Genomic DNA, 72,089 nt, shown 5'->3' with positions numbered 1-72,089 from the left:
CAATGTGGAGAGAGGTGTGCACACTTCTTCCCCCCCACACACACACACCTTAGAAATTACAGAAACTGGGTTTAATAAACAAAACCAATTTTATTAACTATAAAAGGCAGATTAAGTGGTAAAAGGGGTAACAAACAGAACAAAGCAGATTACTAAGAAAATAAAATCAAACACGCAAACTAAGCTGGTTTTACTAAAGAAACGGGTTACAAATAGTATTTCTCACTCTAGATACTGTTGCAGGCAGTTTTCAAAGCTTCTGTGGTATGGAAAGTCCATAGGAAGGCCAAGCTTTTCACAGTTCATTGTCCTTGTGTCTGGCTTTTCAATTGTTGTACCTGAAGTGTTAGCAATGGGCATCACCCAAAGTAGCGTGGTTGAAATACAGATACATAGTCAATTTCAGATAAAGAAATGATACAGTCATACACATTGGATAATCGCATTCAGTAAATCATAACCTTTCCAATGATATCTCACATGAGCCATCTTGCATAAAGTATATCATCTCAGTTATGTCATATTTATATCATAAGCATATTTTCATAAAGAATATGGAATGCAATGTCACAATATATATTGATGATGATGATGATAGCTGTAGCTTGAATTTCAGTTAGAACTACCTGGTAAAACTCCTATTTTACTGCAAAAAAATCTTCACAGTAAAACTGAAAGTTACATTGGTAATGGTTGTGTCAGTTTATTCTGTAGGATTTAAGTTTACTCAGAATCCCTGAATTTCATGAAATCACCAGTAATCTCTGTTTTTGTCTTTTCAATCTCCTTCTCACAAGAGACAAAAAATATGCAAAACTAGATACTGAAAGTGTGAGTGTTTCCAAGGCTTTATATATATATATATATATATATATATATATATATATATATATATATATATATATATATATAAAGAAAGAAAAAGGCTAAAGATCATGCCTTCCACTTCACACACACATCCTTTAACACCGTTTTTGTGCTAGTAGAAGGTCGATTTTTTTTTCTCTCTGAGCACATTTCAGCTATTATGATGGACAAATATTCACAGAGCATAGTAACTAGTTTTGCTAGAAACTCTGGATGCAAGGAATTATATTATGGGATGAATTTGGCATGGTAACTTAAAATGGATTTAAAAGTGGCACATCCTGATTGTGTTTTTAATGAAGGAAATGACTTGACTGATTGTTTCAAAGAGAGGAAAACTCGTTAGTGAGAATCAATATATTAGTGCTTAAATCAGAGAGTTGGTGAGAAGCAGAGCAGTGACTTATGAACCACTTTGGGCTGTAATGTTTGCAAGGGTGTGCACTGAGAAGGCTAATATGAAAAGGAGGTGAAAGAAAGGGACCTATCATTTTTGCAGAAGACATATTTCTTTAGTAAAAATGATATCTTTTTCTTTGTATTCACCATGAGCAAAGTCAGACAACAAAGGAGAAGTGACGGAGTGGCAGAAGGTCAGAGACACTAGAAGCAACAGAGGGAGATAGAAGAGAAAGATTGAGACTAAAGGATATCACACTCATAACAGCAATCTCTCTCTGTGTTCCAATTTGGAGTTGGAGTGTAATAGTGAGGTGAGTGAAGTTGCAAGAGCAGAAACAGGGACTGAGACTTGCAATAGCAGTCTTAAATAGAAAGGAGCCAGAAGCCACACAGATCAAATAAGGATGTTTACTGGGTGCTTAAGAACTGAGGGGAGGATTTCTGTTGAATTAAAAATATCATCTTCTTCCTCCATCCAGGACTGAGTATGTCATGTTTCTTTAGCCCTGAACACTCAGCCTGGGATCTCAAAGTCAAATGATGTTCTATCTTGCGTTATTTAAGTTATAGAACTGGATTCACCAGGTCTGGCTGAAAATAATCCACTGAAACTGTTTTAATGGAAAATTGGATGCTTGACAAGACTTATTTTTTTTTTACCAGAAGTATCTGTTTTCCTCAGAAAATTTCAACTTTTTTTCAGAGTTGGGTAGGGTTTTTTTGGACAAATTGAAATATTTCAGTTCAGAGGTGCTGTCATAGTGCCTTATGAGAGTTGTAGTTCAGGTATCTCATGCCCTCATTTCTGTCTATGGACTGGGCTCCCCAGCTAAACTGCATCTTCCATGCTACACTGTAGCCAAAGACTCCCATGACTCATCGCTGTGACTCACTGCAAAGGCAGACACGGTGCCTCAGAGGAAATGTAGTCTGGCTAGGGAGTCCAATCCGTAGAGGAGAATGAGGCATCTAATGGCAACTTCCAGGAGGTACCACTGGAATACAATGAATCAAATATTTTTGGTCTTTGAGTTTTCACAAAAATATTACTTCTGGCTCATTTTCTATCAAAAATCCCATTTTTCCAGATTGCTCTAATTAATTATTCTGTTAAAGATACATGAGCCATATTAGACTAAAACTCCCTTGATAGCCATTGCAGTGAAAAGTAGAATAAAAAAAAATCTATTGAACACACAAGAAACTAGGATTTGTATTTGAACACATGCTTTTGGAAAACATTTTTTTACTAATTATACTGGAATCCAAGAAGAGTGCACCATTGTGGTCACAAACCCATCTTCTGTATCAATATCTAAAACACACTCTAACAAGATGGGAATGTCACTATAGTTTGACTTGTTGGGAGAGACTGATTCAAGACTAATAGGTCTTTCCATCTCTAACTTTTATGACCCTATTTCTAGAGTGATTTTTTATTTAATAATAGGCACATTAAAATGAATGAGGTACCTGGGCTCTCAATGAACCTGTACTGACCCAACTTAATAAGTCCTTGAGCTCCTTGGCTGAAAGGTACTACAGTTACAAAGTATTAAGACTGTGACTATTATTTATATAGCCCTTTGACAGAATTCTGCAAATACCTAAGTGGCAAAGCAATTAATGACTTTATCTTCCTCTGAGGCTCTGAGCTCCCATTTAAGATAAAGCCTAAACATGGTCTGACTCCTATTGTCTATATCAGGAGAGGAATCAAATCATATTTAAAGAATATTTATGGATTTTGACATCATCTTCAATAGTGTTGCCAGGGTGACAATGAGCAAGGAGACTGGCCTAATAATAAAACAGATTCAGATGTGGCTGTGAAATAATGACGTGTCCCAAGGAAATGAGAAGGGAGCCCGAGGGGGATCCATTGGCCTAACCATTTAAAAATCAGTCTTTAAAATAAAAATGTAATTTGTTTTTTCAAGTATCAGAGGGGTAGCCGTGTTAGTCTGAATCTGTAAAAAGCAACAGAGGGTCCTGTGGCACCTTTGAGACTAACAGAAGTACTGGGAGCATAAGCTTTCGTGGGTAAGAACCTCACTTCTTCAGATGCCTTGCATCTGAAGAAGTGAGGTTCTTACCCACGAAAGCTTATGCTCCCAGTACTTCTGTTAGTCTCAAAGGTGCCACAGGACCCTCTGTTGCTTGTTTTTTCAAATGTTTTAAACAGTTATGATTAACTCAATTAAGGGGGATATGCAGGTGGATATAATTACACAATTTACTCTTGAAGAGCATGAAAGGCCACACACAGCAGATGAAACACTTCCTTTGCCCAATTGCCTTCTCCAAGGCTAATGGCCAGGGAGCAGATAGAGAATGGGTGGAGCCTTGATTTCATCACCTCCTCAAAGATGCATGCTACTTAATATAAGGCAATATATGCTTAATTGTCACAAGTGGTGCCATAACATCTAAATGGGATGCAAGATTTCCTTCTAAGGAAATCTCATCCCCTGTGATGCGGAGAGAAGAAGGAATGAGGGGTTCTGGTGACAAATCCTTGTTCAGCCCTACCTCTAGTAAGGGTCCAACAGTGAAGAATACTGACTCTAGGAAAGAAAGAGGAATGAATGATTTAGTTAATTATACTATTAAGCAGGATTTCTCAGTCTAGTATCCCATCTATTCCCAACGCCCTTCCTCACTCTTTTCTTGTTCTTTCCAAAACCCCATTCTGCTGCTATTAATATAGAAGGGTCAAATTCAGACCTAGTGTAAATAAGTGAAATTCAATTTAACTTACTTTCAGCTCAAGGCCTGAATATAGGACAAAGAATGCAGCAATGATCCATAAAACGAATGCAAGATACTTTAAAAAGCTGTTGGATAAATTCCTTTAAAGTTAAATGACTGTCTATAATTGTAGTGTGGTGATTCAGCATTTCTGATGTAAATAGTATTCAGCAATAAAAGTTAAGTAAGACCAAATATGAGTGGAACTTTTGAATGTTTTCTCAGAATGAGGGACTCTTAAGAGATATGACATTTAAGTAATTAGAGTTGCACTCATTTGCACTAGAGCTGAGGCTGGCAGAGGAAAAGGGGAATAAAATGCAATGTGTCAGTTTCACTTGAGCAGCAGGAAACAAGAAATGAGTTTTAGACTAAAGGCCAGATTCTGCCACCCTTACTGAAATATGAATAGTCATTATTTAATGTAACACCTACAGGCCCTGAACAGCATCCCTTGCCACTGGACTATGGGATGTTCTGATGTGTGTTTTTCTCAATTTCTCCCATTCAACCTGTTCCACCTATGTATAAATTAAATATGCATAGGGCCAGAAAGAGTGGGAGAACGACACTATAGTCCAGTGACTAGGGTAATTATCTGAGAAATGAGAAACCTGTATTCAAATCCCTTTGCTACATCAGGCACAGAGGGGAAAAGGGTCTGCCACATCCCAGGTGAATCCCCTAACTAAAGAGCTAAAGATTATAAGCAAGGCTACCACTGCCTCCCCTTTTTTCTGTAGAGTTAGGCCTGCTCTGAGTACTCCTACCTGATTGGGCCCTACAGACAAGACAGGTGAGGTAATACCTAGTTTCACCTAGTATGAGGATCCCTCAGGGGCTTAGGTATGAGAGATACTACCAGACACCTATAAAAAGCAACAGAGGGTCCTGTAGCACCTTTGAGACTAACAGAAGTACTGGGAGCATAAGCTTTCGTGGGTAAGAACCTCACTTCTTCAGATACCAGACACCTAGACTACGGCAGCAGAGCACATGCCCAGAGGTGGAAACTTAGGCACCTCGGGGATTCCAAGAGTGGAAGTTTAGGTGCCTCCAGGGTTGGGTGGCAGCCGAGCAGGGTTTTTGAGGCTCCTAGGTTGCCTAAGTCCTTTTGTGGTTCTGGGCCTTCCTGATCTTGGGTTACAGATTATTAAAACACCAGTCAAATGCCAAAAGGCTATGGCCAGTGAGTGAATAGAAAAAGATTATGGTCTCAATTTTCAAATATGGATTTTGTGTGCCTTAATGCTGAACACTGATCCTCTGAAAATCAAGTGCCTTTAAGCTGTCTAAAGGTGGGCACCCAAAAATCATTTATTATTTAAAAAAATGTAAGTCTATACTAGGCTTTTGCAATACAAAATAAGAAACGGGAATGGCATTTCATCACAATACTTAGCATGAAATCTATACAAGACAAGCCAGAGAACCTATAGGACATACAGAATTTACCTTCTAGTCCTCTAAAAGCTCTACTCCTTCCCCCATAGAAAAAGGACTTAAATATCTCTAAATAATGGGGATACTAGCATGAAATTATTTCTTCCATTATCTTCTACAGTTTGTCAGACTTTTTGGAAAAGACATACATGGCACTTTTCAATGCTCGAATGTTTGTTTTGTCATTTAATTTATTTATAGTAATTGGAAAATATAATTTTCATATTTGGATTCCAATCATACCTGCCATGCATAATAAAAACTGAACATTCGTTTCACAAAATAAATCAAACTCCAATTGGAGGCATGTTTTTATACATGACTGAATTCTCAGCATTTCCACTCCTTTAAATGTTTTTTTTTTTAAATCAGTCTCTCGCTTTGGGAATTTGTTCTTAGTTACAACAGCTTCCTGGAAGGAGGGACAGCATGTTCCTTTAAATACAGTATTACTGTATTTGTACAGTGTTACAGTGTTGTGTAACACACCATTAAGTGTGAAACAGTTGCTCCAGTGTATGCAAACCAAAAAGTAATGTGTCTATGCCATAATGTGCATTATTGTTAGCATTCTTGCCCACAATATCAAACAGCTACCTTAAAAAAAAAATCCATTGACTAAGTTCAAGAGCTGGTTTTGTTTGGTGGACTTCAGTAAAATTAAACAAACAACACACAAGCAGGGAATTCACAGAATCATGCAGTTCTAGTTAAAGGACTTATTTCAGAGTAGCAGCCGTGTTAGTCTGTATCCGCAAAAAGAACAGGAGTACTATTTGTTAGTTTCTAAGGTGCCACAAGTACTCCTGTTCTTTTTAAAGGACTTAGTGTGATTGCGCAAAGCAGCTTGGCTGACAGGGCCTTCTGCAAGGACTCCTTCATAACCGGGAGGATCAATTGTGTTCCATGAACCTTGAAGTTGGAAGCCTCTGAATAGTTCTTGACAACAGAGACTGTAATTGCTCTGTAGGACGTGTCAGAGTTTGTGTCAAGAACCGAGCTACTACAGAGTGCTCAAACGGTATTGGTTGGCAACATTGACCATAATATGAAAGTTTATCTATCTGGATATGCATGCTAAACCATAAGATCTTCAAGGGAGCTGTTATGGTATATCATGTTATTAATTGTTATTTATTCTATACTGCTTGTTTGTTTAGCCCTGACAGTGTGTGCTTTGCTCTGTCCAAGACACAGAAGTCAGCACAGGTCCTGCCCCAATATGCTTAGAATGAGTATGATTCTGCTCGATGCTAAGTGCTGCTAATACCCAGTGAAGTGATTGGGAGTTGTGATTGTCCAGAATTTCAAATGATTGGGATCTAAAACATGATTTTAACAAAGAGGAATGTGACACTGGTGTGGAAGCAGAGAAAGAACTGACAGGAAGGGGATGCAATGCATGACAGTTTGTTCGCAAGAGTCAGGCTAACTGTAACCCTAATAACGCGAGATTTGTAGAAGCGAGGAATGTGTGAGGCGAGTGGGAAAGAACTGTGTGAGAAGTTGTTGCGACCTTGTGTAGATAATGTGTAGATAATATGGAATGAGCAAAACAAGATATCAGAATGACCTATGTATAAACAAAATGCAGCTGTTGCTCATTATTGTCTGTAACAAAAGGTATAAATGCTTGCTGTAATTGTTTACCTGTTGAGAGACCTGTTTAGCTCTCTCCCTCTATGTAATTGATAGAGAGAAAATAAAGTATCTGACTTACTGTACCCAAACAAAAAAATGAGAACTCTGTTATTCTCCGACACTGGGAAAAGGTAGAGAACACAAGAAAGTTAACTATTGATACAACAACAGAAGATTAAGAAGGTGGCAGACTAGCACAATGGGAATCATTAACCATGGTGTTCAGAAACTGTAATAGTAACATATATTCAAAATGTTGCCTAAATTTTGCACTTTATCCTAAGCATATCACAAGCTTGTACTGAGCAATATGGAAGTTTGTGAGTCTCTGAGTTTGAATCAAAGCTGGGTACTTTAAAGGCTCTTTACCCTGCATTTTGTCCATCACTGGGCATTAAGCCAGTTTAGGTGGCCATAAACTTTTACTTATATTACATGTGCATGTAATATAAGTAAAAGCTTTTATGGCCTACCAGGTCAATAAGAAAATCATTTAGGCTGACATTACACCTCTAAAAGCCTGATCCAAAGCCCATTGAAATCAATGGAAAGCCTGCTCTTGACTTCAGTGGGCTATGGATCATGTCCTAAGTCATCCAATTCCATTATATCCAATTAGGTGAATGCATCGTATTCCATACCGTATGTGCTATATTTGGTGCCAGTGGGGTGGTTACAGGTGAAATATCAGCAATATTCATCTGTGTCACAGTTTTGATATTAAATAAATTTAGCTGTATGTGTTAAACTACAATCTATAGATATATTTTAAAAAGATGATGAATGGAACAGGAAGGAAAATCTTGTAGAAGGTAGAAGCACTATGTTGAGCTGTGTGTATTTGTCAAGAGGTGCAATGCTGAAGAATCCTCCTATCTTTACTGGTAATTCTGAGTCCACAGTGGCAGTGTTCATATTGGATACTATTCTTCCATGGCTGAATAAGGAATGTGGTAAATATCTGGTTTCATTAGTTAGTCATTCAGCTCTGCAATTTGACTTTATGAATACATTCATATTTCAGTGGATATATAAACACGCTGCAGGAAAAATGAGTTTTGAGCAGAATCTATTTAGCTATACTACTAAAACCATTCTAAAAATACACAAACCAAACCCAGACTTCTGGATATTTCTGTCCCTGATGGACACAATAAAACTCATGCACAAGTAAAAGTAAAAGTAACTTAATGACTATTAAAGGAATCTTTTCTCCCATCTTATTTTTTTGCTTATTGTAACATCATTGTCATTTTCACAGTACCTGGGCATTTTGCTGCCACCCCACTCAAGACAATGGAATTTTTGCAGTGTGATTGTAGCCATGTTTGTTTCAGGATATGAGCAGAGACAAGGCAGGTGAGGCAATATCTTTTGATTGGAATAACTTCTGTTGGTGAGAGACAAACTTTTGAGCTACACAGAGCTCTTTTTCAGGCCTGGGAAAGGTAATCAGAGTGTCACAGCTAATATATAAGGTGCAACAGATTAAGCAGACAGCGTTATCACATGTTGCAAGAGACCAATCAATAGGAAGTGGACAATTTAACACCTCTCCCATCATAGGACAAAGGAGGGTTAGTGGGTTACAATTGTTGTATGGAGACCTAAAAGCATTGTCTCTATTCTGTCCATTTTTACTGTCTAGCAAAGTTATGAATTTAAGCTTGCAGGCTCATCTTCAGCATAGCTGCCAGTCTCAAATATCTACAAGACAATGGACACTCCAAACATATAGCCAAACTCATCCATTTCATCCTCATCCATGTCAAATTTACATTCAACAACAAACACTTTGGGACCATAGGAATAGCCCTGGGTACTAGGATGGCTCCCCAATCTCTTCACAGGCCACCTCAAGGAAGAATTTCTGGAAAAATGCCCCACTAAACCAATGATATCATCAATAATATTTTCATCCTCTGTACAGATGACCTAAACTCCCTCAGAGATTTCCACCACAAATTCAACAACCACCACCCATCCATAAAACTCTCTCTAGAACATTCCCATACCAGCACCAACTCCCTGGACACCTCAATCTTCTTCAACAATGGAACTCTACAGACAACTATATACAAGAAACGCGTAAATCACTACACTTACCTTCACAGATCCAGTAACCACCACAGACACACCACACAATCTGTTATCTACAGTCAGACCCTCAGATATCACAAAATATGCTTCAAGGAGAAAGTCCGGCATACCTGCCTTAACACAGTTAAAACCATCTTCACCATCCAAGGACACTCCACCAGAGAAGCAGATCGCATCATGGAATAGGCCACCCAAATACCCTGAGAGGACCTGCTTCAATACGGGCAAAAACCCCACCGACTCTACACCCCTAATTGTTACCTATTACCTCACACTGGAACCCATATAGACCTGCCTACAGCCATGCCAACTCTTGTGAATTTAGGTGATGGAGGTTTAGGGATTGAACTGTGAGGGGGCTGAATTGAGGGGGATTGGATAGGGACAGAAGTGATGGGGGATTGGAATACAAGATTAATTGCTGGGCAGGAGACAGTCAGATGTGGGGGTGAGAGTTCCTGCAGCAGAGTCCAAAATCATCCTTATCCAGTACATGTGGAAGAGTGGCAACACTAATTGTCACATGTACACACCCTGGGGATGGCCAGGGAAGTTCAAAAATCAAGAGACTGGCCTAAAAACACAATATAATCTTTTTTTAAAAGTCTCATGATTTTGGGGAATCTGACTCATGATTTATGATCTCTTGGCATTGGCAATACTGCCCATACAGGGTATCATGGGTATCATCAAATAATTACAACCCATACTTGATAGGGACCACATCCTGAAAGAATTCTTTCCCAATTTCCAGCCTTCAAACAACTGCCCAACCTCTGCACACTCATCATCAGAGGCAAGCTCTCCACAGACCAGAACACACCAACTCATAATAGCATCAGACCCTGCTATTACAACAGATGCAAAATTTGCAGACATATCGCCACTGCTACAATGATCAACACACCTTTCAAGATTCATGGATCTTACACATGGGTTATCACAACATGTGATGTTCCTCATCCAGTGAATCAAATGCCCTAACAATTGTATGGGTGACACTAGACAATTACTACACTCTCGAATGAACTCACACAGAAAAATAAGACAAAAACAAATCACCCGTGTTTTATGAACACTTTTCAGAAAACAATCACTCCATATCTGGCTTCTCAGTCCTCATCCTCAAGAGAAACCTTCAAAAGATAAGGCTGTGAACTTAAATTCATAACATTGCAAGACACTAAGGCTATGTAGACACTACCTTTTACAGTGGTACAGTTTACATCACTCAGGGCTGTGAATAAGCCACCCCCTGAGCGACATAAGTTACACTGACCTTAAGCACCAGTGTGGACAGCGGTGTGTTGGCGGGAGAGCTTCTCCCGTTGACATAGCTACTGCTGCTCATGGGGGATGGAGTAATTAAATCAATGGGAGAGCTCTTTCCCGTACGCTTAGAGCAGGGAGAGTCAATTATTTTTTGTCAAGGTCCAAATTTCTTGGTCAAGGTATAGTCAAGGTCCAGACTCCAGAGAAAATAAATAAAAAAGATTTTGGAGTCTGTTCAAAAGGAGCTGGTAGTCTGGATTTGGCCCGCGGTCTGCCTATTGACTACCCCTGGCCTAGAGTGTCTGCACTAGCAGCACAGCTGCATTGGTGTAGCCATAGCCTAAAAATCATGGACTCAGTAGAGACGCCAGTTTTATGTCTCATTACAACAGTCTGCAACCCACTCCTTCGTCTTATGACTGTAGAGATGGCATAAGAGTGAGAAAAGTATGCTATTCTATACAGCTTTTCTACTCTTCACTTTGATTTGATTCAGATGTGTGTTTCCTTATGGACCACTCGATGGATTTATGATAATTTAGACATTGGGCCAAGTTGGATCGCACCAGCGTAAATCCGAAGTAACTCCACTGAAATAAATGGGACTACATTGGTGTCCAGCTTGCTGCGACACTTGCATTTTTATGTCTGATTTTGTAAGCAAGTAGCTTTTAAGTGAGGTGTAATTTGGGGGTACGCAAGACATATCAGACTCCTGAAAGGGGTAAAGTAGTCTGGAAAGGTTGAGAGCCACTACCATAGGTATCCCTCTGTGTCAGGAATTCCCTCTTTAAAGGTGGTGGTGGTGAGATGGAGTATTCAGGGCCCAAGGGAGATCATGGTAGTGGGGTTCCAATAGGCCATTGTGCTCAGAAGGTGGGGAACTGCTAGCGGTTAGAATACAGTCTGGGAGAGGAGAGACTTCATGGCTTGTTCCTTGGAGGGAGGGAGGGGCTCATCCCTCTGCTCCAGTGGAATCATATGAACTTGACTAAGCGTATGTTTTCACTACCAACGTTAAAGCGCTGGAAGCGCTGTAAAGTGGCAGTGTAGACAAAGCCTAAGGCTTCCTTCCTCTTATCCTGCACATGAAGGAGGGGAAATTCAGCCCAGCAAAAGGAAGTATTTCTTCTAATAGCAGCTAGCCAGCATATAGAACTGACTGGTTGCCAAAGGAGGTCATAGAGTCAAGTAGGTGGATTTTAAGAGGCGGCTGGATCATTTCAGAATCTACAGCAGCATCTGTTGTTGTACATGAAAAAGTAGGCGTGATCAAGTTCCATGCTTCTAGGGAGTCAGCTGACAGCCACAGAACTCAGGAAAGAATGTCTCTCCCTATAAAGCTTTTCACCATTAACCAGTTGCCTTGTTAAGATTTCTTTCCTGGTGCCCCAGCAGCAGGACATTAGACTGGATAGACCATTTGTTTAAATTGATATGGGAAATCCTAAGGTTTCTATTTTGAGATGTTGCTCTTTTTGCCACACTGGCATGTACATGTTCTGATCCTTTGTCCAATGAATTCAGTGGCTAGATTCAGAAATGCACAGAGGCACTTTGGGAAATGTTTTCATGGCCAAACTCTCTTGCAGGGAATGAAAGTGATTTACAAAATATATATTTCAAACTCTACACAAACACCAAGGGGCAAAGTCTGTGATTATCTCACTGCAGATCTTATAATCAATAAGTGTGTCTTTGTCAAGGAATATACAGTAAAGATTTATTTAATCATTTAACTGAGTCACTATCTGATCTTCCTGAATTATTGTAGACAGACGTCCCACGCCACTCTCAAAAAATTATTCCCCAAGTGTCTGTAAGCTAAGACAAGTAATAATGCAGTGTTTTATTGTTCACCTTGTCTTAGTATGGCATTACCAATATTTAAAGATTCTGGGCTAGATTGTGTCAGTCTTGTATGTGGGTGTGAGTGTTAGGGGAGGGCACAAGGGAGTGTTGTATTAATTCAGATGGAATAAATGGGCCCACAGAATCATAGGTGTTCATGACTCTGAAACTATTCAACATTAAACAGCGTTAAACAAGGTCTGGTACACAGAGACCTCAGCCTACTTAGCACCATGGCAAACACACCATTAAAAATCTTATTAACCTTTTTAGTAAAAATACCGAAAAGAAAGAAAGAAAGACAGGTAAAGCATTTGAAATATAAATGGATTAAGTAAGGTTTTCATTTTAACAATATACCTTATTCCTTTCCCATGTAGCCGGAGAGATCTTTAGAAGGAAAAACCTGTGCTTACAATCTTTTAGATGGCATTAAAGATGGTAATAACTGGACTTTTTAACTGGGCTGGAGCTGCAGTTGCTATAGTTTTCTAAAAGATAAAACGATAAATACACAAGAGGGGGCAGAACAACCAGTAAAGATAGAAAATGAAGCTTCTGCTCTAGTGTTGATTCTCATTTGCAACCGCACTGCTGGAGAACCCTGGTAGTAATAGTCATTCCAAGACCTGGCAAACTTGTACCAGCATCAGGCTGGTTAGAAAATAGCTTTTAGCTGCCTTTCTGGTCACAGGCCAACAGCAGTGTTGTGAAATATGCACTCTTGGCTTGCTAAGTCATACTCTTATTAGACAGAAGGAAAAAGGAGAGGGATAGGAAAGAAGACAGGCAGGAAGGAAAAGTACACATGGAGACCGGGGAGACAGTCTCACATCACAGGTGGTATTTGATATTAAGCCAGAGCCAGTTGAGGTGGTGATGTCATCTGGGTCCTGTTCTTGGCCAGATCTGGTCAGAAAATCTCTCCGGATCAGGATGACAAAGGCTCAGCGGTGTTACAGTAGACTCTGGGTTCCCAGGAATCAGTTGCGGTGGCAGTTATGATGGTAAAATTCACTGCAGCAGTAGCTGTCAGACAGCTGCTTCTTCTGTTAATCTTCTCCCAAAGCATTTCCTTTTTAAGAACCCCAAAAGATAGTGATTGATGGAATAATTCATCTTCTCATTATGTTGTCCACCAACTAGGTCTAGTTTCCAACACCAGTTTTGGTTAAATTGATTTCCAGTCCCACACTTCTCTTGTTTATCAGGCATGATCTTAATACACTCCTTGAGTTATATCAGGAGGCCTCTTTGTTTGGACTAATTCAGTCTATCTCCCTTTCTCACGTTTTCCCATCAATATTTGTTTTAGATTATTGTGACACTTTATGAACTTCATTCACATTTTATTAGTTGACCTCACAATTTGGGAAATGTGTAGGCCCATTTATCACAGTAGCCCCCTCCCCCTCCCCAATCTTCCCTTGAATACCATGCATAAGAGCCAGGCACAACTGTGGACCCTCTGCTCAGGAGAACATAGTGGCTGTCACAACTGGGTCATAGGGAGCCAGACCACACAGTCATGCAACAGGAGTGACTGGCTCAGGATACCAGCAACTGAGAAGCAGGAGACAAAAATGAAGATCAGAACCATAAGTTCAAAACAGAGTCAAGCCAGGTCAGGATACCAGAGGCAGAAGCCAAATTGGGGGTGAGGAACCACAAGTCAGATGCCAGGAAATCAAGCCAAGCTAACAGGAAACACAAGGCACACACAGAGCAAGGTAGAGCCCAGTTCTTCCTGCTGTTCCTGATGCTAGCCAGCTGGCCAATCACTTGCTCTTGTACTCTGCCAGTTGGACCTCAGGGCCCAGAGCCTCATGCTGGGGTTGGGCTTCATGGGTCCCAGCTAAGTGACTGTCAGCAGACTACCAGGTGGATGGTTGAGCATGGGTCTGCGTTTGAGACTCATGGGTCATCACTGTGACTGAGCCTTCACTTCTTTCACAGAGGCCCACATACAGGATGAGAGTACAAAGGCAGTGTGACACCCTGACACCCCAATATTCACCACTCTCATGTAATTAGGATATGTTTTATACAAAGTATGTCTTGTGAGATATTCTAAAAGTCTTGATCTGCTAGACATTAATATCTCATTGGATTGTATGTGTTATCATCATATGTGAAGTTATGAAGTTTGGCTATGTACATGATACTGAAAAATGTTGTGAGGTTGAAAGCACCCACAAGCAGTCTTTCAGGTACAATAGTAAAAAGTCCAAACAATGTTAATGACTTATTGAGGAAATGCACACAAGCACAAGGATTACCCCAGGAACTATGTACAATGGAAACTTCTCAGAGATAGCACTACAAATTGAGAACTGTTTGACCCAGGTCACAGCAAAAGAGCTTTCCAGCAATTGGGAAGAAGATATAAACAATGATATCACTGGGGGACTTCACTCTCTCTGCAACAACACACCTGAAAATACCTGAGGGGGAAGGACTAAACTGTGGGAAGTGATGGTCCCAGGCTAGAAGGATCTTTAGCCTGTGTATGAAAACGTGGGAAAATCAAGGCAACTTGTGCCTTAAGAATCTGCCAAACTGTTTATCACTCAGGGTGAGAATTTGCTAATTTATATCCTACCTATCTAGTGTGTTAATATCAGTTTGTGGTTTTTGTTTATTTACCAAGGTAATGTGCTTTGATCTGGTTGCTGTCACTTATAGTCACTTAAAATCTATCCTTTATAGTTAATAAACTTGTTTTGTTCTCTCTAAACCAGTTTGTGAAATTCATAACTGGGGGCAAAAAGCTGTGCATATCTTCCTCTACATTGAGGGAGGGAGCGAATTTCATGAGCTTATGCTGTACAGTTTTCTGTGCAGCACAAGACAATACAATTTTGGGTTTGCACCCCAGAGGGGGTGTGCACTTGAGTGCTGGGCAATCCCCTAGCTGATTCTTCCCACACAGAACTAATTTCAGTGTCTGTGTCTTTCTGGAGCTGGGTGTGTCCCTATCTGTGTGTGTACTAGAGGAGGTTTGAGGGCCTGGCACAGCAGAACAGGATGAGAGAGCCCAGGCTGGTGCCATGGATGGGCTCAGTGGGACTCCAGTACACCAGGTGGCACCCTGGAGTGGGGGCAACCCGTCCCAGGCAGTATGTTTCCTATAGCAGTGGGCATGTTCTCTTGTAGATCAGGGAGCTCTCAAAGGCAAGACACATCACAGGGTTGTGCGTTAATGTCACAATTAGGCCCTCTGGTATTTTGTTATGCAAATCAAAACAATATATATATTGTGTGTGTGTGTGTCTACATAAATAACTACCTCCATATGAATATATACCTATCTGTATACATTCATATCTAAATATATAAACACAACACCAAGAAAACAATGTAATGTTAAGATTAAGATTTAAAAAAAACCACCACAACAATAACAAAAAACAAACAGAAAATTCAGAGTTGAAATTCCTGCAGCAGCAGCCTGAAGTCCTCCTGCTTACATATGTACATTGCTACAAGGGTCCATTTCAAGATCATGTGTGCAGCAATACAAAATACTCCATACATGCATCTCTCATTACAGTAAAAATGTGCACTTTATATATAAACCCAAAACTCGTATATTGAAATCAATATCTGATGTGCATTCTCAGCTTCAGACCATAAGCAGTAATTATAAAATGGTGAGGCAAATATACCCTTGCAGCTCCTATTGAAACCAGTGGAAACCACAGAGATGTATATGAGGGGAGAATTTGGCCTGCTATGTATGTGTAGCTATAACTGTACAAATACTGTGCGTACACAACCTCATTTTGTTTGATAGCTCCATCTGTAAGAATACAAGGAAGGAAGATGAGATGTGTGTGTGTGTGTGTGTGCATTTTTTCCACACTAGTTCCCCCATCTGTAGCATCTACTTTTCCCCTAATCTAAGTACCCCAGGGCTGCATGCCATTGCCAGAATCCTGCTTGCAGTTGTTTTGGAACTGTTTTGGTGTTGCTTCAGATATTTTTTCTTGAATTTAGCTTGCATTTACCAATATTCAACAGGACTCTGATATACACACAATTAAGCCTGCCCTGAGTGACAGATGAGTAGCTTACACAACTGAATCCAAGCATGTAATTAAAGGTCCCCTTTTAAACTCAGCATTTCAATTGATTTATACCATGTGAGATTCTTGTTTCCCTGTCTCCAACACCATATGGTAATATGCCATTTTAGTGGAACCGTCTGATCACTTCCATTAGCTAAATGCACAACTTTCCTGATTTTAAAAGAAAAACAGGATTGAAAGACTTGCAAAACAGGAACAGGTTTGTGTTTCTTTGCCAGGCTGTGCCACAGTGAGCAGCACCTGACCTGTCATTAGTCAGGGTGCATCTGCCACATAGGGACATATGGAGGGGAGTGTGTGCACTGTGTGCAGCATGTTATTTGCCGTTAGAAGACCTGGTGCATTTCTCCAGCCAAAATGAACCAGGCTTTGTCGCATGTTATCTCTCATACTCAGGAGGCTTGTGAAAGTAAAATATGTTGTGAAGAAACCTGTCAGCACAAATCACAGTTGGAATGTGCAGGACAGCTTGGGCCAAACCTTTGACAGTCCCATTAGTACAATCCTCAAGTAGCTTGGACCTTCAGACAGAAAGACGGAAGCTTTCAGAGCAGGCCAGTGTCTCTGTGCACATCATAAAAGACCAGCAGGGGGTCAAAGTTATACCCTGGTCCCTGCCAGGGGACAAAAATCTCAGTATTGAAAACAGTTCTGTGATTCACCATGGGAAGAATGCTATTTTATGGTGGCAGTTTGGGGAAGTGGTGCTTTCTATTTTCATATGGCCATTCTAATGCCTTCTCCAGAAAGAACCAATTATTGGAAATAATATGGGATGTCAGCAGCCACTCCATAGTTGGGTTTGAGATAATATTAGGTTCCCATTATAAACCTGATTTTCAAACAGCTGTTGGGGGGTACTGGCAGCCAGCACTCTGCCTATGAATAGGTATTTACAAGAGTATTGAAGTGTGTTCATGTAGCTATCTTGATAAGTTAATTTGTGGATGGGAGTCATCCATTTAGGGTGCAGAAGCAATACCACATGGCTGTGTGTGAATGGAGTATAACAGACTGTGATAATTTAAAACTCAAGGACTGAAATAGATTCTGATAAAATATTCATAAAATTTTGACTAAGGAGCAAGTTATTTAAAATCTAACTCAGTTTACAGACAAAATCACAAACAGAAAAAGGTGCTAAATTCATCAAATAAATTATGTACTGTGAATAGCTCAGCTTTAGGGATTATACTGGGTATCTGTAGAGCTGGAACCTTTGTTAGCTGGTCAGATTCCTCCTCCCCTAAAACCAATGAGGCAGGCAGTTTGTTTAGTGAAGAGAACTGGGAGCCAGGATAGCTGGGTATATTCATGGCCCTCTTACTGCCTCACCTGTTAGCAGTTACACCCATTTCACAGAAGAGTAACTACTCAGGTGCGGGAGGAGGGTTGTTGTGAATCTTAAATAATTAATGCTTGTAAAGGCCTTGCAGACCTTGGAATGAAAGATTGTTTAGACACAGGGAGCATTATGATTTATTTCTATACTCGTACAGAATTCAATGGCTCTGCATATTTAGCAAGAGCCTTCCCGTTGGAACTCAAGCCCATTCTAATTGCATAGCATGTTCATGTTCATGCGCCTCTATTTGTTTCCCCTGGTGATGGTCTCTGGAAATAACCCAAAAGAGTGTGATGTAATTAAAAACTAGAAGTAGAGATGGTAAAATACCCCACTGCCTTTCACTTGTACTCTGCTCCTGCATTCAAGCTTTTCTGTCCCCGTTTATAGCAGACATTTAATGTAGGCATCCTTAAAAATAAAATTGGGTGGAAAAAAAAGCTTCCCATGGTTGAGAAACAAAATGGGCTGCCGAATATACTTGTCCTACCTGCAAGCAGAGGGGTGATGCTGGAAGGTCGCCCTATTATCACAGCTATTAACATCCTCCTTTAAAAACATGTCATCCACATTTAATTACTGTGCTTCACAGTCTGGTGCTTCCAACACAGCAGTGCCCTTAAGGTATTCTCTGTGTGTGCCACTGCTTTGGAGGAGAGCACCTGACTCAGAAGTGAGAGAAAGAAGAGGAGGACTCAGCAAGGTCACCAAGGAAAGGAAAATTAAAAGAATGCCGAAGTAATCAGCGTGACAGTTCAGGGCGTGAACTAGCACACAGGAAAAACTAATAATAAAACCTTTAGGATAAACCTCTATATTCACAGAACTGCTCCATGACATCTGGCTATTTATTATCTTTTAGAATAGTGTAATTAGGATGCTATGTTAGATAGTGTTGATGTGCCACCAATATAAAGCACCTCTTAGAAATAGCAGCTGGCTGCTTCTTCTGGCAAACGGACAGTACCAAAGAATCATGTACTGAATGTTCCTGAAAAGCTGCAGGCTGGAAAGCTGTAACACCTTTATCGTAGGCCTAATTCTCCCCTCCTTGCACTTTGTATAATAGTTTATCCTGGTACAAAGTGGGTGTAATATGCTACCAGATCAGAATAGGAGTTCTTTAAACCCACTTTACACAGCTGCAAGGCAATGGAGAATCAAATCACTTATAATTTATTCTGTATTGCTCCCACATAAAATATTATTTTATTCTAGTGTAAAGTGGTATTAGTGTAAATGGAAATAATTTACCTGGTTTTACATGTATTGTGAAATACCATACACAGACATGGTGCTGTGTAATAAATACATAAACATAATAACGGAAGCAGAGACAGTGAACCCTTAAAATGATGTCTACTATGATCAGCATTTGTTCTACCACAGGGGTTCTCAAACATTTTTTGCTGGGTCCCCTTTGAAAATATTTCAGGCTGTGATGACCCCCCCCCCCCTTCAAAAAGTGACGACCCCCCCCCCCATAGCACTCCACCCTTATTTCTATGCTGCTGTTGGGGGCAGCGCTGCCTTCAGAGACAGGTGCCCAACCAACAGCCACTGCTCGAGACCCGCTCCCCCAACAATAGTCTTGTGACTCCCTTTTGACTCCCAGTTTGAGAAACTGATGCTTTCCAAATTCCCAGCTCTGATGCTTCCCAAATTCTGCTTCACATCTTGACTTATAATAAGGCTCGCAAATGATATGCAACAGCTATTTAACTGCCACTTATATTAATGGTAAATAGTGTGGTAATTACTGTTGTTATTACAGCAAACCATGTGTGGTAAAAGAATAAGTTGTGCCTAACACTGATGCACTCATAAAAACAGTCCTACTTCATCAGAAGGTATGCCCCTTTGCACTTGTCAAATGGGAGTATGAAAACAAAGCATGACTCATAAATGGAGGAGATGACCCAAGCTGCTTGAGTGAACATCTAGCTCGTAATACAGATCAGTTTAGGTTTCCCCCTTATATGACCATTGCTCATCTCCTGAAAGTCATCACCAGGAAAACACATTTCCTGGGACTTCATAAAGGAAATAATGAAAAGGAACAAAAGAGAGAGAGAATAATTAATATGTTTTTACACTATCATTGTAAATGTTTTTACATGATTGACCCTTCCATTATTCTGTCATATTTTATCATGTTACAGTCATTTAGTTTCCACTTTACCAGCAATCTAGGCTTTTTCTACATGAGAGGTTTTTTTATTTTTTAAACATTTTTATTTTCCCCAAAACAGGTGCAGGAAAGATAAATCTTGTCAAGAAGAATGTTACGGCACCCATATGTAATTTTAAATCAAACATAATGATACCTTACAGGAGTGATGTGTCCTTTATGTTGTATATTTTTTTGACTGGCCAATTGAAAATAGGCAAAATGAAAATAAGAAAAGAGAAAATAAGACTCATCTCTAAGAGCAATGAGATAAAGAAAAGAAAAGGAAAGAAAGATAATGAGAGTTAGAAAGGGCAAAAAGAGAGAGAGTACATGCCAGATGATGCATCGATACATTATGATTTAAAGTTATGGTAAAATATGGTTAGGACATTCTGTGATTATAAGAATCGTTGCTACAACAACTAAAAAGGGAAATTTTGTCATAATCTGGGCTATTTTCTTTTACCTTTCAAGGACTGTAAAGGAGGGTTGAAGAATTATTGAGCTTTTTCTAGAGCTGGGGTATATAGTTTTTTAAATAGAAAGGTCTTATTTTTTGCTTACATGTGTATATATATGAAAATATTTAATGTTTAGTCTTACTTGGGAGATATTATCCCACTGCAAAATAAACTTTGCAATCTACTCACCAAATTTGTTCACACCATTCTCAAGATTACACCCCTTTATCAGAAAAGCACCTATGGCATGTTTTCATTAGTTATGGAGGAGCTTGAATGAAAAAAGTAGATATACTCGGATGGAGACAGAAGAAATTAAAAACAGTTGTACCTCTGGAAAAATGTTTTCCCCCTCTTCCATCTGTCTACACAGATTCTCTCATAATAAACTTCCACTGTATAACCTCCCAACAGCAACTGCAGAGCTATTATGTAGAGCGGAACTACACAGAGGTTGCCTTTTGGGAGCCAGCTTTGTCTTTCCCATTAAACAAGAGTGCGACTGCAGCAGAAGGTAGCACATGTGTGTAATTCAATAGGAACTTGGCATGGCCTCCTGTTCCTGCTGGCAAACGATTAATATGTTTCCCAGTACCCTTCTGGATCTTCTGCACCACTTGGGCCAATAATGCTTGTGGTCAGTCCCAAGAAATACTTAGCAGCTGCAAGACCCAGATACTAAGCTGTGATATGTTGCATGTGTCCAACAGCAACTGTATACAGTGTTGTTATAGCCCTGTTGGTCCGAGGATATGAGAGAGAGAATGTGGGTGAGGTAATATTAAATTAGGGTTACCATACGTCCGGATTTCCCCGGACATGTCCGGCTTTTTGGTCCCCAAATCCCCGTCCGGGGGGAATTGCCAAAAAGCCGGACATGTCCGGGGAAATAGGGAGGCTAGGATCTCCGAATCTGTGTGTGTTGGTCGCCCGCTGTGACATCATCTCGGTGCGACACTCGCTCCTGCCCAGGGCATGCTGGGGGCTGTAGTCCGGCCGGGCCTCACGCTCCAGGGAGAGCCGGGAGAGGGGAGTGGCCGAGAACTACAACTCCCAGCGGCCCCTGCGACGCGACCAACCTGCCCCGTGAGGCAGCAAGCCGTCGGAGGAGGGGGGGCGCGAGCCCCTGTCCTTTGGGTCGGGGGTGTCTCTGGGCACCGCTTGGCAACCATCGCAGGGCTGGGGGGCGCCCTCCGGGGGTTGTGGACGCCAGCGCGTTGCGGGGAGCCGGCACTGTCCGGATTTGGATCCCCCTGGGGCTGGAGCTGCGCCCCCGGCCCCGGGCACCAGTCACGTAGGGTTACCGATACGTCCGGTTTTTCCGCAATCAAACCCCCGTCCGGGGGGAATTGCCAAAAAGCCGAACATGTCCGGGAAAAATACCGGATGGGCACTTCCTCTCCCTCTGCTCTGCTCCTCCCCTGACTCAGACTTCAGCTCTGTTTAAGAGCCAAGCGCCCGAGCCAGCGCTACTGGCTTCGGGCAGCACCCGTGTCTCCGGACCCCGAGCCGCAGGCCGGGCACTTCCCTTCCCGGGCTCCAGCTGCTCTGCTCCGGCGGCGCAGGGTCTGGAGGCAAGGGGGCTGCCCGAAGCCGGTAGCGCTGGCTCGGGCAGCTTGGCTCTTAAACAGAGCCAAAGAGTCAGGGGAGGAGCAGAGCAGCTGGAGCCCAGGAGGGAAAGTGCCCGGCCGGGGACGCAGGGTCCGGAGGCAAGGGGGCTGCCCGAAGCCCGTAGCGCTGGCTCGGGCAGCTTGGCTCTTAAACAGAGACAAAGAGTCAGGGGAGGAGCAGAGCAGCTGGAGCCCAGGAGGGAAAGTGCCCGGCCGGGGACGCAGGGTCCGGAGGCATAGGGGCTGCCCAAAGCCCGAGCGCTACCGGCTTCACGGGTTTGCCGGGCAGCCTCCAGACCCTGCGCCCCCGGCTGGGCTCTTCCCCTCCCGGGCTCCAGCTGTGCTGGGGAAGCGCTGGCCGGGGGCGCAGGGTCTGGCGGCTGCCCGGCAAACCGTGAAGCTGGTAGTGCTTGGGCAGCCTTTTTCGTGTGGCTGGGAGGGAGGAGGGGGAGTTAGGGCGGGGACTTTGGGGGAATGGGCGGAGTAGGGGTGGACTTGGGGCGGGGCCAGGGCCCGTGGAGTGTCCTCTTTTTTTTATTTTTTTAAATATGGTAACCCTAGGAGAAAGGAACCATGGAACAGCAACGTAACGTCACAGTCCCATTCCCCACCTGTCCTGTGGGGTCTTCTGGCCTTTAGAGCTACTGGTCAGGGCCTCCCCCAGTCTGCAGGGGGCCACCGGGTCTGCTGGCCTCCTCGCAGCCTCTGCTGAGGCTACAGGAGAGAGGCCTCTTCAGTTTGCAGAAAGAAAGAAATCTCTGAGGTGAGCACACAGCAGATGTCTGTTTTCCCAGGGCCAGATGCTGCCACCTTGTCACTGGAAGGGCCCGTGTGACCTCTGACCACAGATGAGGGAGGACGCCCAGCTTGGCTAGACAGATTCCTTCGTGCCATGGCTGGGGACAGAAGCCTGCAGCCAAAGCTCACACTGCAGGAAACAACCCGCAGAGGCCTTTCATCTCCCCAGGGTCAGACGTCACCACTAGGAGAATGTGAGCGCCGGAGCACTGGGGGAGCTGGCCTGAGATGGCATCCCAGGGCACAACCACCTGTGTCAAGTCCATTCTGATTCCACGCTCAGCAAAGATGCAGGGAGCTGTGCGGTCAGGAGAGGCGCTGGTCAGAATTTGCCAGTGGAACCGTTTTTCCATCAGAAATTGCCAGCTTGTCAAAATCCAAACGTTTCGTGGGAACACGTCGATTTGGACAAACCTTCAGACAGAAAGCAGGCAGGTTTAGCACGGAAAGCTGCTTAGCTCCCTGCCAGCTCGCCCGCCTGCCCACCTGCTTGACAGGCTGATGGGGGGCCTGGGCTTCCAGGCTGCTGAGAGAAGCCCTGGCTCCCAAGATCCCAGGGTCCCCGAAACCCTCTCCTCGCGGGGGTAATGTTCTGGTTACTGCACAGCTCTAGGAGGAGGGGAGGTATCCGATGCCCCACAAGCCACCAATCCTCCCTGCCAAGGTCCCAGTAACTACGACAGCCTGTGAGAACATCCTAACCTTTAGGGCACTTTCCCTGCCAGGTGAAAGGGTGCGAGCTGGACACCTCCCTGCCACCAGAGTCCAGCACTGCCGAGAAAGCCAAGTGTGGACTAAACTAAGCCCCTGGTTAACCCTTTCCCAGAGGAATCCAGAAGCCACTGATAATTGCAGGCTACATGGTGACCTCTCTCTCAGGTCACTCCCCCATCCTGGAATAGGGGTCGGTGAGTCCTGGACGAACGCCGTTCAGCTGGGAACATGCTCCCCCTTCTCGTGCCGAGGACTGCGTGAGATGGGTGTAGTGGGCACTCCCGATAAAGGGGACAGTGTGACAGCTGCCTTTCAAATAGGCCCCAGGCATGGGGGGGCCACAGCACCCAATTCCTCTGTCCCCCCAACTTTCTTCACTGCTTTAACGTACAATCACAACCTGCTCCGCTGACACCTCTGACTCCTGAAAGTCCTAACGCTCCAGGGGAGCAGGCCATGCCCTGCCCTGCCCTGGCTGCCCCGGGTGTTACCTCGGAGGGAATCGTTCCAGATTCCAATGGGTGGCAGGTCCAGGGAAGAGCCTTATCTGGGGGGAGGCTGTACCAGACCCGCCCGACCCAGGCAGGCTCCCAGGTACTCTCTGACCGGGGCTGATAAGGCTCCTTAGCAGTTTCTTTCCAAACAAATTCCAGTTCAAGACACCTCAGAGCTCCACAGCAGGGCAACATCCCCAGAGCGCAGCAGGGCGGGGGTTAGGGGGAGCAGTCGGTAGCAGCCCCTCGTACGGCAGTAGCGAGAAGTGCCAGCCTCTCTGCACAGAGCAGCAGCGTTCAGCCTGGGCCAGACATGCTGGGGTGATGGGTAAGAGCGGGCTCGGAGAGCCAGAGGGTCTGTGGGGCAGCGCTGGGCCCTTCTGCTCCGCACTAGGGCCGGGTGGGCGTGTTCAGCTGGGATTGGAACCCACCAGCACTTGTGGGTGCGAATGTGGGGCTGGAACGCAACGTGGGGCACTCCCACCTCGCCCGGGGGCGACTAGGGGGAAGGGCAGAGAGACACCTGGGCTGAGACCCCAGCTCCAGGGAGACAGTCACTCCTGCCCAGCTGGGTTAAATTGCCCAGCTGTGTGACAGCCCCCCCATCCCCGAGGGGTTCCCCCCCCAACCCGGGTATGTCACAGCAGGGTAATGTGCGTATTGAACGGCAGGGGTTGCCAGAGACTGGCTGGGAGAGGCCTTTGGGGATGGAGGAAGCAGCACTAAGGTACATGCCAACCTCCCTACAGAGGAGGGGCCGTGCCCCGCAGGTGTGGGGCAAGGAACTGGGACACTGCGCGGTGGGTCATTGTCTGGCCCAGGCCCTTCCTAGCCGGAGGCCGAGGCCGAGGCATTTCCTTCAGGTCACCTTCCGCTGCAGCTTGGCCACGGGCCCCCATAGCCACTAGCCCAGCCAGGGATCCCAAGTGGGGATTGTCACGGCTGGCTCCTCCCTGCCGCCAGCAGCTCTTCACTGCCAGGGAATTCCTGAAATCCTGTGTGCCCTCCCCCACCCACCTCCTGGGGCTGTGAGTGCCCCCCCGGACAGCCCCCCCCCGAGCTCTGAGTGCCCCTGGCCAGTCCCTCCCCTCAGCCCCCCCCCCACTTCATGGGGCTCTGAGTGCCCTCAGCCTGTCCCCCTCCCAGACCCCGGGGCTGAGTGACCTTGGCCAACCCCCGTCCCTTCAGGAGGAACTCCCAGTACCCACCCAGCCGCCACACCTCAGGGTTCCCCTCCCTGCGGCTCTGTGGCCATACCCCCACCAGGGCCGGCTTTAGGCCAATTCAACCAATTCCCCTGAATCGGGCCCCGGGCCCAAGCCCCAGTACGGTGTACCGGCAAGAGCCGGTGCGCTGTACCAGGGTGGCCCGGCTTCCCCAGGGGGCAATTTAAAGGACCTAGGGCTCCCAGCAGGGGCCGGAGCCCCAGGCTCTTTAAATTGCTACCAGACCCCCACTGCTGGAGCCCTGGGGTAGGGCTCTGGGGGCTATTTAAAAAGTCCGGGGCTCCCGCTGCCTCTACCGCCCTGGCCCTTTAAATAGCCACTGGAGCCCCGCTGCTTCCCCAGGGCTCCCGCGGCTATTTAAAGGGCCGGGTCGGTAGAAGCAGGGGAGCCCTGGGCCCTTTAAATAGCCCCCAGAGCCCTGGGATAGCGGGGGACTCAGGGGCTATTTAAAGCTGCCTCTGCTGCACCCCGTCCCCGCACCAGCCCTGCACCCCCTGCCCTGCCCACAGCCAGCCCCGTCTCCAGCCAGCCCTGCACCCCCTGCCCACAGCCAGCCTCTGCCACACCCCCTGCCCTGTCTCCAGGCAACCCCTGCCGCAACCCCCCTGCGGCCCTGCCCAAAGCCAGCCAGCCCCACACACCCCTGTTTCCAGCCAGCCCCGCACCCCTTGCCCTGCCTGCAGCCAGACCCTACCTCCAGTGAGCCCCTGCCCTGCCTCCAGCCAGTCCCATGTCCACTGGTGCCCTGCAGTTCCCAGGGCAGTGACCCTGCACACCTGCTTCAATGAGGAGGGCAGGGAGCAGCTGGGACCCACACATGTGCACACCACTAGCGTGACCAGACAGCAAGTGTGAAAAATTGGGACAGGTGGTGGGGGATAATAGGATCCTATAAGAAAAAGACCCAAAAATCGGGACTGTCCCTATAAAATCAGGACATCTGGTCACCCTAGCACACCCCCAGGGAGTGGCGGGGACCCACACATGTGAAACGGAGCTCATTAATAACTGATCAACAGCATATATGATTTTAATGTACTTAATGTATAATTTTATTATTTATACAGTTATGGAAAGTAAATAATACATGGAAGAAATGAAAGGCTTTTTTTTACATTATTTTTTTTGTCATCCCTGCCGGGGCCCCGCCAAAAATGTTTGAATTGGGCCCCGCCCTTCCTAAAGCCGGCCCTGCTGGAGAGAACAGGAGGATTCAGTCAGCAGGGGCTGCCGATCCGTCCCATTCACCAGGGCTGCCATCCTGTGGCTTCAGCATTAGTGGCTGGGGTGACTTGGGGAAAGGTCTCAACCTCCCCACATCCCACTTCACTGCTGCCAGAATCCCTCCTTCCCCCCCCCCGCTACAGTCCCCTCCCTACCCAACCTGGGTGGGGCTGGAGAAGAGGGGTCTGAGAACTTGAGCTGTGGATTGGAGGTGGAACAGCTGTCAGGGGCACTGAGGGGGAGGTGGCAGGAGCTCCCCGTACAAGGAGGGGGGTTGCCAGTGGAGGTCACTAGGAAGGACAAGACTCCATCCTGGGGATCAGGAGGGGGAATCCATCCCTCAGAGGTGGGCAGGGGCTGGGTGGAAATGCTGCTGGTTCCAGGGGCCGTTAATCCCCCCTGATTCCTCCGAGGCGTCTGAGTCTCAGACAGGTTCTCGTTCCCTTGCAGCAGGAGGACGTCACGGCCAATGTGATGCGCCAGCTCCGTATCATGCGGCACTTGTGCCAGGTGCCCGAGGCACTGCAGGGCCTGTGCCTCTGCGGCCACCAGCAACTCCCGCTCCCTGCTGCAGGTACTGCTCTGGCTCTCTGTAAATGGGGAGCTAGTGGAAGGGGAAATGGAGCCCCCCGGCACTCACAGAAAGCTGATTATAGAATGAGCCCGAACTGAGAGGCACCATATCCGCCCCCGTAAAGAGCCAGACTTCAGTGGTGATACAGCCCAGCTGGGGTAGCAACAGGATTAAGAACGAGGTAGGAAGTTCAGAGCAGCAAGGAAAGCCTGGAGGGGAACTTGAGAAGAGAGGTTGGAAAAGTGCAGCAAAGAGAAAGGTGCAGACCTAGCTGTTGGGTCCAGGGCCCTGAGCTGCTATCAATGTCAGGGTGGGACTGGGTTCCCCTACCGGCCCCAGAGGAGGCGGCGTACACGCACCTGGAGAGGGTTCCCAAGCCCAGCAAGGGGGCTACAGGCAGAGCAAATGCCCCAGCGATGGCAGAAGGACATCTGTCTGTGGAAAGACCTCTTTGGACTTTTATTAATTAATTAATGGAGATATCCCATCTCCTAGAACTGGAAGGGACCTTGAAAGGTCATCGAGTCCAGCCCCTGCCTTCACTAGCAGGACCAAGTACTGATTTTGCCCCAGATCCCCAAGTGGCCCCCTCAAGGATTGAACTCACAACCCTGGGTTTAGCAGGCCAATGCTCAAACCACTGAGCTATGGCAAGCTGGGTTCCAGAAGGGTGGACTAAAGGTGGTGACCTGGCCGGAGTTACCAGGCAGAGAAACTGCCGTGGTGCTGGAGCGACCATGGATGGGGGACGCTAGCCCAGCGAGAGGGCTGTGATGCCATGCCTGGCTGCCGGGGGGCACCTAACGATGAGTAGATTCATTTATGATTGGCATCGTTGGCAGGATTGAGTTCCCCCTGTGATCCGTGAGGGAAGTCTCTCCAGCGGAGCACACTCCCTCTCAAAGCAGGGGGACCGGACATGATTGGTTGTAATTGCCAGCTGTGGGAGGGAGTGTGCAGCAGTGGTTAGTTAAGGGGCCTGGAAATAAGGACTGCTGGGTCTATTGGAGAGTGTCACTAGGAGCAGTGAATAAGATGAGGTGTCCTATCATGTTTACTCAGATCAGATTAGGACATAATAGAATGGCTGAAATAGTTTATTTTATTTGTATTGTATTATTTTGCAATTGTTAAGATCAGCATCTACTTAGCTCAGACTGAAGCATCTTATCTAATTTTTGAGATCTAAGTGTCTCCTCTTTGAGTGCGACGAGACAATTTAACACATTGTGACAAAGAATTTTCATTGCCACTTGTTATGATTTCAAGAAACAAACTGGTTTAGTTTGAATAGGATTTTCGGTCAGAAACGGTTTCAATGAAATTTCCCCACCATCTCGATTCCTGGGCTCTATCTCTGCCTTTCGGGGGGGGGGGGGGTTGCTGTCTGTTAGAACTGGAGTCTGATTTGGATAGGGATCGAGACCTCTTCAATGTTTTTAATGAAGTAAATACTAATGGGAATTGTGTGATCATGGGAGATTTTAACTTCCCAGATATAGACTGGAGGACAAGTGCTAGTAATATAATAGGGCTCAGATTTTCCTAGATGTGATAGCTGATGGATTCCTTCACCAAGTAGTTGCTGAACCAACAAGAGGGGATGCCATTTTAGATTTGGTTTTGGTGAGTAGTGAGGATCTCTTAGAAGAAATGGTTGTAGGGGACAGCCTTCATTTGAGCGATCATGAGCTAATTCAGTTTAAACTAAATGGAAGGGTAAACAAAAATAGATCTGTGACTAGGGTTTTTTTTTTCAAAAGGGCTAACTTTAAAAAATTAAGGAAATTAGTTAGGGAAGTGGATTGGACTGAAGGACTTGTGGAACAGATGGATCAGACTGAACAAGTTCCAAACCTCTCGGAGGCTCTTACCTTCTAAACAGGGACGTCAGTTTTCTAGTAAAATCAGGAAAAAGAAAGGAGAAAACTCAAAAGAGGTTCCTCCTGGCGCTCACGTACGTGACCCCTAATACTCTCTCAGTCCTCAAAGAGAGACCTCGAGAAGGAGACTTGCTGAAGGAAAGCTACAGGGGACTCAGAGGTTTCCCTGGTCCTGAGCCCCTGTCCTGCCTGGCTGATGTCAGCATCTCTCTGTGAGGTCACCACCTTTGACCAATAGGCGGAGGTCCTGCAAAAGGCCTTTGTGATGTCACTGTCACACCCACCCATCCCCTGCAGTGCTAATGTCCTGCCACAGGCCAGACCCTTTGGAGGTTTGAGCTACTCTCTGTGGATCACCCCACTCAATGAGTGTTCATTCTAGGAAGCAAGCCGGCTAGACAGTAAAACAGCAGAGACTGCTCCCAATGCTACACTCGGTTTCTCAGAAATGAGTAGAATTTATGGGCAGAAGAGACAGTTAGAGCACCTAATCTGATCCCCTACATATCACAGGCCTTTCTGCACCATATGGGGCAGGCAGAGCTCTGCCTGGGCGCAGGGGGAATGGGATGGGGGTAGATCAAGGAAAGAGGGGAGGGGAATGGGTGTGAGGGAAAGAGCTCCTGTCCCAGATGAAGGAATTTGGGGGCAGAGGAAAGGACCCTGCTCCACAGAGAGGGGAGAGGGTTTCTGTGAGTGCCAGGGGGCTCCATTTCCCCTTCCACTAGCTCCCCATTTACAGAGAGCCAGAGCAGTACCTGCAGCAGAGAGCGGGAGTTGCTGGTGTCCTGGGAGGCACAGGCCCTGCAGCTCCTCGGGCACCTGGCGCAAGTGCCGCATGATACGGAGCTGGCGCATCACATTGGCCGTGACGTCCTCCTGCTGCAAGGGAATGAGAACCTGTCTGAGACTCAGACGCCTCCGAGGAATCAGGGGGGATTAACGGCCCCTGGAACCAGCAGCATTTCCACCCAGCCTCTGCCCACCTCTGAGGGATGGATTTCCCCTCCTGACCCCCAGGATGGAGTCTTGTTGTCCTTCCTAGTGACCTCCAGTGGCAACCCCCTTCCTTGTACGGGGAGCTCCTGCCACTTCCCCCTCAGTGCCCCTGACAGCTGTTCCACCTCCAATCCACAGCTCAAGTTCTCAGACCCCTCTCCTCCAGCCCCATGCAGGTTGGGTAGGGAGGGGACTGTAGCGGGGGGGGGGGGGCAGGAGGGATTCTGGCAGCAGTGAAGTGGGATGTGGGGAGGTTGAGACCTTTCCCCAAGTCACCCCAGCCAGTAATGCTGAAGCCTCAGGATGGCAGCCCTGGTGAATGGGACGGATCGGCAGCCCCTGCTGACTAGGGTTACCATACGTCCGTTTTTTCCCGGACATGTCCTGCTTTTCGGCAATCAAACCCCCGTCCGGGGGGAATTGCCGAAAAGCCAAACATGTCCGGGAAAATGCTGGCCGGGTACTTCCTCTCCCGCGGTTGCTCTGCTCCGCTCCTCCCCTCTCAGACTTTAAGAGCCGAGCTGCCCGAGCCAGCGCTACTGGCTTCGGGCAGCACCCCCCCTTCCTCCAGACCCCGAGCCGCCGGCCAGGCACTTCCCTTCCCGGGCTCCAGCTGAGCTGCTCCGCTCCTCCCCTCTCAGACTTTAAGAGCCGAGCTGCACGAGCCAGCGCTACCGGGTGGGCGCTTCCCCTCCCGTGCTCCAGCTGCGCTGGGGAAGTGCCGGCCGGGGGCGCAGGGTCTGGGGGCTGCACGGCAAACCGTGAAGCCGGTAGCGCTGTGGCAGCCCTCTCCCCATGGCTGGGAGTGGGAGGGAGGAGGGGGCGGAGTTAGGGCGGGGAAGGAGCGGAGTTGGGGCGGGGCTAGGGGTGGGAAATGGGCGGGTGGAGGGTCCTCTTTTTTTATTTATTAGACATGGTAACCCTACTGCTGACTGAATCCTCCTGTTCTCTCCAGAACGGGTCCAGCCTTGCCAGCAGCAGGGCAAGCGTCCCCTGCCCATGTGCCTCAGCCCTGCCTGGTCAGACGCCATCACCCGTCAGTCCTTGGCCTCCCAGGCTGCCAGTGATGGGAGCAACTCTGGGTGGTGGCTCGGGTGACACAGACACCAGACCACTAGGAATTGGGTGCGGCCCTGTGGGACAGGAGAGTCTCGCAGAGGGCACTTGGGGGACTCTCCTGCCCTTCCCAAGAGCGATAGCACCCTGTCCTAAGAACATAAGTCTGGGATGAGGCAAAGCTTGTCATTAATTAACCTGGCTAAAGAGCTGGCTGTAGCTGCTCCGGGGACAAGCTGGCTCGCTCCTGCTCATGGAGGTGAATTCATCTCCCTTCCCAGGAGCACCTGCTCTCCCTTTCATTCCCCACCAGCCTTCTTGTGCCAGGCCAGCGAATGGCCACAGGATGGGAATGAGGCCTGGGCCGCGCCCCAATCTCCTGAGTCTAATGCAGCTGCTCACCTTGTCCCCCATCAGCTGCTGGGTTTCCCCCAGGAGGGAGTAGGTGACAGGGAGAGAGACACACACACACACATTTGTCCTTCTGGTTGCAGGGCTTGTGTCCTTCCAATCCCATTGGTGGCTGCACAGTGGGCAGAGTCCTCGCTGCGTGCCCGGCCCAACAGAATTGCAGGGCGTGGTGTGGAACACAGAAAGAGATAGAGAGACTCATCCTCCAGCCGGGGTCAATCTGAGAGAAATTGGCTGGGGTCCCAGTCTCACTCTTCTAGCGGGTGCCATTTCCCAGCTGGGTTCCTTACTCCTCTGGTGCAGCAGCAGCTGGTAGAGCCGGTAAACCCCATCCCTGGCCTGCCGGCTGATGTCCTTGGCTGGGTCACTGACGGACAGAGCTAGCTGTGTCATGTGGTGACCCATCCTGGGGAATTCCGCTGAGTTCTAATGGACGGGAGAGGGAGAGGGGACTCCATCAGCATTTTCCTGTCAGCTCCCAGTCCCCCCCGGGCCAGGACTCTCCTTCCCCTCAGCCCCTCTGCAGGGCCCTCCATGAGGACTTGCTTCCCCAGCTGCTCCAGGATGACAGGGAGGCATGAACCTGGAGCACAGTCCCCTTAAAAGCCCAGAGTCACCACTTAACTAGGACAAGAAGAACTTGACTCAAGCCAGGCTCACTCTCTGCTCTGACTCTGCCTCCCCAAGAGGAACACTCCTAACCCACAGCCCCTGCAGCAGCAGATCCTACAGCCCGTCGGAGCCAGATCACCTACGCCTGGAGTCAGGAAGCTGGGGTCAGAGGTCACTTACGTCAAACTCAGGGAGGGTGATGGTGAATCTGAGCAGGGCAGTGCTGCTCTTAACGGCCCTGGCTCTCTCTCGCGGCACCGTGGACACGATCTAGTAGTTAATGTGCTGTGGGGAAAGGAGGCATTGCACTGACTGCCCTGACCAAGGATGCCCACTTGGGGCCCGGCTAGGAGGACAGACTGGAAAATGGATCTAAGAGTGAAGGTAAAATTGTCCCCACCTCTCTCATCGGGCTCACCTCCAAGATGTACTGGAGCCTGTCGGTGTCTGGGGACTCTGCCAGCAGGTTCCCCAGCATGGCATCCAGGAGGTCTGGCAAGACCCTAGGCAGATCCTGAAAGCAAGGGAGAGCCATGGGTCAGAGTTAGGGAAAGTGGGGCTACACCTGCCACAGGATGGGAAGTGGGGTCTCTGGGAAACACTGGTGAGACCCCCAAACACATATCCTGGCCTCTCTCATTCACATCCCACTGCAGGCAATTAGCAAGGACTCATGGCAGGATGACAGCTGGCTCTTCAATCCATGACTTTAGCATGATCTACCTGCACTTGGGTGGTGTCCTTCTCCATGCCCAGGGTGAAGACGGCGTGCAGGGCAGCTCGGAGGAGGTGGGTCTCCAGCTCTGGCTCCACGGCAGGTGTCATAGTGCTGGCAAGAGAGAGGAGCCGGTATTAGACTGTGCAGTGCGGGGATGGGACTGGCACCAACACGCAGGTGAAACTGCAGGGAAATAGGCACAGGCTGGCGAGAATGGAAACTGAGGCACCGAGCCAGGGAATGACAAGGCCAAGGTTTCTCAGACAGACAGTGGCAGGGCAGGAATAGCCCCTGTTCCCTGGACCCTGCTGCCCCTCCTGTATCTGATCCTGGGAGTGAGCCTCTCCCCAAAGCCGTTGCAATGTTACTGGAGTGAAAAGAACAGCCCAGCCAGGAGAGAGTGACCCTTCCCCGCACCTCTGCCAGAGGAGCCACCCTTGGGCGGTGACCTGGGAGTGGGAGGGGCAGTGACTCCCAGCCCTGCGCCTGAGTTTCCTATTGACCTGTGGGACTTTGGGTAAGTTGCTCCCCGCTCTAGGCTCTGTCCCCAGCAGTCAAATGGGGATTTCATACTTTCCCACTATTGGAAAGTGCTGGGAGAATCCCCCAGCAAAAGCTGCTCTGACAGTGCTAAGCAGCATCTGACCATTAGAGGTCGGAGCGCACTGCCCAGGAGAAGGAGTGTTTGGTTCTGGGCTGTTGGAGTACGGGCTTGCAACCATCTGTGCACACATATTATACTAATTGCATCTAGACCACATCTCCCTAGTTTGTTTGTGAGAATGTCCTTATTAACACCAAGATGGATCACATCTACTGTTTACTTCACTAGGCCCGTAACCCTGCCAAAGAAGGAGCTAGGATTGGTTTGGAATGATTTGTTCTTGACAAGTCCATGCTCACTAGTCCTAAGAACCAAATTGTCCTGTAGGTGCTGACAAACTGATTGTTTAATAAGGGGTTCCAGTATCTTTCCAGGTATGTTAATGGATGGGAAGACGTTCTTTTTCAGGGATCTCTGACGAGAACTGGGGCACAGCACTTAGTTTGTTGAGGCCATAAAATGGAGACAGGCACCTCTTCTCTTCTCCCAGCACCCCAGATACCTAAAAGGGTGGGACTCACATCCCTCAATGGGCTTAAAAAAGACAATGGTTACAATGTGGCCCCAACCATTTCTGGTTTCTGCAGACTAGATGTTTTAGCAAAGTTTAGAATTCCTTGGTGCTCAACACCGTGAAACTCCCCTTTCTCCTTCACAAAGGGCTTTAACGCCCCTTATCTCACCCAGGCTCTCGACTGCCCAAAGTTGGAGAATTGTCCCTGTTCCCACTGCAGAGCACCCCCCACGACACACACACAGAGTCCTCCTGGTGGTGGGAGGGGAACAGAGGAAAGGACAGAAGACTTAAGAGATGAAGAGAAAGGAGGAAGGGATGGAGGAAAAGGTAAAACAAAAAGAACAAACCCTAATGTCCCCAGTGATTCTAAGGGACAAAATCCCAGGTGAGGAATAAAATTCGACCACCTTAAGCTAGTGTTTTCCATGCCTAGAATTCAGCTGGCGCCAGATGCATCAGACTGAACAGGTTCCAAACCTCTCGGAGGCTCTTACCTTCTAAACAGGGACGTCTGTTTTCTAGTAAAATCAGGAAAAAGAAAAGAGAAAACTCAAAAGAGGTTCCTCCTGGCGCTCATGTACATGAACCTAAATACTCTCTCAGTCCTCAAAGAGAGACCTCGAGAAGGAGACTTGCTGAAGCAAAGCTACAGGGGACTCTGAGGTTTCCCTGGCCCTGCGCCCCTGTCCTGCCTGGCTGATGTCAGCATCTCTCTGTGAGATCACCACCTCCCCAGCACCTTTGACCAATAGGCTGAGGTCCTGCAAAAGGCCTTTGTGATGTCACTGCCACACCCACTCCTCCCCTGCAGTGTTAATGTCCTGCCACAGGGCAGACACTTTGGAGGTTTGAGCTACACAAAGAGGAGATACTTAGATCTCAAAAATTAGATAAGATGTTTCAGTCTGAGCTAAGTAGGTGCTGCTTTTAACAATTGCAACATAATAAAATACAAATAAAATAGACTATTTCAGCCATTCTATTATGTCCTAATCTGGTCTGAGTAAACAGGATAGGACACCTCATCTTATGCACTGCTCCTAGTGACACTCTCCAATAGATCCCCATTCTCCACCTGCCGGGAGGTAAATAGGGCGGATTGTTATCCCTACTTGAAAGAGGGAGAAGCTGAGGCTGAGAAAGGAGAATTGACTTGTCTTAGGTCACACAGCCAGTCCGTGGCAGAGTTGGGAAAGGACCCAAGAGCCCTGATTTTCAAACTAACCATCGGATCTTGAATTTCAGACATTGAATGACCTGAATAAAGTGCTCTCAAGTGAGTTCCAGACCAGCAAGAGTTCATAGTAATTATTCAGCAAGTATTTTAGGAGAACTGGAATGTTAGAGAAAATAATGAACTGCAGAGACGCAGCAAAATTTGTCGAACATATGACTGGTTATGACTATTTACTTGGTCTTAAAAGAAAACAACAGGGACCTGAGTCTCCTCCCTGTCAATAACCCCCTGCTCAGCCAATCAGGGTAGAGACCGAGGGGCGGGAGGATGAGGGTTCTCACCAGAGAGCCCAAAGGATGGCCCAGGTCACCGCTGGGGATCACTGTCTGAGCACTATTTCAGCCCCACATTTTTCGGTGGACCTCCCACAATGGGAGTTGTAGAGCAACCCCCATGACACACACACACCCCTCCTGGTGGTGGGAGGGGAACAGGGAAAGGACAAAAGAAGTAAGAGATGAAAAGAAAGGAGGGAGGGATAGAGGAAAAGGTAAAAGAAAAAGGACAAACCTTAATGTCCCCAGAGATTCTAAGGGACAAAATCCCAGGTGGGGAATAAAATTTGGCCACCTTAAGCTAGTGTTTTCCATGCCTAAAATTCAGCTGGAGCCAGATGCAGCAGACTGAACAGGTTCCAAACCTCTCGGAGGCTCTTACCTTCTAAACAGGGACGTCAGATTTCTAATGAAATCAGGAAAAAGAAAGGAGAAAACTCAAAAGAGGTTCCTCCTGGTGCTCACATACACGAACCCAAATACTCTCTCAGACCTCAAAGAGAGATCTCGAGAGGAGACTTGCTGAAGCAAAGCCACAGGGGTCTCTGAGGTTTCCTTGGCCCTGCGCCCCTGTCCTGCCTGGCTGATGTCAGCATCCCTCTGTGAGGTCACCACCTCCCCTGCACCTTTGGCCAATAGGCCGAGGTCCTGCAAAAGGCCTTTGTGATGTCACTGCCACACCCACCCCTCCCCTGCAGTGTTAATGTCCTGCCACAGGGCAGACACTTTGGAGGTTTGAGCTACTCTCTGGGGATCACCCCGCTCAATGAGTGTTCATTCTAGGAAGCAAGCCGGCTAGACAGTAAAACATCACAAGCTGCTCCCAATGCTACACTCGGTTTCTCAGAAATGAGTAGACTTTATGGCCAGAAGAGACAGTTAGAGCATCTAATCTGACCCCCTGCATATCACAGGCCTCCTGTCTATCACAATAGCTACTTTTGGGGCAAACACATTCCGGAAAGGCATCTAGTCTTTATTAATGACATCAAGAGATGGAGAATCCACCACTTTCCTTGGTAGCTTCTTCCTGTGTTCAATCATCCTCGCTGTTGAATATTTGTGCCTTATTTGTCATAGGAATTTGTCTCTTTTCACCTTCCAGCCATTGGGTCTTGTTCTGCCTTTCTCTGCTAGACTAGAGAGCCCTTTAATCCCCAGTATTTTCTCTCCATTAAGGCACATCAACACTTCAATGAAGTCCCCTTCAATCTTCTTTTGATAAGCTAAACAGGTTGAGCTCTTTCAATAGCTCACTAGAAGGCATTTTTCTCCAGCCCTCAGAACATTTGGTGGCTCTTTGCTGCCCCAGCTCCAATTTCTAGGACCATCTTTTTCAAAGGAGGACACCAACACTGGAGGCAGTATTCCAATAGCAGTCTCACTGCTGCTGTGTCACCTCCCTATCCTACTCACGGCTCTGCTCCTTCGTCTAATGATGGCTTTAGCCCTGTTCACCACAGCATCACACTGGGAGCTCATGTTGAGTGGCTTCTCCACTCTGGCCCCTAAATCCTTTTCAGAGTCACTGCTTTCCTGGATACACGTCCCCATTCTGGAGGTGTGGCCGGCGTGCCTTGTTGCCACGCATAGGACCTTGCATTGGGCTCTGCTCAAACTTGTTTTCTTTGAATGGGTCCAGCTGGCCGAATGAGCCAGATCGCTCTGTATCACTGCCCTCTCCCCATCAGGAATTACCACTCTGCCTGTATTTTGTCACCCCCCAATCTTATCTGCAGTGATTGTATGTTTTCTCCCAATTCATTGATAACAATTATTTTAAAAAATTAGTCCTTGAGAGCTTCTTCAGACCCTTAGTACCCAGGACCTGCTCCCCACATCACAGTGAGAAATGCTGTCCAGCCCTGCTGGTACATAGGGGATAAGCACAGAACAAACGTACCTTTAGGAGCTGTGTTGTCCATAGGCTCTGAACAACATGTGGGGGTCAGCAGATTACAAACGCACGACAGACCTGTAGTGTAGACAGGTCCCAACTGTGTCTCGGTTTCCCACCCTGTAAAATGGGGAGAACAAACAAAACCTTGATTAGCTCCATTTGATAGCTGGGGAAACCGAGGCACCCAGCGGTGCAGAGACTCGCTCATGGTCCCAAAGCCAGGAATAGAAAACAGTAGATCTGATAGCCAGGCCTGGGACCTAACCCTGGTTTTCCTGGCCTTGCTGCTCTAAGTTTAGTCACAGCCTCCATGTCTTTTCCCCCGTGTCCCTTAACCCCACGTCACTGCAGAAGAGAGATTTTCTGGTAGCCAGCTGGCTCTCCTGCATGTGGATGTCGTTCCAAAAGACATGCTCTGGCTCAGTCCCATGCTATGGTTGGCTGAAGGAACCACTTGGTCACATTCTAGGCCCTGAGTTATACAGGAGGGGCGACTAGATGCACATAATGGTCCTTTCTGACCTGAACCTCTATCAATCGCTACATTTTCTGCTGCTAGGAAGAGAACTCTGGACCTATTTTCTCTCATTCACTTTCAGTCGGAATAATTTCAATCCAGGCCAAAGGATTTCCTCTTCCATTGTGTCTTCAGCACCTTTGCGAGCAACCAGTTACTGTTACCCACAGGTTTCCAGTTTCAACCTGTCCCACGGTGAGATGGCCAGGAAAGGGGTTGGAGCTCAACTGCACCTGGCCCAGGTGATGCAGCTCCCTAGGGTGAAGGGAATAAGTGTGGGGGTCACGTGACAAGACGCAGCCTGTGATTAGGACCCAGGCCTGCTGAGAGATAGAAGGGCAGCCTGTGCTCAGCCAGGAGAGAGACCCCAAGGGAAGCAGGCATGGGAGGGGCTTGGAGAGTCCTTTAAAGGTCAGGGACAAGCTGGGAAGGGGCCAGGTTGAGCACTAAGGACCAGGCCCTAGGAGGGAAAGACAGGGCAGTTTAGGAGATGGGGCAGATAGTCCAGTTGGTTTCGGCTCCCAGGACCAGACACCCAGAGGTGAAGGTGATTGTCGGGGCTTCTGTCCTTCTTCCCCAGTGTAGATTTGATAGTGGAGAAGACTGATGCCGTAAGGGGGAAGTGAGTTACCCCAAGGTCACCCAGTGAGTTTATATCACGAATGCATACTCGGAAGGATCCAATAGAAACATGGATTTTCCAGTCTCTTCTTTCTAGGAGTCCCCAGGGCTAAGGTAAAACCCCTGCTGCCCCTCCCCATTCTGCTCACCTCCAAGATGTGCTGGAGTTTGTCTGTGCTGGGGGGTGCTGTCAGCAGGATCGAGAGCTCGTCATCCATGTTCTCGGCGCAGGCCTTGCTCAGAGCCTGCCAGCGGAGGGAGACCAGGGGTCAGGAGCCTGCATTAGCACCCGTGTGCCATTGATCAGGAGCTGGCTGAGGTAAGTGCCGCCTGGCTGGAGCTCGCACCCAGAAACCCTGCCCCAGGTTGGAACCCCCCCCCTAACCCAAATTCCCTCCCAGACCTCACACCCGGCACCCCAACCCCCTGCCCCAGGTCGGAATCCCCTCCTGTACCCTAATCCCTCCCAGACCCCACACCCCCACCCGTAGGGTTACCATACGTCCGGATTTTCCCGGACATGTCCGGCTTTTGGGGGCTCAAATCCCCGTCCGGGGGGAAATCCCCAAAAGCCGGGCATATCCGGGAAAATCGGGAGGTCAGCCGGCCCGCGGGGAGCCGGTCAGCCGGGCCGGCGGGGAGCCGGGCCGGCGGGGAGCCGGGTCGGCCGGGCCCGCGGGGAGCCGGGCCGGCGGGGAGCCGGGTCGGCCGGGCCCGCGGGGAGCCGGGCCCGCGGGGAGCCGGGTCGGCCGGGCCCGCGGGGAGCCGGTCAGCTGGGCCGGTGGGGAGCCGGGCCCGCGGGGGGCCGGGAGCCGGGGGGGTGCGCCGGGCCGCCGGGGGCCGGCAGTGCTGGGCGGGCCGGGGGTGGTCGGCCGGGGCCGGCACCCCAGGGCCCGAGCTGACCCAGGCTGGAAACGCCGGGGGGCCAGCCTGGGCCGCGCCTCCTCCCCCCACACCCCCCTTACCTGCTTCAGGCTTCCCGCGAATCAAATATTCGCGGGAAGCAGGGGAGGGGGCGGAGACTTTGGGGAGGGGGCGGGGTTGGGCGGGGCTGGGGGCGGGGCCGTGGAGTGTCCTCCATTTGGAGGCACAAAATATGGTAACCCTAATTAAATTAATAACTTTGCTAAACACTAGAAATCATGCTCTTAATAAAGACACTGAATTTATGACTTATTATGACAATCTATAACACTAACCTCCCCCCCCTTTTTTTTTGTCCTATAACTGCAAGGGTTTTAACAGGCCACATCACCTGGAATGGTCCCTTAAAACATATGCTAACTCCTTATGCTAAACTATCTGTTTGACTTTGTATTTAGCTGTGACACTCTGAGTACTTTTCCAAGACCTGAGGAAGAGCTCAATGTAGCTACTAAGCTTTTCTTTCTCACCAACAGAAGTTGATCTAATAAAAGATATTACCTCACCTACCTTGTCTCTCCTACAGCAACTGTGTCTGATTGGCTTCTTCATCAAGGCTTTGATTTGCATTGCTGATGTTACCTTAGTGTGTGTGTGTTTGTGTGTGTGTGCATGCATGTGTATGAGTGAAAGAGAGACTACAGAAGAACTACTGAGTCCCGCTTTCAGTCTATATCCCATCATCTTTCCCCAAATGCTGGTTTACAACATCATTAAAAGTACATGGTTTAGTTGCCAGTATCTGAAATTTACTCAATTGGTGAGCTTCTTTGTGTGTGTATATGTATTATTGGTCCAAGTTTATAATTCAACTTAGTATGTCAGAATTTAGAATGATGCAAAGCAGTGAAATGGTAAAAGTTCAGATTTCCTACCTATTTTTGCTGTCTCTGCTCTGTTCCTCATGTTCTTTTTGGTGATAATATTGTGCAGCTTTGTATTCCAGCCTCCTATGAAGCCGTAGAGCATGTTGTCTGTTATTTTCAGTTTACTTATCTGGAAGCAGTCTGATGTCCCCCGAGTAATAAACTCTATTGACTGCAATTTTTTTTGTGGTCAGTGGCTGTTATATACAGTTTTAGAAAATTCATAAGAGTATCTTCAACTTGTCAGGAAATAAAAAGAAAAAATAAATGAATGGGGTGAAAAATAAAAGGTCAAAGCCGCTGGAACATGGCCAAATCAATAGTGCCTTCTTAACAAGTATGCTATTCTCAGAATGTGCCAGGGCCTTCCAGCCAACCAGCATTTCCAGAACTGCCACATTGTGAATAAACAGAAATATGCATCAAATGCAGTCGGATGCACTCTGGTGCAGAGGTCAACTATCTACTCTAATATTGTCTGGGTTCCAAATACCAGGTACTATGTTTAGTCAATCAGCACTGAAAGTATTTTGGGCTATATTCTTTGATTTAAAGCAACTCTTGGATTCACTTGTGTAGATGCCAATAACTTTAATTCCCCCGCACCCCAAGGTTGAATTTGGCCCTGGCATAAGATTTCATACTTATGGGGAAAACATTTTAGCAAGAAGATAAAATGGTGCAAAAGTGGTGTCATGGTTTCCTTTAAATAAAAAAAGACTGAAACAGAGTGGGAGATGGGTTTTGATTTTAATTGGAGCATAAAAGAATCACTGCCCCACTAACACAAACTTAAATGTATAAAACAAACCTTTTTACACTGAACAGGTACTTGTTCTGATTTTCCTCCTCTATTACTGTTGATTTTTTCAATACCTTGCTATATGTGTGTAAAAGATGATGACTCCTTTATGCCAGACTTTTGAAACATTTTTGGTTATCATGCATTACCAATTCATGCCCACTGGAGTGATTTCAGTATTACAGAATTGGATTGTGATATCAAAGAATGATTGAGGCAGTAGCATGATGCTGATTACACAGGAGAAATTTGCTTTTCTTCTAGAAACAATAAAGGGAAATAATAATAAAAATACCTGTCTCTATTTTCCCCTTTACAGTTTATTAGTGATTCATGTACAGAGCTGGTCAAAAAATGTAAAAAAAAAAAAAAAACAATTTTATGAAAACATTTAAATCCCCCCCCCCAAAAAAATGTTCCATGACATTTTAAAATCAATATTTTTTTATCAAAAATTGTATTGGAATCACCTACAAAATTGCCATTGAAATTTTGATGTGTCTTTACTAAAAATCAGGTTCTTACTTGAAACCTGGTTTTTCAATGAACAATAATTCTTATAGATGATTTTGATAAACATATTGGAAAAATATAACATGAAAATGTTATCACATTAAAAAATGTCAATAAACATCTTTTTAAAAGTCCATTTTGGGGGAAAACGGACATTTTTCAGCTAAAAAGCTTTTCATGTGAAAAATCTCAATCAGTTCTGTTCCTTGAGTTTTTTCCTGGTTATTCCACTGGGGCCATGGCGGATATGGAGCAGAGGCTGCACACCTTGCCAGTTGAGAAGCTGGTACTGTCCCTTAAATTCACAGATTGCCTTGACCCTCTGTACTGGTTCTCAGCCTCTGCATGCCTGCCAGAACAGTTCCTTCAACTTCCTCCCTGCCATCCTAGCCCCAACCTTCCCATGTAGGGGAAGAGAATGTACCCATCACTGTGGGGAAAACTGATGTAAGTTAATGTTGATAGGGTTAACATTAATTTATTGGCTGTTCTCTGAGAGATGGAGGGAGGAATTATGTCACACACAACCACGCTCCAGTTTCATCCCCCCTGCCTAGAGGTAGTAGTTTTCTATCCATCCCCTTTGCATATTGTCCTCACCTTGAACATTTAATGATGGCATATTGCTTAAAGATTACCTTTTTTTAAAGCTTGTCTGAATGGGACTCTGCAAGACAAAACTCAGTGCTTAGCAGGCGCTGCTGTACACGATGATATTCCTTATGTTTGCACCTTTACAAAAAAGCCTCTTTTTGTGCAGTGAAGGTATCATAACCACTTCTAAACTATCAAAAAAAGTGCTAGAGAGAGATGAGAAGCTTTCTCAATAAAATCCATTGCATTAATTAGAAAGAAAGCATTTCAAAACAACTGAATCTCCCAAGTGGCAACCTTTGGCCATTATAAAATGATTCCAGTGGAAATCCTGCATTCTGATGGGTTGAAATGTCCCCAAATTATTACATAGAGTGATGAAAAAAACCCTCTCTTCATCTCATGCAGTTGACCTCAGGCAGACTGCATAAGAGCTGACAGCAGTAAAACAGGCATAACGAAAAGAGGTAGTTTCTAACCTATACAGAACTAGCGTGTAGGCTGTATTGGCTATACTATCTGTGACAGGGTTACTACTGAATCGGAGTATTAATACTGTGCTTCAGCTTCATATTACTACTTTCATCAAGACAACACTGTGGCTAACCTTAGCTGCTACCGCATGTGCTTCTAAAGCAGACAACAGAAAATAGAAATTAATAACTGCCATGAGTGAGACAGCTTACTTTTGTACCCATTCATTTTTAAGGAAGAATGAATCAGTACAAACAGACTTGGAAAGAGATTGAAAAATAGAGCCTCTGAGAATTTTAAAAGAAGATTCATCGGGGTTAGATAGCACAGTGAGATAATACAAGTAGCCTGCCGGCTTCAGTTCGGGCCATAATTGAATGAGTATGACTGTCTCATTCTAGTCCCTTTGTGGAGATTTGTCCACATCAGAAAACCAGACATCCTGGGCCTGATCCTGCCAGGACCTGGAGTTCAGAATTCCCCACCTTGTAGGATTGGATCCTGTTTGCTGGAGAGGTTCAGCCCTGAAGTAGTAGTACTCATGCAGTTTAGGAGGGAGTACTGAACTGGTACAGATTGGAGGAGGAACTCTCACAGCACCCACTGCACTGGGCTTAAATTAAGCTAGTTCTTTTGTTTTCATGGGAAAATCTTTGAATGTAAGATAAGAGTGATCAACAAGGTTTTGATTTGCAATGGGGCCTTGATCTGCCTTTCTGTTCATACCTTCTCTTTTGTAGAGGGCAAATAAAAATTGCAGATGCCTTAATTGTTATTTGCTAACCTTATCAGGTACTTTGACATCTAAATGACATCAATTCCATCCACAAATTATCAGAGCACAATTGCAGCCCAATGATTTGTCCCCACAAAGTTGCAGGCAGAAAAAAAGGAAGATGGATTTTAAAAATCATTCCCCAACAATTTTATATATTCTTAGTGCATTGTTTTGATTTACCATAAAGAAGTGAAATTTGTAAAAGAGCAAAACTCAGAAAAAAAGATTCAGTGCAGCCATATAATAGTTCCCATGGTAAGAAGTACCTCTTATGCTATTTTCCCCCTTTCCTAATTATGACAAAATCTTTGGACCAATTTGATACTTTGTTTCCCTTAAATGTTTTCTGCCCACTGTTGTCCTACCAAGTGACATTTCTTTAGAATGTGTGACAAAGCTCTGTCCTTGTCTTCGTGGGTCCCACGTTTCCTGGCAGATTTTGCTAGCCTCAGAGGCTCACTGGGACCCTCCACATAGCCCTTCTCTCTCTCTAGAGGCAGGGGTTACAGCCCAATGAGCCAGCGAGGGAGGTGAGGAGAAGCTATCCTCCCTTGCACAGTCACTGTTGTCTCTCAGTCTCAGTGATTAATCAGGGGGGAACCCGGGCCCACCCTCTACTCTGGGCTCCAGCCCAGGGACCCTAATAGTATCAGCTATGGTAGCTGATCTTTTAGATACAGGATGTGTACAATTCCCTGGGCTACTTCCCCCCAGCAGCCCCCACTTCCTCAAGCTCCACTTCACCCTTATCTCAGGGCCTCCTTCCTTCCTCCTTCCTTGTGCCTGATATGGTGTGTACTGCTCAGTTTCTCCAACAGCACAACTTCCTCCCATAGCTCCTGACATGCACACCTCCCTGCATAACTGGGAGGCTTTTAACTAGTTTCAGCCAGCCCCTGATTGGCTTCAGGTGTCCCAATCAACCTAGCTGTCTCCACTGCTTTCTGGAAAGATCTTAATTGGCCCCAGGGGTCTTGATTAACCTGGAGCAACTGCCATTTGGTTACCATGGTAACAGGGATTTATTTAGCCTGGGGCTAACATACCTGTTTCTCACTACTTTCCTATAGCCATCTGGCCTTGCCCCATCACAAATGATTTTGTCCAATGTGCAATTTCTCCATATATGTTCTGTATATACTCGATCATAAGCAGGTTCGTTTATAAGTCGGCCCCCCCAAGATGGATAAGTAAAAATGGAAAAAATTTATAACCCATTCATAAGCCGACCCTATAATTCAGGGGTCAGCAAACTTTGGCTCCCGGGCCATCAGGATAAGCTGCTGGTGGTCCGAGATGGTTTGTTTACCTCGCATCCGCATGCACGGAGGTAAACCTAAGTAAACAAAGTGTCCCGGCGCGCCAGCTGCTTACCCTGATGGGCCGGGACAGCAACTAGTGGGGACATTTTTTTGGGGGGAGAAGCTGGGAGTCAGGGGAGTAACCCCTGTGACCACCCCCTACATGACCACCCCTAGCCCGGGACCCCGACACGCTCCCCATCTCATCCCTTCACACCTTATCTGGGGAGGGCCAGGGGAGGATGTCTCTGACCTGTCTGGAGCTGCTCTGGCAGGCTGGGCAGCGCAGCCACAGCCTGCTCCGGCGGGCCAGACCGGGCAGCGCGGCTGCAGCATGTTCCAGCGAGCTGGGCCGGGCAGCGTGGCCGCAGTGTGCTCCAACGCCCGGGCGGCGCGGCCACAGCCTGCTCTGGTGGGTGGGGCTGAGTGGCATGGCTGCAGCCTGCCAGCCCTGGAGCTGCAGCGCAGCTTGAGGGAGAGCAGCATGGCCAGAAGTGGAGAGACTCTGGCCCCACCTCTTCCCTTCTGTCTCTGCTGGCTGTGTTGCATCTCCTTGCGCCCTCTGTTGGGGAGAGGGGCTGTGTCCCACCTCTCCCTCTCTATACCCGTTCATAAGCCGACCCCCGTCTCTGGTGCTTCCCTTTTTTACTAAAAAAATTCGGCTTATGAACGAGCATATACGGTTTATTTATTCCATGTTGGTGGGGAAAAAGTCTCCAAATATCGTTCTCTTTTCATGAGCTAGAAAGATCCCTATAAATATAAACTCTTCTTAATTCTTCTATTACCAAGCTATAACACAAGAAATCCTACACAAATAAAATGCTACTTCCAAAAATCACCCAAAAAAGTGATAGTTTGAGGGAGCTCATCATTGCAAATAACTTTGCTGGGAAAAGGAGAATCCTCTTTGGAAAATCTTTATCCTCATAATTTGTACAACTGTCAAAGGAAGTGGCATGAAATGAAACAGAGTCCGATGCAGCCAATTGAAACTTCATTGGATCACTGACATTCCAGAGCTCTATTTGCCACTGCTCTTGCAGCTACTATTCAGAAAAAACTCCCATTGATTTCAATCAGAATTTTGCTAAGTAAGAACTCCAATACTACTGGACAATTTCAATTTAAAAAATTAAAAAGACATGTCATAATCCTTCATATCTAGCCATTGTTTTCAGAAAACTGGTAATATTGCTTATATATTGATATGTTTAGTCTGTCGGCAAAAGAGAAGATGACACTAGAATATATTTTAGGTCTACCTCAAATTAGGAAGAAAGTTGTAACAAAAATCTATTAGGCTACATTCTATGCAATATCAGGAGGAGAGGTTTGAGCCACCTATATTCAAGGGAAATGAGGGAGCCAAAGCAACCCTTAACACAGGGGTTCTCAAACTAGGGGTCGGGATCCCTCAGGGGGTCGCAAGGTTATTACATAGGGGGTTGCAAGCTGTCAGCCTCCACCCCAAACCCCGCTTTGCATCCAGCATTTATAATGGTGTTAAATATATAAAAAAGATTTTTTAATTTATAAGGGGGCTCGCACTCAGAGGCTTGCTATGTGAAAGGGGTCACCAGCACAAAAGTTTGAGAACCACTGACTTAACAAAAAGTATGCAACCCAGAATTCACCGAGTACTGAGTGCTATGGGTACACTCCTCCTGATTTATTTGATCCCAGTCCACCCTTGGCATGCCTTTTGTGCCACACCCCATAAGAAGGGGCAGGATACGGCAATTTATGTCAGTCCTACGTTGCTCCTATGCCAGGGGGAATCTTCTATGGCCCAGAGCAGCATGTAGGGACTGGGGTGAGTATAAGAATCTATTCCTTTAATATTTAAAAAGAAAAATTACAAAGAAATGCAGAGAGATTTACAAAAACAAGTATTTTATTTTCTGTTTTATATAAAACTAGCTACACTACACTTGCACTTGTAAAATATTTGTATATACTGCACAGAGGGCAACAAATTCATGCACTGCACCTGACCTTATTGGCCACCATCTGGATTACAAAATTGAGAATGTCTCCTCCGTGCTCCAGTACTGACTTATCAATCTCCCTGTCCAACTTTCTTCTGCTAAACCACCAGCCCATCTTGTTTTTATTTACTTAAAAAAAGATATATAACTTCTTACGAACTGTGTCCATATTACAAAGTAATGGCCCAGGACTGAATAGTGGTGCAGTGGTTTAATCTCAGCCTTACATTCAATTTACAGCCATGGATTATTTTACACATATAATAATATCCCTATCTGATCAAGTACACATTAGCTTGTTTGACTGCTCCAAACAATTTGTACTGCCAGGGAAATGCTTCAAATGGTCTGGAGACTATAGTAAACATTTAGTAATGGGTAAGCAAGCATTATTCCAGCACTGTATTATTAATCACAAAATGTGTCTCTGTAAGCAGTTCAGTTTCAGCTGAAACTCAGTTTATCAGCATTAATGTAACTGAGAGCTAGACAGAATAGACTAGACAGCAATTCCACATACCACAACAGTCTCGCTGCTGTTCTGAAATGAATGGATCTTATTCAGAAGGGATTATGTGTTTAGGAGCAAACAGCCTACCATAAGGTTTATTTGAAATTTTATGTATGTAAAACAAAAAGGATGATCTGGTTAAAGAAAGTACTGCATCCACTGACCTCTTCTCCCATTCCCTCCCAAGCAGACATTTCCTAGTGCAAGACATCTAGGTGATAAACAAAACAGAACACATATGACACATCTTAGCGACTGTTGTCTAAAGGGATGCAATATATACAGTTGTTATACTTCAAACCAAGTATACTCAACATATGTGCCCAGAGAATATCATCATTCAAGGGAAGGGTGCACTGGTTCAGAACAAATACCAGCGTCACAAACTGTCATGCATCCCTCTAGCTATACTGAACATTTTTTAATGGATGTCTTACATATAATTTCATAAAAGGAATTCCTGAGCAAGTAATAAATCCTGCTTATAAATGTGTATACACTGTAACCCTACTCCCAAGATAGTATGAGTGTGCCAGCACTGGCTCTACATTTATCTGAAAAATATGCACAGAGATTCAATTTTATTTTATTAGTAAAATATTACAGGAACAATTCAACCCAGTCACTTGAGGAATTTGATAGGATTGCATGTTTTGTTTCCATCTAATATTTAAGGACCTGACCCAAAGTCCAATGACCTCAATAGGAGTCTTTCCATTAACTTCACTGGGCTTTGGATCAGGTTCTTAAAGGTGATATACTCTCTCACATTTTTTAATGTTCAGAACTATTTGCTTAAGGACCTCCTGTAAGCATATCCCTTTCGTCATTTCTCCCACTTGGTTGGAGCCCCTGGAGAGGCCTAGTTATCAACACCAGATGGGCCCAGCTCAGTTCCCCATCTTAGTCCTTTCGTGGGCTCCACTCTTTCTGGCCTTCTTATTTTTCTTTACCAATGGGGACCAAATGGAAAACAAATGTTCTTTCAACCCAAAAGAGAAGAAACCAGCAGTTCCCACTTACTTCAGGGGTGCCTACAGAACAGTTTTACAGGAGTTCTTCTGACTGGATAGCCAAAACAGGCTATCCCTGCTTCGGGAGCCACTTCCAGCTCAAAGTATCCCACCCCCACTGTTGACTGCAGCTTCCTCCTTTTTCTAGGTCTCTTCTCTACTATGCATGATTGGCAGGGGTGGAGAGGCAGGGCTACCTCCTCATACAAAGACTTTCTAGCCTATTCCCCACCAATGCAGGGTTTCTATACCTTGTCACACCTGCTCCTCCACCCATCTGAGAACAAAAGAGGAATGTCCTTATATTTCTTGTACACTGTTCCATAATTCCTTCTTCCCCTACTTCTTCGATGGAATACCAAGTGTCCCTGGGATTCTTCTTTGCAGGTCTTCTTGAGATGAAGACTATTAACAAAGGTCCACTAGAAAAAAAATTGGTTTCTCTGGCAAATTTTCCATGCAGTGGAGATAACAACTTACATTATTATTATTACATTACACCTTCTATCCTGTAGTACCCCAGAACACTTTATAAACTATCCTTTGTGTAAGCAACATACATTATTTACACTGCCATTAGTAAATTAGTTACACTGCCAGAGTAACTCCATCAATTTCAGTAAAATGTAGCCACGCATATTTCATATCTTATAAGTCTTTTACCTGAAGTAGCATGGATGTCTTACATATAATTTCATAAAAGGAATTCCTGAGCAAGTAATAAATCCTGCTTATAAATGTGTATACACTGTAACCCTACTCCCAAGATAGTATGAGTGTGCCAGCACTGGCTCTACATTTATCTGAAAAATATGCACAGAGATTCAATTTTATTTTATTAGTAAAATATTACAGGAACAATTCAACCCAGTCACTTGAGGAATTTGATAGGATTGCATGTTTTGTTTCCATCTAATATTTAAGGACCTGACCCAAAGTCCAATGACCTCAATAGGAGTCTTTCCATTAACTTCACTGGGCTTTGGATCAGGTTCTTAAAGGTGATATACTCTCTCACTCCACAAATTTAAATAGGAATTGCCGTAGCTGATCATCCCAGAATTCTGTCTCTGCTACAATTAGACGCTTCACAGGACAGTGCAGATAATCCTGTAGTGGACAACTATGGAAAAGCCTACCCCATGGGGGAATTCTCTTTCCATCTCCACTTGATTATGCCCTGGAGCATCAGAGATGCCTTTAAGAGAAAGTGCAGTCTCTTGGCTGAAGAAACCAGATGCAGATCTGTCAGGAGCCTGTTAAATATTGAAGAGTGAGTATTCACCAGGCAGAAGAAAAGCAACATATTGATTGACTCACTTTTTTGCTCCAAGCAGGAAGATTCTGTGGTATGACTTGCAAAAATAATATACTCCTCCCTACTTTTGTCTTTTGGAAAGCCAATTCACAGAAGAGGCCTCTAATGCAAGCACACAGTCACGAGAGCCATTACATTGGTATTGATCCTTGTGCTAGAAATGGGGTCGCTGGCATTTGTTGTCTGTGATGTTCTAAGCTTCTTACAGATTGCTCTTGGCAGCTGCATTGACATCAGGTGTTCAGTGCATGCAAACAAAGGCTTTGACATTCACTTGGGGGTTGTAAATGGCCTGTTGTTAATACCATAACATCTACATGGTAAACACAGGCAGTTCCTATCTTTTGCCTTAAGATGCTGCAGAGGCCAAGAGTCCATACAGAGGCAGAGATTGGCTTCCATGACTATTATTCTATTGGGTGTCTAAGCAACAGTTTGTTCTGATTAGATCTTGACCCCAGGGAAGGGTCATGATCTCTCATGGGTGGAATGTGTATTCTGAACCCATCTATTTAATCAGATATATATAAAAAAATAATTTATCACCAATTCGTCAGTAAACAAATTATAACAAAAAAATAATGGTATGGCAGTAACATAGGCTGATGCTGTTAGCAAATTGCAGTACGTGAGTTAAGATCAATAATTTATTAGGGCACAATAAATAATGAGTGCTATTTTACTAGTCTATTTTTAACTTTGGAGGAGCAATGATTTATTTATTTATTTATTACATCAGAGTTTATTTAAAATCACACTACACATTGTACCATTGGATAAGCTGTTCTGCTTTCCTCACAAATATGCTAAAGTTTTAACATTTTCTGATTTGGGTATTATTTAAAAGTTGGCAGTTAATTTGACAGCTATTTAAAAGCAACGTGACTTTGTTCTTCCCAGTCTCTTAACCTCGGGTAACTCATAGGTGAAATCAATTCAAAATTTAAAGTTTGCACCATTTTCTAACTCTTCTACTTAAATTAAGATAGAAGGTAAATCATGTTATTTGAGTCAAAAACTCTATTAAAAACAATAAAAAATGGTTCTTAACTTTTACAGCCTCATAATCTTACAGGTTTTTTCAATGTCTCCCATAGAACATGAGAATATAAAATATTTTATGTGTAGAAAAAGGCCATTTAGCCAATATTTTTGCCCTTTTCTTGAGTTTATTTAATCCTGCTCTCCTTCTTTTTCACCATATCTCCTCATTCTAGTCTTTAATTATAAATACCATCCCTATTTTTCATTGGCAGTTTCTCTGCATAAATTATTTTTATTTAGCATCAAAACTATTTCTCATATTTATTCCACTCCAAGATGTATATTAGTGCAGAGTTTAGGGGATTTAAATCAAAAGAGGGATCAAATCTGGCAGTAATGCTCAGGGCAGCTTTGCTGATTCACACAAGCTGGGGATCTGGCCCTAAATCTCTAAAGTCTAAAGGACTACAAATTTTTATTACGATTATTTTTAAAAAAATTAATGAATTAATCTTTAAAAGATCACTATCAATCATTCTGACATATCAATGACTTGTGCTTTTTATCAATTTCAGAACAGTTGATTATGGCTTTGTTTTTAAGGATAATTTACCAAGCAATTATTGATATATACACTGTGTGCTTTTGCCTGAATTAGTTGTTTGCCTTCAAGAGCCTAATGTTCAAAACATGCCCATGTATGTACAAAGCACTTACTTTCATACATGATTATCAGCTTCTATTACTTGTGCACAAAAATGAAACATTTATGCACAAACCCCACCACTCTGCATTCACTTGTTCAAATTAAGTGAAAATGCATTCTGCACATGTGAATTCCATCACTGTTTGTGTCCACCCAACAGTTGCCAATACACATTTGGCTAAGGCCAGTTTGAAAATGTAGTCCAAAAGCTTCCTGTTTCACTTGAATAAGTTGTTCTCCTTTCCGAATTGCACCTGAAGTTTTTCATGCATTTTTAAAGTTATCTTTCTGAAAGCAAAAGACTGAAATCCTCTCTGTCCATTCACATCACATTCAGCATATGTGCAAACTTGCTCACATGGCTCTGTGAAAAATGCCTCTACCCTGACCTGGATAATGTACCTCTATTTAAAAAAGTATTTCTATTTTTAAGAACCTGGATTTTTGTTTATTTAAATAAAATACAACTTCATTTTAAAAACATAAACCTAATTAAAACTAAATTTGAAATTGACAACCTCTATTAAGTCTCAAACTTATAAAAATCATTAAACTTAAATACAAAAAATATATTAAGCAGAATAGCCCCAATCCACAAATCAATTGAGGCACCTAAAACCCCCAAACCTGGGCACCTAAATCCCAGGTTTAGGCTCCACTGCAACCCACAAAACTCTCACCAAACCCTGGAGGCACCTCAATTTACCCTAATTTTTCAGGGTAAAAGTTCCAGCCTCTGGGCATGTGCCCTGCTGCCCCATCTTAGGCATCCAGATGCCTATCTCCCGCGTCAGCCCCTGTGTGATTCACAAACCAAGAGACGATAGGTGGTTGGCCACTATGGAGTGTCTGTTACTTGCTCTTGCCCAGTGACTGTTCCACTCTGGATAAACCCTTAGTAATTGGGCCAGAGAGAAACAGGATACACTATCTGAGATTCAGCTGGAGGGCTGCCTCCCATGACTGGACTTGTGTGGTGGATTGCCTGGATGTTGCAGACCAGTAGCTGGGTGAGTGCAAAGGCCCAGTGCTGGTGTTATGTTGTGCCCTGAGAAAGGAGCACAGTGACAAGGAGATATTGTGGGAGCTAATTCTGCTTAAAAGAATATTAACTCATCCAGAACTACCTGTTAGGAGATCTTTGGGGAGTGGAGGGGAGCAATCAGTGGAGTGCTGCTGCTCCTGGACTCCTCCAGCTACTGATAACCCCTCATGCAGTGAATTGCTGAACTTCTATTAGCAGGTGGCTAAAAGAAGCTGATGCTGGGGTTTGGCTTAGGCAATTACTGTGGCCTAGGTGGAAGGTTCAGCAAAGATGCAAGGCCAAATTTCCCTGACTATTTTACGTCTCTTCAGTATCAACCCTAAAATGACAAGCAAACTGGATGTAAAGCCCACACCAATAACAAAGCCACCTAATTTGTAGGGCAGGGGAAATTATGACTGATATATAAGAAGGTTAGAAGAAAGTGTGTATTAGTGGCTATTTCCTTCTTTATTCTTTTCCTTTCATTGTCCCTATTGTCTTCCCCATGATTTCAATGGGTGATGAGGTCACTCATCTTCTTACAGGATCAGGCCCCTGAATCTCTAAGGAAAATAGCAAAATTGTCACTCTTTTTACTAGGCCATAACTTCTATATTTCCTTACCAGCTCTTTTCAGACTTAAAACTGTGCACATTGCTTAATGAAGACTGTGAGCCATCTCTGAAATTTTAATTCCAAACCATTTTTGAGCTATCCAAGTCCAAAAAAGCATCAGATTAATTTTCTTGGGACCCAATCCAGCTCTTATTAAAGCCATTGGATTTATTGAGAGTTGGATCAGACTCTTTAAAGTGTAAACACTACATTTTTCATGCTCAGGTAACTCAAAAATGGCAGCTTTGCTTCAGACTTTCCATACCACTTCAGTTCTTGCAGAAAGCATATATGAAATTATGGGGATATGGTAGTTATGGTATAAGGCACTGAAATGGAGTTTGAGCAAGAGACCTTTTCAAATGTATATACATTTCAAGGTGGGAAGGAAATATTAAAGTTATCCACTAATGTGGTTTAGGGGGGAAAAGACTTTTTTGCTTTGCCTTGTTACTTAAATGCATGCAGCACTGAAAAATAAAACAAAGATCATTACTGTTAATAATATTGGGCCAATACAGAGAAAGACCGGGATATCATACAGGAAGATCTGGATGACCTTGTATACTGGAATAATAGTATTAGGATGAAATTTAATAGTGAAAAGTGCAAGGTCATGTATTTAAGAATTAATAACAAGAATTATTGTTATAAGCTGGGGACGCATCAGTTGGAAGTAACCTCGGAGTATTGGTTGATCACAGGATGACTATGAGCCGCCAATGTGATATGGCCGTGAAAAAAGCTAATGCGGTCTTGGGATGCATCAGGCGAGGTATTTCCAGTAGAGATAAGGAGGTGTTAGTACCGTTATACAAGGCACTGGTGAGACCTCATCTGGAATATTGTGTGCAGTTCTGGTCTCCTATGTTTAAGAAGGATGAATTCAAACTGGAACAGGTTCAGAGAAGGGCTACTAGGATGATCCGAGGAATGGAAAACCTGTCTTATGAAAGGAGACTCAAAGAGCTTGGCTTGTTTAGCCTAACCAAAAGAAGGCTGAGGGGAGATATGATTGCCCTCTATAAATATATCAGAGGAATAAATACCAGGGAGGGAGAGGAATTATTTAAGCTCAGTACCAATGTGGACACAAGAACAAATGGATATAAACTGACCATCAGGAAGTTTAGACTTGAAATTAGATGAAGGTTTCTAACCATCAGAGGAGTGAAGTTCTGGAACAGCCTTCCCAGAGGAGTAGTGGGGGGAAAAGCCATATCTGGCTTCAAGACTAAGCTTGATGAGTTTATGGAGGGGATGATTTAATGGGATAGCCTAATTTTGGCAATTAATTGGTCTTTGACTATTAGTAGTAAATATGCCCAATGGCTTGTGATGGGATGTTAGATGGGGTGGGATCTGAGTTACTACAGAGAATTCTTTCCTGGGTATCTGGCTGGTGAGTCTTGCCCACATGCTCAGCGTTTAGCTGATCGCCATATTTGGGGTCGGGAAGGAATTTTCCTCCAGGGCAGATTGGCAGAGGCCCTGGGGTTTTTTCGCCTTCCTCTGCAGCATGGGGCATGGGTCATTTGCTGGAAGATTCTCTGCAGCTTGAAGTCTTCAAACCATGATTTGAGGACTTCAATGGCTCAGACACAGGTTTGATACAGGAGTGGGTGGGTGAGATTCTGTGGCCTGCGTTGTGCAGGAGCTCAGACTAGATGATCATAATAGTCCCTTCTGACCTTAAAGTCTATAATTCTATGATTCTATATGATAGCCCACGAGGGGTCCCAAGAAAGAGTTATGACTCTCAGAATCACAATGCCTCCCCTCCTCCACCTGCACTCTAGTGAGGCTATAACTTGCTACCAGGTATAAAACATTATCCTGCCTTCTTCTGGTCAGTAGTGCATAGGGGTTGGGTGTCTACTTGTGTGTAGGTAGGAGGGAGTAGAGGTCAGGCTCTCCACCCTCACCTTGACCAAACGTTCAGGGAGGCAGGCAGGGGAGCATGTGTAGGGTCTTACATTCACCCCAACCCTGATCTAGCCACATTAGGACCCACCCCTAATCTGTCCCAGTGATATTACTGTGAAATTTGTACTGTTACAGGACATGAGAAAATCCCAACTTTTAAAAAATAAATGTTAAATTGGTATCTTTCCTATTTCCTCTGTGTTTTCCTGTATGTAAACATTGAAAAATTTCCTCTTTGATCCTTCTGATACTCACAGATATTTAAGTACACTGAGAAGAGTTTAGCTCACCCCTAAGCACACGTGGCCTTTTCAGTTTGTCTTCAGAGATCAGATGCATACCAGCATAGCTGTAAAATAGCTGTGAGCTAGGAAAGGACTCTGCGAGTGGCATGCAAATGAACACATCTAGCATCCCACTCCAAAACTGATTAGAATTTCTTATCAAAAGAAAAAAACTTTCTTAATCATTCTTTGTGGATGAGAGGCTTAGTCCTCATTCCCTTGGGCAGAGACCTTCCTTAATTAGCATGCTGCTGGTACTTCATGTATGAAATATGAATACTATTCATTATTGCTATAGCTATTATTCTTCCATGAGTCTCTTGAAAAAAATGGCTCCTTTTCAAGTGGCCTCCTTAGCAATTGACAACAGTAAATAACATATAAACTATTTTTCATTGCAGGATTTCTCAGTGGAGCCTTCACTAAATAACAGATACCCACAGAAGCTAGTGTACTCTTTGATAATATTTCTACAGTAATGCATTATTATTATTATTTCAGTAGCATCTAGCAGCTCAATCCAAGATTGGGGTCTCATTGTGATATGTGCTGGAAATATACAGATAAGAGACAGTCCTCACCTTAAAGAGCTTGCAGTCTAAATAACAAGAGAAACACAGTCAGTATTATAAGCCCATTTTAAAGGGGAGAAATTGAGACACAGAGATCATGAGTCTTGCCCAAAGTAACACAGGAAATCTGTAGCAGAGCTAGGAATCAAGCCCAGATCTCTAGAGTCCCAGTCTATGCTGAATAACAAGATTATAAGGATGGCCCAGTAGTCAAAACAGTAGCTTGGAACTTGGGAGATGTGTTCAGTTTCCTACTATTGCATAGATTTCCTGTGCTTTGGGCAAATCACAGTGGGCTAGATTTGCAAAGGGAATGTAGGCATGTAGGTCTACACTGTAGCCACCACCGCCGATTCTGGGCCCGGGAAACAAGCACAGACTGGTGGGACCGCGTAGTGTTGTAGGTCTGGGATGATTCCCAGTGGCTGCCTAACTTTCGCATGCATAAGGGCACTTTCATGGAACTTTGTGACTTGCTTTCCCCTGCCCTGAATACCAAGATGAGAGCAGCCCTCACAGTTGAGACGCGAGTGGCGATAGCCCTGTGGAAGCTTGCAATGCCAGACAGCTACCGGTCAGTCGGGAATCAATTTGGAGTGGGCAAATCTACTGTGGGGGCTGCTGTGATGCAAGTAGCCAAAGCAATCACTGAGCTGCTGCTACCAAAGGTAGTGACTCTGGGAAATGTGCAGGTCATAGTGGATGGCTTTGCTGCAATGGGATTCCCTAACTGTGGTGGGGCGATAGATGGAACCCATATCCCTATCTTGGCACCGGAGCACCAGGGCAGCCAGTATGTAAACCTCAAGGGGTACTTTTCAATGGTGCTGCAAGCACTTGTGGATTACAAGGGACGTTTCACCAACATCAATGTGGGCTGGCCGGGAAGGGTTCAGGAACACTCGCTCGCGTCTTCAGGAACACTAGTCTGTTTAAATGGCTGCAGCAAGGGCTTTACTTCCCAGACCAGAAAATAACCGTTGGGGATGTTGACATGCCTATAGCTATCTTTGGGGACCCAGCCTACCCCTTAATGCCATGGCTCATGAAGCCATACACAGGCAGCCTGTCCAGTAGTCAGGAGCTGTTCAGCTACAGGCTGAGCAAGTGCAGAATGGTGGTAGAATGTGCATTTGGATGTTTAAAGGGTCACTGGCGCACTTTACTGATTCGCTCAGACCTCAGCCAAACCAGTATCCCCATTGTTATTGCCGCTTGCTGTGTGCTCCACAATTTCTGTGAGAGCAAGGGGGAGACATTTATGGCGGGTGGAAGGTTGAGGCAAATCGCCTGGCTGCTGATTATGCGCAGCCAGACACCAGGGCTGAGCTCCTGATATGAGTCCCTATTGTGATCTCTCTCCATCATGCCCTTGGAGATTTTTTCAAATGTTTTGGCATTTCGTCTTTTGGAACATAGTTCTGTTAGCACGGAATCGTCTCCCCATATAGCGATCAGATCCAGTACCTCCTGTACGGTCCATGCTGGTGCTCTTTTTCGATTCTCGGACTGCATGGATACCTGTGCTGATGAGCTCTGCGTGGTCACCTGTGCTCTCCACGCTGGGCAAACAGGAAATTAAATTCAAAAGTTCGCAGGGCTTTTCCTGTCTACCTGGCCAGTGCATCCAAGTTGAGATTGCTGTCCAGAGCGGTCACAATGGTGCACTGTGGGATAGCTCCCGGAGGCCAATACCATCGAATTGCGTCCACGCTAACCCTAATTCGAACCGGCAATGTCGATTTCGGCGCTACTCCCCTCATCGGGGAGGAGTACAGAAATAGATTTTAAGAGCCCTTTATGTCGAAGTAAATGGCTTCGTTGTGTGGACGGGTGCAGGGTTAATTCAATTTAACGCTGCTAAATTCGACATAAACTCATAGTGTAGACCAGGCCTTAGTGGACTCTTGCAACAAAGCTGCTGGGACTCAGAAGACAGCTTTTGAACCTCTGGTGCCCACAAGGACTCATCAGATCAGGTACAAGTTGATTTCTGCAGAGAAGGGTTGGGAATAAATTCTGACATGGGGTTTAGCTGTACCTAACCACCTAAACCTGCCAGACCTCTATAGATTCTGTTAAGAGAAAACTCAGAGGCTGAACAACCTCTCAGTTGGAAGATCCCTGTACTTGTGAATCTGGTAAGGGTGGAGTAAGATTCCAAAGGGGGATGGAACTTTGGATGGGAAAGAGACTGAAAATATCCAAGCAGGACCTAGTAAATGCCTTGCTTTTCACAGGCACCTACTTGCCTTTCGAGGGATGGGGCCCCTCTTCTGAGCATTTCCTTCTGGCTGGGTTAGGTGATTCCCTGTGAATCCCTTTCTGAAGCACCTAACTCTCCCAGCCTGGGTGCCTAAATCATGGCTCTGAATTCCACTTAGCAGTGGCACACTTGGGAGTTAGGTCTTGCAATGCCTAAGTCCCCTTTGTGACTCTAGCCCTTAGTCTCTCTCTGTCTCAGTTCCCTATCTATAATAAAATGGGGATAAATAGCACTGCCCTATCTTGTGGGGGGTGTTAAGGATAAATACTACGGTAAGAGGGAACCATACAAGTATCTTGCATAGGTCATCCTTCCTTTCTGAGTGTCAGCAAGGATCTTTAATTACCAACAACTGCCTAGTTATATTAACACATCTCACATACTTTTTATGATAAAAATCCCATTACTTCAGAGTAAGAGCAACAGCCTAATGGTATTCTTAGCATTTTTCCTATTGATTTAAATGTACTTTTTAATGTACTTCTCACATTTAAATTGTGGAACATATATGTGGAATAATTTTTAAAGTATCTATCTTTCCCTATGAATATGAGACTTTGTGTCTCAAGGGGTTATTCCAGAAGATAAAATTTGCATCAAATAGCTTAACTTCATGCTGGTATACACACTAGTTACATTGCCAGATGCAAATGCATCCACTTCATAAACCATTAGTTCTTCATATTCTTCATCCTACCTCTGTCTGTGGCTGAAGATGCTCCCCACCCCGCCCCCGCAATCCATTGAAACAAATATGTGCAAAAGCATTTTGTTTGTTTACAACCAAGTTTTCAGAGTGTTTTCAGAGATGTTTTCAAAACTGAAATGCACATCATTACTACCTAGGACACATAGCAGAGACCCATTTTCCTCAAAGTGCCACTTACTGGCTTTTCAGAAAAAAGGTAATTCTAGAGCCATTTTGTATGCAGGCCATATGTCAGTTTTCTAAGTCACAAATATGGAGCCAACGCATAAGTAGTGATTTGTGCACTTTAGCAAAACTATTAAAGAAAAAGTAGCCTTGGAAACTAACAAATTTGATACAAAGGCCAAGTCAGACGTATATAATATATATTTGTATAGAGTCTATCTGAAAAGATGTGCTCTCACTCAACCAGAAGTTATGGGCTTGATGCAGGAATAACTTGGTGAAATTATGTGGCCTCTTATTCAGAAGGTCAGACTAGATGATAATAATGGTCATGCATACAAATACCAACTGGGGAGAGAGAGTGACCTTTATAAATAACTGTTAGGACTAGTGAGCTATTCCATTTCTACAACTCACTAAATTTTGATCACATAAAGGCCAAAAGTTGCCTCTGGAATTCTGGCCACAAAATCTTATGAACACCTTTATTTTTATGTACCAGTCAGATAGCTGTATCTAACTAGTAAATACAGATTTTGCACACTCAGTTTTGGGGTGTACATAGTTTATGGGCATAATTTTGGAGACCAGTGTTTAAAACTGGACCTTAAATGTCTCCTATCCTTGACACCTCTCTTCATTCATGGGCAATCAGGTAACCTAAATTGCTGAATGTAAGTGGTGTGGGTGTGGTTCCCATATATCTAATCTGACAGTGATTCTTAGTTTGCACTGTGTATTAGCATTAAATAGCACTATGGAGATAGATAGGTATATCTCTTAGAACTGGAAGGGACCCCAAAAGGTCAAGTCCAGCCCCCTGCCTTCACTGAGGTAAAGAAGGCAATGAGAAGGTGTGGGGGGGGGGGAAGTTTCTTCTATATTGTAATTCAGTAAAGGAGCTCCTCACCCATCCTAAAGTACAGGCAATTTCTATAGACTGAGCAGCAGTACTCTACACAGAGATGTGAATATGTATCTGATGCACATGTTTCTAATTCCATTTGCTGTCTAGTCTGCCAGAAGAAAATATTTTTGTCTGTCTGAAATTAGTCTCCATATTTATACGATGCTCACCACTGTGGTATCTGAGTACCATGTGATATGCAGTGCTCACACACAGATCTCTGAGAGAAAGTAAATAATATACTAGCTATGAAAATGTAGTCATCCTCACATCTACTATGAGCAGTTGAGTCCTTCTGACATGTCAATTAAAAAGACAATGGGCTAAACTTTACTCAGTTACTCCCATGAATCTCCAAGTGTGTGGCTGTGAGAGCAGAATTTGACCCAGATCAATTACCATAAACCCCCTATTTTTGATTCCTACATTTAAATAAGCATTCCTAGGTACAACTGAATTCAAAAATAGATGAATGGGTGTATGTGGGGGAAGAAATGGCCCCCAGCAGTCTTCCAGTCAGCTGAAAGTGGTTTCCCTCTGTGCTGACCATGGCAGTCACATACCCATCAAAGCTTTCAATCTTCTGTTGTTTTTCCTGAAAATGCTAGAGTATAGAAATCTGTAAAGCTCTTAAAGCAGGGTTTCTCAAACAGGGGTCACCACTTGTGTAGGGAAAGCCCCTGGCGGGCCTGGCCAGTTTGTTTACCTGCCCTGTCCGCAGGTCCGGTTGATCACGGCTCCCATTGGCCGCGGATCACTGCTCCGGGCCAATGGGGGCTTCTGGAAGCAGTGGCCAGTACATCCCTTGGCACGCGCTGCTTCCAGCAGCCCCCATTGACCCGGAGCAGCGATCCATGGCCAGTGGGAGCCGCGATCAGCCGGACCTGCGGACGGGGCAGGTAAACAAACCGGCCAGGCCCACCGGGGGCTTTCCCTACACAAGTGGCGACCCCTGTTTGAGAAACCCTGTCTTAACGTGACACATGGTGCTCGGGATTCTTTAACTTATGTTTACAATTTATTTTGATTTTGGAGCTGTCTGAAGCACAATGAGAACTGTAGCTGCTCTGAGGATTTTTTTCTTACTCTTTCTCTGTACTGCTTTCCTAGCACTGATCTAAGCCCTTGATGTGACCTTGGCCATTCTGATTGTCTTAAAGATTCATTATCATAAAAGCAGAATATATTACAAATTCAACTCCTCAAGGGCAGGTCTGAACAATATGACTGAAATATCTGATTAGTATGAGGTATACTGGTACCCATCCTATCCAGAAAAAAGCCACCACCACCAGATTTGGTGGGTTCTGAGTATTTCAGAAATGCTTTGGCTCTATTGTTATCCCTCTGGAGACAATGGGTTTAAGGTCAGCAGAAGGTAAAGTCCGAAAAGGTTGCAAGATTGTAAAGGCTTTGTAAGAATTTGTTTAAATTATCTTTGACATTCCATTGTTATCTCAAGCCTTCTCCTGTGGCATACTCTTGATTTACAGTGCAACCATAAAACCATTAGGAGTTGTTTCACTAACAGTATGTAAATGGTGAACTGTGGTTGTTACTATTTATGTAAATGATAATAAATCAACAAGTGCACTTTGAATATTTTAGGTCAGTCTCATTAACTGTGCATTTAACAAGCTTCGAACCATAAGCTTGCTCATTGGTGTGTTATATATTTGTTTTAAGAATAGGGAGAACTGTGCTGCAAGGCCATAAAACTGGCTTTTATCCACAATCTGCAGAGCAAGATTTATTCACATCGGATGACTTCTAAATTGATCAGTAAATTGCTCTAATATTTTTGAAAGGAGTCAAGTAACCTCAATGGCCAAATATAGTAAAAAGACATGCAAATTGAGGGAGGGACCGCATGGCTCCAAGAGGGGCTTGTAGGACCTATCCCTTAGGGAAAATTGTAACACTAAAAGAGTTGTTCCGTTTAACTATAGAAGAAAAATAGCTATATCCAATGGAGTAGTCTGTGGTCTGATTCTGGGAAGCTCTGAGCAGCCACAATCTCTGCAATATCAACTGGCTTTTGAAGCTTGCTTTGGAAGTCAGGCAGCTTGATGCACCCAAGTTTGCAAAGTGATGTTATTAACAGTATTACAAAATAGTGATTTTTATATTTGAATGCATACATACCTGTTGCAGGTAGAAAGCTCCTTGTCTCCTCCTATCATTGACCCATGGGAGGACTGGATACAACTTCCTTTTGTCCAGTACAGCATAGGCACTATCCCTTCCCTACTCTATTTAATAATTAAATATTAAGATGGTACCTATCCTGGGGCTTTTGATATAGAACACACTTTTAAGCTAAGAGCATCAATTTAAGATAATCACCATAAATCCATCTCCTCCTCCTACGCTCTTCTCCTCACCCCCAGCAATAAGACACTCTTACAGTTACTCGTCCCTCTTCCTACCACCACCATTTCCAAATGCCTGGGGGGGGGGAAAGGTCATCACTAGCTCCCCTCCATAAAACGGTGAGAGGGCAGCAGATGTGTGGCTCCATATGTTGAGGGAAGTGAACAACGGAGATGTAGCACCTGCATGTATTCTTTATGTAGGTTTCTAACTACACCTCTACCCCGATATAACATGAATTCTGATTTAACATGGTAAAACAGTGTTCCGCCGGAGGGCTGCGCACTCCGGCGGATCAAAGCAAATTCGATATAATGCGGTTTCACCTATAACGCGGTAAGATTTTTTGGCTCCCAAGGACAGCATTATATTGAGGTAGAGGTGTATCGGTGTATTATGGATGCATATTTTACAGATGAAGAATATGACTGATTATCCTCCATCTTCTCTTCTTCTCTCTTAATATTCATTCTGTTCAATGTACCCTCAAACAGATAGTTTAAATGGGAGCATGCCTCATCTCATACAACAAAGCTTCATAAGAGGAATGGGGAAACTTGACATGGGAAAAGACATGGACTGAAATATCTTGACTTCCATCCAAACTAAGATGCCACTAGGAATGTAGGCCTAGAAGGGACCTTCTGGGTCACCGAGTTGAGTGCCCTGCTATCCCAACTAACCCTGTCAGATAATCTCACTAGAAGCAGACATGATAGAATTGTCTCCCTCGAAGAGAAAGGTCTGAAGAAAATAAGAAGTAAGAAGTAAGGAAGCAACGAGAGGTGTGTGGGGGGGAGGGGAGGATGAGGATAAAGGAAGAGAAATTCAGCAAAAAAAGGCAGCTTGGTTTTCTAACGTACAGAAACCCAGTTAGTAAGGTAATCTCTGGGCTGGAGCTCTTAGTTATATAATGTGCATGAAGTATCTGAATAAAAGAGAGACACCGGTGCAATCATCTGGTAAAACCTTCCATGCTAACTTGTTCATATACCCAAATTGGTATTGATCAGGTATCAGAAAAAGACCACTCATACCCCCAGCTACAGAAAAGCTTTCATGTGATGGTGCTTATCTAAAAAAAGAGACAGTTTAGAAACATCAGTGGTGGAAAGGATGAAGAATAAGTTGAAGACCAGCCTGTCTACTGGCCTTTGGGCAAGGTCAGATGTAGCATCAAAAAACTCATGGTTCTACAAACCAGAACTTTTAAAGTGAATATTCCATAATATGACTTAGTCAGTAGGAGCAGGTGGCCTGCTGGGAATCTTGGCTCAACAACAAACATAATGATCATCCATGAATTCCTTTAAAACACTTGGCAAGTTATCAGTATTCTATATGAGAGTAAGGGAAGAACACAAATATTATCTGTCTTGTAGTCTTATAGGTAACATCTGCTCAGACAGGAAATAGATCAATTGGAACCTTAGGTTGTTCACATATTAAATGATACGTCCATATATTTTTGTTCTTTAAGGAACTGAAAAATTCACTTAAGTGCACATGATGCTTTCACATAAATTATAATCCTTCAGAACTGTGCTTATTTTGAAAGACATTTAGCTTTATGGAATGGATATGGAAGTGTCATGTATAAACTGTATACAGCTTGTGGAAAACAACTTAAGTTACTTCATTCATGTAGATGTGAGTAACTGACTAGTTGAACAAAGTGATAGGATGGGACAAACTTTCAGCTGCAGATGTAAGCTTTTCACTCAATCTGGGCTATTTTTTTTTTTAATTTCAGGTTTTCAATTAAAACTGTCAGGTTTCTGTTCTCCCCATCCCCACCCACCTCTATTGCTGGTCAAAAATTCACCTGGATCACCTGGATTGATCAGTCTCCAGCTGTCGCTAGGACTGTGCCGATCACAACACATCCGCCATTCTTCTCCATGTTTGTCCGAAATGTTTAACAATGTCATCTTCCCATCTTCTTGGAGGCTGACCAGGTGGTCTTTTCTGTTCTCATGGGTACCACTCAGTAATGATTGCGGTCCACCTATTGTCCGTGAACCGTGGTACGTGGCCCGCCCATCGTATCTTATTATAACTGCTTTCCACAACAATATCTTTCATACCGCTGCGTTCTCTATCATTTCATTTGGGATATGATCCAGAAGGGAAATTCCCAACATAGCTCATTCTATTGCCCTTTCAGCTACTAACAGCCGCTGTTCTTCTCTTCGTCAGTGCCCACGTTTCACTGCCATACAGCATGGCTGGCAGCACTGTTGAATTGAAGATATTTGTACATGTGGTCTTGTTGATTTTTCCTTTGAGGATGTCCTTGATGGAATTAAACGCACACCATCCTGCCTGAATCCTTCGCGAGAGTTCTCCGTTCATGTCTTGGCGCATATTAACTTCTTGGCCCAAATATATGTACTGTTCCATTTCTTCAATTTCTTCTCCTGTTACCATTATTCGGGCTTTTTGTAAGATTTCTGATCTCATGTATTTCGTTTTGCAACGGTTCATTTTCAGACCGACCTGACTGCTTTTCTTGTCGAGTCTTCGTAGCATGCTCTGCAGTTGGTTGGTGCTTTCGGCAATTAGTACGATGTCATCCACGAATCTGAGATCAGATAATCATTCGCCATTTATATTAACACCACTCCTCCAATTGATCTTGTTCATAACCATTTCAAGGCAGGCAGTAAATAGTTTCAGTGAAATCCTATCTCCTTGCTTTATGCCTCTCGATTGGGATGCGGAGGGGAGTTTCAAGGAGAATAATGTCTATTGTACATTCAGTATTCACTTCCTTCATCAAACTGATGTACTGCATATTAATGCCCTGCTCTGCGAGCGCCTTTAATATTGCGTTGAACTCAACGCTATTGGAGGCCTTTTCATAGTTGACGAAAGCAATGCAAGCAGGAGTTTGTAATCCCTCGCTCTTTCTAGGAGCTGGCTAAGGGTAAATATATAGTTGATCATGCTGAAATTTCTTCCAATTACTATTTTCAAAACATTTAAAAAAAAAAAAGTTAAAATTATGCTTTTTTTTTTCCAGTGCTAATTTACACCTGCACCTGAAATACCACTTGACCCTCCACATTATAGTACACTGGGGGGAGGCAGGGAAGTCAGATACTTTTGCCTGAATCTTCAAACTGTGTTAAGAAGAGTGGATGAAGACCTGTTACTGCACTCTTGCAGGCTGCCTGTTCACCTATACTGTAGTCAGCAGAAATAGCCACAGGCTGCAAAAGATGGTGGATTATATACAGACGCAATGCTTTCCAGACTCTTGTTGTCATTTGTCACTCTGAAATCTGCACATCTGAAAAGCTGCTAGATGTACTTTAATCACCATCAAGGCTATTTATTTTTTTTTTTTAAAGAGAGAAAAACTTGAGCTGAAGTGAGTCAACAACTTACCAAGAAGATATCCTCTTAAGTGGGAAGTTTCCATTCACTTAGTTCTATTTATTATACATTTGAATGGTTCCTGAAACAACAGAAAGCCATGCATGACTACACAGGAACTAAAACACAAATAGGGGCAGCAGATGTTGCTCTGACCTCCATGCATTGCCCCAATTGCCAGCTCTGCGGCTCTTCTTCATCATCCATTTGAGACACTGATTTTACAAGCTGAGACATAAAGTTTGCTCAAAACTCTTGGGATCCATTACTTTCTACTAGGTGAAATGCTAATTATATGTTATCTACTATTATTTAGTGGTCTCTGAGGAACAGCACCACTTTAAGTAGCTCCTAATCTGAAACTAAAAAACAGTCAAGTATGACATTACATAATTGGCCTAAATTAATTTTTCCCTAAAAGGATCCCAGGAGAGTCCTTGGAGGTAAAATCACCCAGACACTCATGCCAGCACCTCCCATCACTGACAAGGGAAGAGACTGAAGTTGCTGGTACAGTTGCATACACCGCAAAAAGCAATGTCACCTCCACTAGAAGCTCTCTAAGTTGCTTTTGGTAAAGTTATCCTTTTTAGTAAACCCTGATGCAGACCAAATTCCAATGGAGAGATTAGCATGTCCAGTTGTTTGCTAATGATACTGGAAAAATAAATGGAAATCATTTACCAAGTTGCTGTAAAATTCAGCTTAATACACAAGTATGTAAAATCAGCAGCAGAAATTAATCGCACTATAATATTACTCAAACCTGGAAATCAATAGCTGACTGCATGGAAATATCCAAAATAATATAAGATATTATGGGTGAAATCCTGGCCCTACTGAAATCAAGGAAATCTTGCCACCGACTCAGTGGGGACAGGATTTCAGTTTTCCAATACTTGCATTGTTGGCTCTTTGCTTTGTCTCTCCCTTCTCCACTCTGTCTTGTGGAGTGCTTTTATTCTATTATTATAATTGCTTAGACCTAGATTCTGCCTTGTTCTTCTGTAACCAGACCATGGAGGTAGGACTGGATTAATGCATAGTCATTCTGCTTCTATGCCTAGGGCCACAGTAAGTGAAGCAGTGATTTACATCAGAACCTCAGCTTTATTTATTTAATGTATTTTATTTTATTTTAAATAAAAGCTTCTAGTCCTCCTGGTTGTAAAGATAAGCTCTGAGTCCTTGCGACCTCACCACAGCCAAGGGCTGTATTCGAGGCATGAGAGGAATGTAGTGGGCCTGCAAACTTCATGTATCCAGTCCTGAGAGGTGTGAGAGGGCATAAGATAACCTCCCTTAACTCCTTAGCATCATTTCCATAAATGCTATTCAGAATTGTAGCCCTGCCCACAGGCAGCAAATTCCAAGATGCTGCCCTTTGGGGCAGGGAGTAGGCAGAGCCATGGCTCCACTTGTCGCAGCTACCATACAGCAGAGCTGGTTAGTCACGTGGAGAAAATAGGCTGTCTCTCTTAAAGGGGTTGGGGAGCATATAGCAGTTTGCACACCAGAGAAAATGGGCATTCCACTAACCTGAGAAGGTGCATGTGGAGAGGTTAGCCTGGACTCCTCTCAATCTGGGGCGGCAGGGAACCACACCGTCTCACTACACTCTGTTTATGTATTGGGGAATTAGCTCAGCTGCGGGAGTCCTCCCCCTGGTGGGGGCAGAAATAAGTACAGTTAGGCCAGAGCCCTAGGTCAGGGTGGAGCAACAATGAGTCAGGTGCTCAGGCCCTCAGGCAGGGGCTGAGCAATAGTGCTATAGCAGTAGCAATATAAGTAGTAGTGAGCCCAGGCCCTAGGTCAGGGCAGGGCAATAAGTCAGGAGCTCAGGTCCTCCGGCAGGGCTGAGCAACAACAGTAGGCCCAAGCCTCCAAAAGGCCTGGGAGAGGGGGAGACTGCCACCCGCAAGTTGGGTGGCGGGGGGATGCAGGCCCTCCCACTCCACTGTGTCCCAGCCCGGGGCCCTAGCAGTGGCAGAAGACCCGATGCTGTGTCAGCAGGGATCCTGACCGCAACACACTGACATGGGTTCTGGCAGTGCTGCAGCCAGACTAGGGTCGGCTACTTCCTAACTCTCCCTTGTGTGGTACGTGGGTCGGGGTGGTGTCCTCCGGGGGGGTCCAGCACCATGGGCTCTTTGGGGTAGCTGGCGAGAGGCAGACCTGGCAACTCCTCCAGGTAGCGGGTGCAGGGCAGGCCTGGCAACTCCTCTGGGTAGCAAGCGCAGGGCAGATCGGGCCAGTCCTTGCATGGATGGTGGGTCATTGGTGCTTCCCAATCGCAGCCTAGGCCAGAGGCATCTGGCCTCTCCAGTGGCTGCTTTCCCAGTGAGCTCTGAGGTCGAGCCTTTATAGTTCCGGGGCACCATCTGACCCTCTGGGGGGCAGGCTCAGAGCTCACTAGCTCTGCCCACTCTGGTGTCCGGAGGGGCTCATCTCTCCGGGGCAGCGGGGAACCACACCACCTCACTACAGTTCAGTTCTAGATCTCCCCTAACATAGGGGCAGGCACAATATATTCTTCAATATATTTTTGCCACCAGACTGTATTTTATAATGATACTATAATAAAATACTAATAGAGTTAATTCTACAATGCCATACATGTGCATGTTGTTTCTCAGAAAAAGATGAAGACAGTTAGTGCTCTAGATTTAACTGATATTACAGGGAGTAATTCCTATTGATATAATATGGAGTTTAATGGAGTTACTCTGGATTCATATCAACATAACTGAGAGCAGAACTTGGCCAGAGTCCCTGCTCTGAAGAGTTTGAATTCCAATCCATACATGAAATATATAATACTTTAGGACTTACCTGCCCTAGAAAGGGATCACTGGTAGAGCTACCCCAGCAAAACCTCCTGGCTGAGACAGAGTTTATACCAGTTCCCCAAACAAAATATATTGTATCAATAAAAGTAACTTGTTGCAAGTATAACTGTCTACACTAGGGCTTTTGTTGGCAGTTATGTCAGTCAAAATGTGATTTCCCTGCCTCAGTCTTAACTGACATGATTATGCCAAAAAAACTTTTAAGTGTAGATCAGGTCTTATATACCTCAGTATAATAGTGCTGTTGAGGGTCCCATTTTCCGCCTGATTACTGAAGAATTAATAGTCTCAGGGAAGTCAGCACTAAGAATCTTAGTGGAATCAGATTTGCTCCCCAGTCTTAATTTTGATGGTTTGGGGTTTGATTGTTTGTTAAAGAGAGAACTCCAGTGGAGTTCTGAGTCAGATGTGCTTTACACCAGCACTGCTCCACATTATTGCCTCCTTTCTCTAGTAATTGCTTTTTGACATCAGTTTTGCTGTGGAGTCTTGGTTTGGGAAAATCATGGCTGACAAAAGAAGTATGAAACTCAATAAAATAGAGACTTTCCAGGAAGAAAGTTCTGTGGCACATGCATATCATAATATACAATTACATACGTGCAGTTAGACCCCCAAAGAACAACTTTCCTCTAAGTTGGTCTCCAAAAGAAGAATTGGATGATGTGGACTCAGGAGGTGGTTGAGGAGGTTATAGTGCATCTATATTTATTATTATTTATTATACTATAGTATGTGTGACATTTACTTGATTTCAGAGCAATGTCTCCATCTTTGCTAATGTAATATACTTTACATATGTGGTTGTGTCTGATGCAATCTAATGGCTGAGCATAATCTATATCTTCAGAAAACTTATTCCTTTTCTACAGAATCCTTATCTTTATTAGTTACATGAAATACAATTGGCTATTTCTATTGCTGTGTCTCACATAACCAGGGTGAGTATTAGGAGATGTGGGCAGTTTGTCCAACTGCCTTGGAAAAGACCTGGCTATACATTTATGGATGAAACTGAAGATCCTGGCCTGCTATATGATTCTGTCAATGATATAATGCCTGATGTTATGAACTTCTCCCTCATGAACCATTAAGGAGGAGTCCTTTTTTCTTATTGTTGTTGCTGCTTTATGAAAACGTTAAAGCCCACAATTGCCATACCATTCATATTTCTGTGTTCAAATGTTTTACTAACCAGGCTTTGAAAATCTAGCAGAGTACTTTTGTGCCTTGAGACTATAGGTTTTTATTGTTATGGTTGCTGTTTTGCCAGATGCATATTTTCTTGTAGAGTAATAGGTATGTGGGATTTATTACTTATGTTTGACCACCTAGGGGCAGGAAAATGTACACTCTCTTTTCCTTATTCCTGTGTACAACTTCTGTCTAAATTTTTTTACCTGTGTTCTGGGAGCACCATGTATCCACTCTAACTAAAATACTATAGTTGTTGTTCATAGTGTGTATGTGGAAATGATTTTATTTGTTCCTCTAACTTCCTGGTCATCTTACTGTATTCTCATTCTACATTCTGTTGTTTGTAGAACATTGAAAAGTATATGAAAATTAAAGCTAACAGAGAACTGGAACTGATTTATACGAGTGCAGAAATACTGAGCGTTCCCACTGGCTTAGATTTTCTATAAGGGCGCACTGCAAATAAAGTGAAACACTTAGAGGAGAAGTGTAAATGAGCTTGTCTTGGCACTGCAGAACTGCTTTATTCACTTTTAAGGAAAGAAGTTGAAGGGTTAACCTCTAGCACAATTGGAAACACAATCTAATACTGTATGTAAAAATGACCAGGGACCACTAAAACCATGTTACTTTGATTTCCTCCATTTTTGCTCTATGTATGCCCTTTGCCAGCCAGTTAATGACCTGTTCCGTGTCTGAACATTTATCCCTCCCTTTTCTCATTCTGTTTGATCTTTGCGTAGCTTTTGGTACTAACGCTCTATTATTAATTTATTTTTTAACATATAAGGCAAGAAAATGGTGTCTCCAGCACTCTTGCCTTTCTGGATTGAATCCCAGCTCTCACAGGCTTCACAGATTCCCTCCTCACTTCCACTAGAACCCAGACGGCACCAGCAGCAGCACAGAAGTAAGGGTAGCAATACCGCAATACCCCCTAAAATAACCTTGCAACCCCCACACACTCCTTTTTGGGTCAGGACCACTACAATTACAGATTTAAATACCTGAAATCATGAAATTTATGATTTTTAAAATCCTATGACTGTGAAATTGATCAAAATGGACCATGAATTTTGGAGGGCCCTATTTATATGGAACTCTCTCTAAAGACAAACAGTGATTCTCAAACCATCTTCAACAGAACACTACTTGAGAAAATTGCATCCTTCACCATGCGCATTACTGTGCAAACTGGTCACTGCTAAGCTAAAGATTTAATTACCGCTTTGTGAGTTTGCATAACTTTGGGTAGAGTCTCAGTACAAGATTGGTAGGAGGAAGAATGTCTTGTGAGTGATGGATTTTGGAGAAGGGAGTATATGTAATTAAATTATTGGTGGGGGAGAGAGTATGAAAATTAATGATATTTTGGACTTCTCTGCTCACGCCTGCATAGGAGGGAGATGTTCCCTCAGAAGATCTAGGCCCTGGAAAGAGCAGTGGGTCCCTAGTTTTCCTAGATGGCAACCTCAGTTAGGCAGGATAGGGGTTATTGTTGGAGGCTATCATGGGACCTGTTGGTGAGAAAGTTGCTGTGTAAGGTTGAACATTTCCATGGGTCTGGATAGCGCAGAGAAGTTCTCAAACTCTAAGACGTTCCAGGATTATTATTCTTCCCCTCATCCCATCATCTGACTTTGGGTCATTGTGCAGGCATCCAGCATCTAAGTATGCTAAGGAGGCAGTAAGGTCCATCTTTGCGGCAATCTATCCATCACTTCCTCTGCTTTCCTCAGGGTCTCTTTCCTACCATCCTTTTCTGCTATGCATTGGACTTAGGGATGACCCCGGCCTAGTCCAGTTTTTACTTCAAAGGGGCTTGTTCAAGGAGGGGTTTCACCATTTTTTATAATCCTAGCATCCAAAATGCAATCTTTAGGAATTCTCATCTCACCATATGGCTTTTACCACACAACTCATCCATTTTATGTCTCTCTTACCAGGGTGGATTTGATTTAAATCAATTTGATTTAAATCACTAGTCAGGAAGACTCAATTTAATCATGGATTTCTACATAAAAGTGCATTCTTGTTGGTTGTTATAACCTTAATACATATTCTTCACAACTCAGAGATAGATGTAGGTTTCGTTTTTAGAAGGTACATACATTTTTAAGTGATTTATTTTGAAAACTTTTCAGATTAGTTTTACATCTATAATGAATGATTGTTTGGTTATTTCATTTTAAATTAAATAAGATAGTTCACCTCCCAATGACTTCATAAATATCTCCAATTCAACAGGTTAATCATTAATATTTGGAGGATTTTCTTGCCGTGCTGTACTAGGAGGAGACTGTGTAGACAGACATCACTAGACAGACATTTAAATTGTTTTATTTAACTACAACAACGTTATGTATTCTGGATTTTTTTCTTCCACAGCAAACATATAATATTTTAACAAAACAAGCATATGAATTTTTGAATTTAGTTAAACATTCAAGTTTTTTAAAATCAGATTTGTTTTTGTTACAATTGTTGACTAAAATAGTTAAATGGTTTAAAAAAATTAAATTGACTATGTCAGTCAGGTCAACATGAGAAACTTAAAATATTGGCTTCTGCAGCTAACTCAGTCGTCTTCACCTTCATTTTCCTGTTTGTTCATAATCTGGAAAAGAAAAACAAGCTTTCCTGCTTTTTCAGGCCC

The 72,089-nt window shown here is 44.7% G+C and overlaps 1 long non-coding RNA gene across 3 annotated transcripts; it reads right to left on the bottom strand.

Moving 5' to 3' along the window:
* Positions 1–30,420: 30,420 nt before the first annotated feature.
* Positions 30,421–40,591, bottom strand: LOC135983617 (uncharacterized). 3 transcript variants are annotated; one of them, XR_010601339.1, is made up of 4 exons: positions 40,187–40,591; positions 38,537–38,632; positions 37,253–37,366; positions 30,421–32,827 (listed from the first exon to the last, which is right to left on the bottom strand). It is a non-coding gene; the product is annotated as an uncharacterized LOC135983617 (long non-coding RNA). The 3 variants fall into 3 exon arrangements; XR_010601340.1 differs by lacking the exon at positions 40,187–40,591 and having other exon boundaries at positions 30,425–31,812; positions 32,179–32,827; positions 38,537–38,758; XR_010601338.1 differs by lacking the exon at positions 40,187–40,591 and having other exon boundaries at positions 30,422–32,827; positions 38,537–38,758.
* Between the last annotated feature and the right edge of the window lie 31,498 nt (positions 40,592–72,089).

This window comes from Chrysemys picta, chromosome 5 (genome assembly GCF_011386835.1).
Source record: "Chrysemys picta bellii isolate R12L10 chromosome 5, ASM1138683v2, whole genome shotgun sequence".
Taxonomy (NCBI): domain Eukaryota; kingdom Metazoa; phylum Chordata; order Testudines; family Emydidae; genus Chrysemys; species Chrysemys picta.
Note: the sequence above shows the minus strand (reverse complement) of the source record. Positions and strands in the feature narration are given on the sequence as shown.